The 72,089-nt window shown below is 41.9% G+C and overlaps 1 protein-coding gene across 22 annotated transcripts; it reads left to right on the forward strand.

The window, feature by feature from the left end:
* The first annotated feature begins 2,578 nt into the window (after nucleotides 1-2,578).
* LOC309664435 (cyclin-dependent kinase 20-like) lies at nucleotides 2,579-53,343 on the forward strand. Of its 22 annotated transcripts, XR_014265743.1 has the most exons (13): nucleotides 2,579-2,980; nucleotides 3,332-3,445; nucleotides 5,561-5,749; nucleotides 5,995-6,116; nucleotides 6,307-6,369; nucleotides 7,675-7,830; nucleotides 18,154-18,300; nucleotides 23,739-23,902; nucleotides 24,352-24,470; nucleotides 27,000-27,187; nucleotides 27,581-27,687; nucleotides 41,445-41,486; nucleotides 49,486-49,542. XR_014265743.1 is itself a non-coding variant. In XM_082469860.1 (9 exons), the coding sequence occupies exons 1-9, from the start codon at nucleotides 2,906-2,908 to the stop codon at nucleotides 52,126-52,128; spliced, it is 948 nt and encodes a 315-aa protein (XP_082325986.1). In that variant the 5' UTR covers nucleotides 2,579-2,905; the 3' UTR covers nucleotides 52,129-53,343. The 22 variants fall into 22 exon arrangements, 14 of the variants coding, with proteins under 14 accessions (XP_082325986.1, XP_082325977.1, XP_082325973.1 ...); XR_014265742.1 differs by lacking the exon at nucleotides 27,581-27,687 and having other exon boundaries at nucleotides 49,486-49,574; XR_014265741.1 differs by lacking the exons at nucleotides 27,581-27,687; nucleotides 41,445-41,486 and having other exon boundaries at nucleotides 49,486-49,592.
* The last annotated feature ends 18,746 nt before the right edge of the window (nucleotides 53,344-72,089 follow it).

A 72,089-nucleotide genomic window follows, 5' to 3' on the forward strand; every position in this document is an offset into this window, starting at 1 on the left:
GTCTGACTTCTAATTTTTATTTCCCTTCTAGTATTCTCTGTAACCTTATTTAGAAAAGGCTTACCTAACCCAAAGTCATTAAGATATCATGTTTTCTTCTAAGAGCTTCATTGTTTACCTTTTATATTTAGGTATGCAGTCCATCTGGAATCAGTTTTCGTTTATGATTTCAGATTTGGGTCAATAGACATTTCTTCCTCATATGACTTTTCAAATGACCCGTACTATTTTTTGAAGACCATCTTTTCCAATTCCACCACTGTGTCTACCCTCACCATTTATAATAGCTGTAAAGCATGTCATTCTAAGTTACTCTCATAACTTATTCAGCCACTCTTCCATGGGATATTTGGGTTATTGTCTGGTCTCTGCCATCATCAAACAGGGTGAACATCAAGGCCTTCTTCTGAAGTTGTTAGAACAGAGTAGAATTTCTGAGCCTGAAAATTCTTACTTTTTTTAAGAATTAATAAATTATACAGTTCACATCTCAAAGAATACGAAGAGCCCCAGTGAAACATTTGCCTCCTACCCTGTCCACAACCCTCCCAGTCCCTTCACCAGGTAAGCACAGTCATGAAATCTTGAGTATTTTCCAGATATCCTGTAATGCACAAAAATTCATTCTTTATATTCTTTTCTTCTTTTCTTTTTACACGGCTAGCGGTACTGTATATGCTCTGTTCTTCATCTTGCCTTTCTAACTTAACAATACATCTTAGAAATTTTCCTATTATTGTAATAAAAAAGCATCCTTGTTCATTTTTAAGGTAGTGAGCATAATTTTTCATTTGATGGGTGTATCAGAATTTAGACAGTCTCCTATTGATTGGCATCTATGGTGTTTCTAATCTTTTGCTATTCAAACTATGCTTCAATGAATAACTTTGAACATGTCATTTCGCTGTGTGCAATATATCTGTTGGAGGTACTTCTAGAAGAGACCTTGCTGGGTCCAAGGGGATATGCAGATGTAATTTGATTAGCAGTGCCAATGCTTCAGCAATATATGAAAGCTCCTGTTTTCCCACAGCATGGCCAATGTGAGGCAGGAGATAGAGGGGCTCCAGGCTAGACATTTACAGCTGGCCTCCTGTTTGCCCTTCCTGTGGTGAAAAGAAGTTGTGCTCCAGGCCGGACATTCATAACCAGCCCCCTGTTTACATTTCCTGAAGCAAGAGATAAATGGGCTCCAGGACTACGTATTTATGACTGGACTCCTGTCTATATTTTGAGATGTGTACCTCAGTATAAAAACCAGCAACAGAAATAGGGTAAATAACTGGACACTGGACATTTTTATGGCAGGGACAGAGTGGGACTAAACCCTGTGAAAAGATCAAGGGGTCATACATTTCCCACCCTTGGGGCACATGTGCAGAAAGGCTCGTTGGGAGTCAAAAGGGAGGGGGCACCACCCCATAATATGTGATGCTAAGGTCATCCCATAGGCCTCTGGGCTGTAATCCATCTTGGAAAAAAGTTGCACATGCACGTTGGGGAGGGTCCTAGGGCAGGTCAGGTGTGGAAAAGGAAACCAGATAATTGGCCAAAGGTACACAAAGACCCAGAAGAACTGCCCTATATAAATGACTTAACCTCCTCTTTACTGTGCTCCTCCTCATTAGGGAGGACACCCACACCCTTTGTCTCCAGGTGTGCATCTCTGCCTTGCTTCTATCTTAACTAAACAAACTGTTTCTCTGTGTGCTCTCCCACTTGTTGTTGTTGTGCTGTGTCTCTATTAATAAACTTTGTACCTGTTTTTACAGTTTTGCCTCCATGAGAAATGCATTTTTCACAGGGGGCAAGAGCCAAGGGGTGGTGGTTAGGATTCCTGGTTTTCATCTAGGCTACCCAGGTTCAATTCCTGGGCACGGAATTAAGATCTTGCTTCATGCCACCACTCACTGCTGCCTCTCCAAGATTAAATGGACTGTTAGATCTGAGATCTTTAGCTATCCCAAAGATGGAAAATTGTAGATTGTTTTACATTTATCTCATTGTGTATGAGATTGAGCACCTTTTCAGAAGTTTAAAAAGCTAATTGTGTTTTTTGTCAACATCCTTTCATGGCATGAACTTCTTAAAAATCACTCAGGCTGCAAATGCCTCCAAATGTTTCCTCATGAGAAGCCCTTAGACATGGACTTTCTGGGTCAGACTTTTTACTCTTTAAACGTTGTCTTTACATGTTGCCAACTGACGCTCCCTCCACAATGCAGACCCGAACCCGTCTCGCTTCAATCATCATTGGCTTTGGGGCTCATAGGTGGAAATGGCACCTGTAGGTTCTCACAGGTGGAAGCTTGCACCTCTAGGTATGGGGGCGAGGGTACCCTGGCCTGCCATAGTAGCCGGCCCCGCCCCGTCACCTTTTGGCCATGCCCTCGGCGCCGCGGTCCCGCCCCCGGCTGTGCGGCCCCGCCCCGTGCCCCCGCTCGCCCCGCTGAGTGCCCCGCCTGCCTCGCTGAGTGCCCCGCCTCCACCCCGGAGAGCGGCTCCACCCTCCCGCCTATATAGCCCGCTGCCAAGGCTGTTCCGCCTTGCTCCTTGGCTGCATGCCCCCGCCCCTCTGCGTAACCAGGCGTCACTCGTCACGTGACGCCCGGCAGTGCCGCGAGGGGTCGGCGGTGGCTCTCGCTCCTGCTGGCACGGTCTGCGCACGGGTGATTCCCGCCGAATGAAGCGCACTGAGGCGTGATGGCGAGGGCCTAGGGGAAGGCGCAGACAGGCCTGGACGCCGCCTGTAGCTGCCTTCGGCCTCCCGGCCTCTGCGCTCTTTCCTACGCCGTTGCTAGGCAGCCGCATCTGGGCGCGGGAGGCAGGGCGGGCTAATGCGGAAAGGTACGGGTGCCGGGGAGGGGCTGTGATTGCAGAGGGTCCGGGTGTCTGGCAGAGGGCTATGGAGCAGTACTGCATCCTGGGCCGCATTGGGGAGGGCGCGCACGGCATCGTCTTCAAGGCCAAGCACGTGGAGGTGAGCACCCAGCCCTTCCTCCTTCGGTTCCATTGAGATCTACCCGTTGTCCCGACCCACGCTTGGGCTCCTGCCTCCCCGCAGCTTTTCGTGGCGTGCTCCCGCCTCCTTTGCTCTCTTGAGTGGAGGGCGTCCAGCAACCAGCGGTGCTTTCTTCAGGCGAGTGCCCCCTAGGAGCGTGGCGTGGATGTCTCTGAGCTGCTTGCTCAGCGCTGCGCCTGCTGGCCCTGATTTCCCTCCAGCCCGGGGTGGGGGGCGCGTCCCACCCCAACGAGGGCCTCAGGCCTCGGCGTCGCATCCCCTTTTCCAGCCGGGGATGGGCCTGCAGTGTCTGCGTCCTGTCCCAAACAGACTGGAGAGATCGTTGCCCTCAAGAAGGTGGCCCTGCGGCGGCTGGAGGATGGCATCCCCAACCAGGCCCTGCGGGAGATCAAGGCCTTGCAGGAGATCGAGGACAGTCAGTATGTGAGTGGGGCTGGTGTTCTGAGGTGCTGGTTCCCGCCCTCCTCCACTCACTCCGAGGTCCTGCAGTCACTCTGTTCACTCATTTGCTTCCTCACCCCTCACTCACTCCCTTTTTTCTCCACTTGTTGTTCACCCTCATTCACACAGTTACTTCACTCATTCATTCCCTGTCGTTCACTCGCTTATTTCTTCGCGTACTCGTTCGCTCATTCACTAACTTATTCCTTTTTTCTCAAAACACTTGGTGATTTCTGATGATAATGATAATTGCCACCTATTGAGCTCCTGTTATGTTCTGCATGCCAGGTTGACTGCTTTATGTATATTGTCCTTCTGAGTTTCGTCCTCTGCTCCGCAAGGCACGCTCAGGCCCTCCCTATCTCAGGCCAGGGGAGGAGGCGCAGCCACCAGCTTACCGGTGCTCAGCTTGTTCCGCTTGTCTGTGGAGGCTTTGGCCCAGGTCTGATCGCAGAATCAGGACGGTTTAACACTGGGGCCTCCCATAGACTCTACCCTCTACTGGCTACTGGCAACACAGAAACCAGCCCCTACCCTGCTCTTGAGAACTGAAGTGTGGTAGGGGAGATGGCCAAAGGCTACAGCGCCCATCTGGCGTGGTTTGTGCTGTGACAGGCCTGGGAGGGGCTGTGGGCACACGAGGAGAGACACCTCACACACCCAGTTTCATTCTCTTTGTGGTATTCTCTCTTGTCCATGTCCTGAGTAGAGGATGTGCTTAACTTCCCAGGGAGTGACAAGGGTAGGTCCACCCACCTAAGGGTGGGTGATACTCTGACTTGTTTCTTATTCTCTGGAGATGTCCTTGATATATTGGGTGACACAAGCATGTTATAAAACTGTGTGTGTCATCTTGGTTTTGTATGAAAATATTTTGTATATATATACGAATACATGCCTGTGTGTGCCATGTCTCTTGTAAAGTCTGGTGGAATAGACTCCTAAGGTTGACTGTAGGTGATAGGATTTTTCTTTTGCTGTTTTTTTCATTATAATTTTGGGTATTATCTGAATGTATTTGTTTGTCCCAATCTGTAAAATGAGTGTCTACTACCCTCAACATCAGAAAAACAGCAATATGGCCATTCTTGTTTTTTGAGGAAAGTAAAAGGGCTTTGCTGACAGCTTGTGTGTGGGAGAGGTGGAGGGCCCATAGGAAGCTGGTGATACGGTCCCATGTCCTGTGCATCAGCAGGCCTGAAGAGTCTACGTTCAAAACACTCCAGATCTTACCCTGGCCCAGGCCATCCTCACCTCTCATCAGAACAACTACAGCAGGCTCCCCTGCCCCCCCGCCCCCCGGCCACTGCCTCCACTCCACAGTCAAAAAATGTACATGAAATCATCCACTCCCTGGCTTGAAAAGCTCCAGAGGCTTCTCTTCACTCTGAAAGAACTGTCACCATCTGCTTCCACCCCGCTCCAGCCTCTTTTTTCATTCACAACTTCTTAAGTGTCTCGCCCGTGATAAGCACTGTCTAGGCTCCAGGAGTGCAGAACAGAGCAGCCTCCTTCCTGTTCTTGCCTCCGGGCCTTGTGTTTGCTGTCCCCTGGCCCAGAGCTCCTTCCCAGATGCCTCCTCTTCTTTCTTCATCAGAATCTTCATCAGAATACCCTATACGTTTGTTGTTTGGTCATTTGTCAGTCATTTGTCCCCTGAACTCCTTCAAGTCCTTCGGGACCCACCAGCCCTTGCTCCTGTTCACTACTGTGCAGCCTGCCCTTGTGACCTCGTGGGCCCTCAGGAAGTATATGTGACATGTCTCCTGCTCTCCCAGTGCTGGGAGTTGTGATCACCTGTGTGTGTGTGTGTTTCCAGGTGATTTTCCAGTTCGTGGGCTGGGTGGGGGACCAGACACTGCCCTAAGTCGCCTTTCTTAGACCTCCTTTTCCCTGAGTGTTTACTGGAGCATTAGAGTAGGGACTTGCCTTCTCCTGGGAGAGGGAAGCAAGAGATCACCAAGCTCCCTGATTCTGAGCTCAGATCTCATGCCACCATCTCTGCCTGCCTGGTCCTCTGTTGGTGCAAGGGCTGAGGGTCCCAGAGAGAGTCTGAGCCATGTGAGTCTGGCGGCTGACGGGATGCCCCGCTTGCAGGTGGTACAGCTGAAGGCCGTGTTCCCGCATGGCGCAGGCTTCGTGCTGGCCTTCGAGTTCATGCTGTCAGATCTGGCTGAGGTGGTGCGCCACGCCCAGAGGCCGCTGACCCAGGCGCAGGTCAAGAGCTACCTGCAGATGCTGCTCAAGGGGGTCCCTTTCTGCCATGCCAACAACATTGTACATCGGGTCAGTTCCAGCATGGGCTGGGGTGGGACCGGGGGGGTGGCTGGGCTGTGGGTAGGCCAGCCCTTGATGAAAGGTATGGTTAGAAAAGGGACAGAGGTGGCAGGGCCTATGGGTAGGAGGCCAGGGCTGGGGCCCTGGAGGAGGTCGGGTCTTGCGCTGACCTGGGTGCCCAGCCTGCCAAGCCCTCCTGTCCCGAGGTCCTGTGGGGGCTCTGGAGGGACTGATGCCTCTTCAGGTGCTCTCAGGACCTGAAACCAGCCAACCTGCTTATCAGTGCCTCGGGCCAGCTCAAGATAGCGGGCTTTGGCCTGGCCCGGGTCTTTTCCCCAGATGGCAGCCGTCTCTACACGCACCAGGTGGCCACCAGGTAGGGAGGACCAGTTCCCAAGCAGGACCTGGCAATAGACAGGCCCCAACCCTCCTGCTGCGAAGAGATGCTTCTGGACCTTCTGTCCAAACAGTGCTCTTGGGGCTGGTGTGGGGGCCAGGATGACCTTCCGAGGCAGCTTCCTGACAGACCGGTGACCTGGCTGTGACCACCTGCCCTCCTCTCACAGGTGGTACCGAGCCCCTGAGCTCCTGTATGGTGCCCGCCAGTATGATCAGGGTGTCGACCTGTGGTGAGACGCCTATGGGCTGGGCAAGGGGGAGTGTGGGTCATTGGGTCACCTTTTCCTCCTGGGCATTGAGGTCTCTAAGCCATTTGGGGGTTTTCCTGCTGTGAGCTCTAGGTTGCCATGGGGGTGTCTCCCCTGGTTAGAGTATCTCTGAGGAGTTTGGGATCAGTGTTCCTCCCCATGACAGTTTTGAGCTGGGAGGGGTCAAGTGGGATCAGAGTGGTTGTCCCAGTAGGAAGCTTCTGGGCTGAGGTTGGGGAGGTGGTCCGAGGCATGGGGCGTCTAAGCTGCTATGCAGGGGGTGATATCCCAGGATGCAATGTTCCTGAGTTATCTAGAGGCCTGGGTCCCTGGATATGAAGGCCCTGAACCTTTATTTGGGGTAGGATGGTTTGTATATGCCTAAGAGTTTGAGATTTGGGGGCCGTTTTGGAGTCTGCCCCAGAATGGGAGGAGGTGGCAGTGTGTCCCAGAATGTGAGGCTCTGAGAAGTCTCAGAACTGTTGAGGGGTTGATGTGTGTTCCAGAGTTGAGGCCTGAGAGCTGTTTAAAGAGGGGGATATGCTCTGTGTTCTAGGCTTGAAGTCTTTGACTGTTTGGGGATCTGTATCCTTAGCTATGAAGCCTGAAGGCTACTTTGTGGGTATCTTGACCACAGTGTGAGGTGTGGGTGGTGGTGTGGGGGGATCTGTTTCCATGGTGTGAGATCTCTGAGTTGTTTGGGTTCTGTATCTGCAGGGCTGTTGGCTGCATCCTGGGGGAGCTGTTGAACGGGTCCCCCCTTTTCCCAGGGGAGAATGACATTGAACAGCTTTGCTGTGTGCTTCGAATCTTGGGCGCCCCCAGTCCTCAAGTCTGGCCGGTTTGCAGGGGCCTACAGTGGGAAGGGGTGGGGGCGGGTGGCTTCTATTACCCCAATAGCTAGTGACTCCCCTGCCCCGCACCTTCTCTCTCGTGGCCCCATGCCTCCTTGACTTGCCGGACCTCGGTCCTGGCCCAGCGTGGGGTCTCCTCCTCCCCTGCCCTGCTGGAGGTGCGAGGGCCAGGGCCCAAGCCCTATCCCTTCCCACCCGTCCCCAGCACACACGCATCCAAACCGAGCTGGGCATGGAGCAGGCGCCTGAGATGTGGAGGAAGCACTGAAGGACTGAGTGAGCACGTGATGTCATGAGTGACATGTGAGCAGGGGTGCATGGATGGGGGAGTGATGAGTGAATGGGAGCAGGTAGGTGACAGGGAGCGAGAACTGACACCTTAAGGGGGCTGGCGGGGTGGGTGCCGGCCCTGATGGACCCCCTTCTCCTCCAGGAGATCAAGGACCTGCCTGACTACAACAAGATCTCCTTCAAGGAGCAGGCTCCCGTGCCCCTGGAGGAGGTGCTGCCCGATGCCTCTCCCCAGGCCTTGGACCTGCTGGGGCATTTCCTCCTCTACCCTCCACGCCAGCGCATTGCAGCCTCCCAGGTAGGGTGACACCCGTTGCCCTGACCCTCCTCGTCCGTGTCCTTTTGACTAGGCAGGTTGAGATTCTCAGAACCTGTGATGGGCTGGGACCAGAACCCCTGGAGCCAGGGTTAGGAGGGTGCAGGGCAGGTGTGCCTCTCCTGAGTGGACCCTAGAGGGCAGGTGGCCAGGGGTGGCCCATTAGAAGGGCATGCACACGTCGCAGAAGAGCGAGTCTTGGGTTATTGGTGACTCACTTCTTCGTCCCTTCATTCCTTCAACAAGAATTTACTAGCATCTGGCACGTGCTGAGCACTGTCCTGGACCCTGATCCAGAGTGAACAGACGTGGCTTGTGCCTGTGGGGTCTCCACCCTGTGGTGAGGCAGGGCCGTCAGTCTGTGGGAGCTGAGGGGAGGGATGTTGGGACTGACTTTGGGGTCATGCAAGGCTTCCTGGAGAAGGGCAGGTTTAAGCATGGGGAGCTGTTTTCCCAAGAGAAATGATGAGCAGAGGCCTGGAGAGGAGGACCCAGGAGGGATGGGTCGTGGCTAGAAGGCAGGGGAGGAGGGGAGGACCATGGGCTGATGGCTGATGGTGTGAGGGCCTCTGTCGGGTGTATCTGTCCATCTGGCCTCATGGCAGCCTCCGCTCCCTGCCCTCGGCACTAGCAGTGTGTGTTTACACATGCCCCTGGCGAGTTCCCATGTCAGCAGCACCTTCAGAGTGTACTGAGGCCAACTGACCACCTCTCAGCCCCCTGCTGCTGCCCCCATTCTAAGCGCCCCCCCGCCCCCATTGCCTCCCAGAATCTGCTTCTCCTGCCCATTTAGTCTTTCCTCCACGTGGCAGAGAGAGGGACCTTGTCCAGGTAGGCTGTCGCATCCTCGCCTGCAGGGCCCTCCTGGGGCTCCCTCAGAGGAGAAGCCAGGTCCTAGTGGCCCACAGCCATCACACATTTGGGGCCATCACCTCTGTGACTCTGCCAACTCCCATTCCCCTTGCTCACTCCCCTCGGGCCCCAGGGCTTCTCCATGTCCTGGGGGTCTGTGCATTTCTGTCCCTAGGCCTCACTCATTCACCTTTCAGGTCTCTGCTTGAGCGCCACCTCCCAGGGGCCTCCCTTCACCATTCTTCAGGCCTGCAGACCCTCCAGTATTCCTCATCCCCCCCTCATACTTTCTCTTTCCCACATCACTAATCATTTGATGCCCTGTTTGTCTTACTTCTTTATCGTGTTTATTACCCCCACTCCTCACTATGTGGAAAACTTGAAGGCAGAGCTCTTTGTTCTGTTTACCGCTGCATCTCCTGTCTCTGGAGCAGTGCTCAAACAGTGAGCACTCCGAGGTGTTGGAGTCACCTGAACGATGAGCAGATGAAGGCAAAATCCTCTCCAGGGCAATGTTCACATCTCCTCCTCGGAGGGAAGTGGCTGAAGCTGGGACGGGGAAGTGACCAGTTTCCTTTTGCTGCCCCTTGCTTGCTACCCTCAGGCCTTCCTGCACCAGTACTTCTTCACAGCTCCCCTGCCTGCCCACCCCTCGGAGCTGCCAATTCCTCAGCGCCCAGGGGGACCTGCCCTCAAGGCCCCTCCCAGGACCCCCCCCACGTCCATGACCTCCACGTGGACCGGCCTCTCGAGGAGTCACTGTTGAACCCGGAGCTGATTCGGCCCTTCATCCTGGAGGGCTGAGACGTTGGGCCAGGCCCCACAGGCGTGTCGCCCCCTTCCCTCCCCAGGACAAGCCAGGCCTCTTGTTCTTCTGCTCCGGCCTGATTCGACCACAGTGGTCCTGCTCCTGGCCAGGCCATCCAGCCTCAGCAGAGGGGACCCTCGGCCTGTGCTGTCGGCCTCCCATCTGTTGCTGGTAACAGATCCATCAGAAGGAGGCAGTGAGTTCCGCTGCCATGCCTGCCATGGGGCTGGTTCTCTAGTTGCTGCCTTCCTGGTCAGGGACAGTCCTGGTAGAGCCATTTGGGGGAGCGCTGAGTGTAGGATGTCCTCATGTCGGAAATCCAAGTGGGAAGGAAAGTTTGGTTTGATTTTGTTCTCAGAGACATTAAACACTAGTTCACTTTTGAGATTTATTATAAAAACGCCCGGTAGTTCTACGTGATGTATGCCCCTCTTCCTTTCCAGCTGAGGGAAGTGGCTGAGGTAGCATCATCCCCTGGCCCTTGCTTCTCTGTGGTCACTGGGAAAGTGGCCCCATTCATGGCGACTTTAGTCTTGGGGGATTGCTAGGTGCTTCATGTGACAGAGCTCCCTTTTGGAGGTGAGTTGGCAGAAATCAGGACCCAGGAATGGCTCAAGTTGGGGACCCAATAAGTGACCCTCCACACCTTAAGCTGGTTTACCAACATCACCCTCAGGATACGGGTGAGCCTGGACCACATGGGCCTCCTCTTTACTCAGAGATACTGGGCAAATAAGAAGACAGACATTCCTGGAACTCATTTGTTAATTCAGTAAATCCCAATACAATCTGAACTGGCTCTTGTTTTTCTTATTAAATAATTTGGTAAGCCAATTCTAAAATATATGCGGAAATGAAAGGGTTAAGAGGAGGCAGAAGCAGAAGAAAAGGCAAAAAATGATGAAAGGACTTGCCCTATCAGATACCAAGACTATCATAGGGCTGTAATAAATAAGCAATGTGGTATTGGTTCACAGATAGATAAAAACAGAGAAGTCAGAGAAACTTATTCTTAGCAATCTTGTATTCTTAAAATATTCATTTTGTGCTCATGTGGCTAAAATTCTGTAAGCACTGCAGTCACAGAGGTGACTAACAGTGCCACAGTCACTGCTCTCCAAGCTCTTAGAGGGCAAAGCACAGTAAACTCTAGTTGTTGCTTTCAGGGAAGAGTCTGAGTGTCCCATATGTCTTTAAAGATGTTTTAAGGATCTGGCCTCTGCCTGTTTGTCCAGCCACATCTGTAGACTCTAAGCTTCAGTCTAGCTCAATTTCTGGTGTCTCTCACCTTCGTATGAACGCAAGTCTGTACCCAAACCCTGACCACTGACCCTCAGCCAGTTCCACTCACAAAGACTCTAACGCTTACTCCACCCTGACATTGACCCTCACCTTTACCTTAAACCTTACACTTAACCTGATCCTATCACCCTGACCCTGACATATACACTGACTCTCACCCTCACTCAATTCTTTGCCAGCCCCTTCCCCACCCATGCCTGGCTTTGATCTTGGCATTGACTCTGACCCTCACCCAAACTCTGACCCCGTTTGACCTAGAACTAAACCTTGTCCATGAACTTGGCTCTCATCTTAACCTTAACCCTGGGTCTCTAATTGACATTCCTCTTACCTTGATGCTCATTATGATCCTGATCCTGACCGTTAACATGTCCCTGACACTTGTCCTGAGCTTGACTTATCTTTGACAATGACAGCTTCTCTCACACTGATTGTGAATACTGTGATAAATGAGATACTCACCACCTTCAATCTGATTCTGACCCTCAACTTCACTCTGCCCCTAGACTGAATCCTCACCTTGACAAGGACCATCATACTGACACACCCTGCCCTTGAACTTGCACCTTGATGCTGAACTACACTGTACACTCAAGCTGAAACTAGTCTGCACACCAAGCCTGACCATGATCCTGATCCTGACCCTCATCTTGACCTAGACCTCAACTTCATCCTGACCTGGGTCCTCATCCTAATGCTGAGCCTCACACAGAACATGGACTCACACTTGGCTGTCACCATTGACACCCTAATCCCATCATGACCTTGAACCTAATCTAGACCCTGACCCTGAATTGAACTTCACACTGACACTGACTTTCATTATTATGATGACTCGTCCTCAGCCTGATCGTCACCTTCATCTTGACCCATCCTCACTTTGAAACTTAACCTTGAACTTGATTTTGACTATAAACCAAACTCTGACCCTCTGTGGTAAGCAGAATAATGTCCCCCCCCCCACCAAAGATGCCCATGTCCTAACCTATGAATACATTGCCTTACACACAAAAGGGACTTTGCAAATGTGATTAAAGCGTACAGACTTTGAGATGGAAAGAGTGTCCTGGATTATGCAGATTGGGCCAATGTAATGGGGGTTGGGGGGAGGGAGAGTTGGAGGAGGAGGACTTAATTCCTTCCAGCAGCAATAGAAAAGGGACCCACCTTGACTTTTAATTGACCTTGACCTTCACAATGAACATCATGTTCACCCTGACCCTGACACTACCTCACATTGATCTTGACCCTGAACCTGACACTGACTCTAATCCTGAACATCAACCTCACCCTCACCTTGACCCTGAATCCTACACGGAACTGGACATCCACTGTCAACTTGAATCCAACTTTCAATCTTACTTTCACCCTGACAATAACCATCATCCTAATCCTGACATTCATCCTCTCACTGATCCTCTCGAATGGAGCCTCAACCTGATCCTAACCTTGGCTCTCACACTGATCTTGAACTTGATCTTGAACCTAACCCTGGATCTAAAATTTCCCTCATAGTGATCTTGTCCTTGAACCTGATTCTGACACCATGACCCTGACCATTGTCTTATCTTGATCCTTAACCTGACATAGAATTTTACCTTGAACTGGACACTCACCCTCACGCTGATTCTGATCTTCATCACTCTGTCTCTGATCTTACCCTCATCCTGACTGTGACCCTGGCTGCTCTGACATTGAGCTTGATCATGACCTTCACTCTTACACTAACTCTGATCTGATCTTGGCCAGGGCCACGACCAAAACCAGGGTGAGGTCCAGGGTTGGGGCTAAGGCTAGGTAGGGTGAGAGCCCGGGCAGGGGCCATGATGAGGGAAGTACCAGGTTAGAGCCAGGGCTTGGGCAAGGGCCAGTGCCAGTGTAAGACGGAGGCTGAGGATCATTCTGAAGGTGATTGTGAAGGCCAGGGTCGGGGCTAGGGCAAAGCTCAGGATGAAGGTGTGTATTAGGGTGAGTCAGGGTCAGGTGAGGGTAGGGACAGGAGTGTGGTAGATGTCAGATGCTAATGAAATCAAGGGTGATGATTAGGGCGAGGTTGAGGAAGAGGGTCAAGGTCTGGATAAGGGCCAGCACCAGGGCAAGGGCTCGGGAGGTGCTGGGTTCAGGGGCACCACAGGGTCCCGCGTGAGGGTCAGGGCGAAGGTCAGAACGAGGATGAATGTCAGTATAAGGGGGTGGGCGAGGGTCTCAGCGAATGTCAGGACAAGGGTTAGAAGCCAGTCTAAGGCCAAGTAGAAGCAGGGCCGGTGAGCGGATTAGTAGAAGTGGGTGTTCCGAACGGAAGCGCGGAGGCTGGGAGAGGATGAAGCGAGCGGGCGGGGCTCGGCCTGCGGGGGCGGAAGCGCAGCGAAGGCGTAGCCCGACCCAGGCAACCATGGGGGCTGGCGCCGTGGAGCCGCAGATGGGTTTGCCCGAGCTGCTGCACGTCTTCTCCTTCTTGGAAGGCCGAGACATGCTCTGCGTCGCCCAGGTGGATAAGGTAGCGCGTCCTGTCCCAGGCGGTAGGCAGGGCTGGGCTCCTGGTCACTGGCGTGTCCATGGTCGGCCCGTCCCCTCGGAGCCTCCGTTTCCCAAATCTGGGAGGGAGCGTCGGACGGCCCTGAATCCGCAATCTGCAGAGGACGCTCTTGGCCCCCGGGGTGGCGACCTCGGCGACCTATGAAGGGGTTGCTGTGGAAACCTCTTATCCCTCTGTTCCTCCGTCTGTCGGTGTGTCCAGAGCCCCTGTGCGGTTGGCTTGCACTGGGCACCTGTGAACAGGGTTCACCCCTAAGATTGGCCTAGGGATCCCACCTCTTCTGGAATATTCTGGAATTCCCCTTCTGGGGCCTGCCTGGAAAGCCGTGCCCTCCCTGTGAGTGGCACCTCCTGCGGGCTCCGCCTGTCCCTTCCCAGCCAGTCGAGTTCCTGTACTGGCTGTGCTCCCTAAGTGCCTGTTTGGTGCGTTAGTCTGATCTGCGCTTCTGCCCCTGTTGTGCTCCGAGCTCTTCCTCCTCTGTGCTCTTACTCAGCACAACTGTGACTAAATGATCACATACTGTGCTTGTTAAATGTTTGCTTCCCCCCCACCCCCACTAGACTCATTCTTTTGTCTCTTGCATCACTGTGTGTATAACCACTGTATGATCACTGTGTGTATACACTCAGCGTATGGCTTGATATTTAGTGTACTCTAAGTAAATGTTTGTTGAGTAAATGAATTTCTTTACTTTTAAAATACATTATTATATCATTTTACAGAAAGATTAATAAACAGACCCTTACCTGAATTGTGTAATTATAACTTAAATGTATCAAGTAAAATACTGGGTTGCTATCCCCATTTTTACCAATAGGGAAAGTGAGTATCGTGCCGAGAGTGCATTGGCTGAGGTCGCCCAGGTAGTCTCCCAGCAGATTTTGAAAGGGAGGTGCCTTTTACCCTTTGATAGCAGCAACTTCTCCAGGTTCTGGTTTCCCTGTTAGGTAAAATGAGGTCAATAAACCCTGCCTCACAGTGTCATCATGAAGATCAGCATCTAACAGAGGCATTCTCCAAGGCGGGTAACACCCATTTTGCAGGTTATATTACATATTATAATTTTATGTTAGGGAAGTAAGAACATCTCAGTTGGGTTTTGAACTGGGAACTATAGAAAAAAAGAATGCGGAAATCTTCTTACCTGGTTTGATTATTGCAAAGTATCAACTTTACATTCCTACTAGCCAAAAAGATTTCTTAAGGACTGAGAAACTTTGATCTCGGGTGAGTGAGGGCTGTGGAAGTAGGAACCTGGGCTCAGACAGGGTGGTTGTTATTTCTGCCAGGGCCTGGAAAGCCACGTATCTGGCTGGGACCCTCAGTAGGTCTGGGCCACAGAAAGCTCCAGAGTGGTTTCTACTGAAGCTGTGTAGGCTCCAGAACCCAGGGTGGCCCAGCTGGAGAGGCCAAGAAGTTCCAGGATGCAGGTGTGGGCCTGAGAGAGGGGGAGGCAGGGTACTGTGATCCCTTCCCAGGGCCACCTGAGCCTCTTCCAGATACTTCTGCAGAGAGCAGTTTGTGGGAATACGGCCTGTGTGCCCTCCCCAGGTAGCAGTTCTGTTCCTGCACCTTGGCATCTCTGGGACATCCCTTTAGCCAGAGCCTTAATTTACTCCATTGCAGCAACTTTCTTATGGGTCCTGCTGCTCTGCCCTCGTTTCCAGTCTTTCCTTCTCTCTCTCTTTTTTATTCAATTGGCCCTACCACGTGGCTTACAGGATCTTAGTTCCCCAACCAGGGATCCAACCCGTGCCCCCTACAGTGGAAGCTCAGAGTCTTTTTTTTTTTTTTTTAATATTTGTTTATTTATTTTGCTGCATCGGGTCTTAGTTGCGGCACACGGGATCTTTGTTGTGGCACGTGGGATCTTTCGTTGCAGTGCACGGGCTCTCTAGTTGTGGCGCATGGGCTCTAGAGCGTGCATGGGCTTAGTTGCCCCAGCATGTGGGATCTTAGTTCCTCGACCAGGTATCCAACCCATGCCCCCTGCATTGGAAGGCGGATTCTTAACCATTGGACCACCAGGGAAGTCTCCAAGTCCTTCCTTCTCATAGCAGCCTAAAACACAGTTTGACTTGCCACTCTTCCATTCACAGTTCTCAAGTGACTTCTCACTGTTTTTGCCCTTCTGACTTCCAAGAGTTGGTCTAAGCCTGTCTTCAGCTCCTTTCTCTATGTTCTGATTAAGGCAACTTACTCATCATCTTTTTCATACTTCTGAATCTTTGCCCAAGCGGATCTTTCTCTCCCTGACATGCTTCAGCCGTTTTCTTAGAGGATAACTACTCATCCTTCAGGAGTTGATCAGTAGTTACTTCTGAACCCCTTGGCTCCAACTGAGTTGGTCATTCTCTCCTTTGTCATTCATTATTTGGTGTGTTTTATTTGATGGTCTGAATTTGTCTGTAACTCCCCAGGGTGAGTGTTCTTGAGTGCAAGCACTGGGTCTCATTTAGCTCTCTGTCCCCTCCACAGGGCCTGGCAGGCTAGGCACTAATTGCATGTTGACTGACCAGATACTCTTCTAGGTCTGGAATGAGGCTTCAAGGACCAAGGAACTGTGGAGGTGAGTGGAGGAAGAGCCAGGCCTGCTCAGGAGAGTATCCCTCAAAGGAGAGAGGGGTGTACTTTTCAGCACTCACTGCGTTTCTGTTAAGTAGACAAGAAGGGACAATCCACAGCCCTTACCAGCAGGAAACTCCTCCCTAGTTGGGGGTGTGAGGTAGTATAGTATAGTATATTGAAATATAAGCGATTTTGTTAATCAAGTGGAGGTTGATGTAGGTGGGGGTACCAAACTCAGGGGCAGAAATGTACAGCAAATTGAATGCAGCTGGCTGATAGACAAATCAATAGACAAATAAACCACTTTTATTTGATTTCAACTTTGGTGTAACAACATAGTTATATAAGCATGTTTGATATGAGAACTTAAATAAAATTCAAAAAATTAAAAGTAGAAAATAAAAAATATTTTAATCATTAAATTATTAAATTTTTCTTTTCTGTTCATTCCTCCTTTGGAACCTGACATCTTTTCTTTTGTCCCAAGGGGTAAGTGTCAGATCTTCTGTCTCTTGCAGAATATAGGACAGACTACATAGCCTTGACTATCAACTAGGAGCTATATTTAGTTTTAGTCTTTCCTGATGGAAAACAACTGTTCACATGTAGTTTCCTCCAAACATGGAGGGAATCTTTGCTTGATGGTTTTTATTTTTAGAATAACTGTGAATTGATATATTTGAGAATTGTGGAATGCCAACCTTGCCATATTTATTTTTCAGTATCATACAGCACTGTTCTGTTTGTTGCTTTTTATTCATTTTTTTTATTGCTAATAATATTAATTAGAAAAATGATGTTAATCTCTAGTCAATTTTGAAGTAAGGGAACTTTTATTGGATTTCAGTCTTTATCTCTACAATTTGGGGGATGTACTCTAGATAGAACATTCAATTCTGGAAATTGATTTCTCTGTAGATAAGTGGACAAGAGAATGTCTTGCCAAATGTGATTCTCAAAGACACTGTGTCACTAGAAATAAATGAGTTGACTCATAGATTGGTGTAACTATTTGTGGAAGCCCTTGGAGGGCAATTCTCACAGTTGGAATGGGTAGGATGCCAACCCTAAACCCTAGTCTTTGTTCTCATCTTTACTGATAAACTGGGGTAGGAATTTCCCTTTGAGTAACATAAGTAATATATTTCTTTCAGCAGTTCAAAAAATCTCTTGAGCAGCTTATCACCTAACCCCCACATGTATGCATGGGTTACCATATTGTGTGTACCTCCAGGTTCCTCAAGCAGATTCTTCAGCTGTCTGCAAGCCAAGTCACGAATGGGTTTTCGGTTCATTACTATTTTATAGTTTTTGGTGCTAAACTCTTTTTAGCATACAGTCATTCTTTGGGATGGTATCCTTGACCTATGTTCATATAAAAAACACTGGGTTTATGTTTCTGGAACTGGGACAACTGCAACAGCATTCCAGGAGCATTGTCACATGCACGTGTCATTTCTAATGTTGTACCTGTCATGGGTACTGGGCCCCAAAACTCTCCAGGCCCATAGGAACTCTTACGGACACAGTAAATGAACATGGTTAACCGGTCATATGTTTTTAATATGTACTCTATAATTCTAATTTAAAACACTTCAAGTTACTTCTTTAAAATGCTTCATGACCTTTTAAATTCTGCCATCTCTTTAACACACTATGTGTTAGATTTTTGGTTAAAAGGAAAATTGCAAATATTTGCTTTTGTTTAAGGTACAAATATTTTTTTTTTGTTTGTGTACAGTAGATTGTTTTGCTGTTAATTGCTATCTGAAAGGTTTTGGTGCCATGGTGTTTTTTCACTTGATACATCCTTGTATTTCAGAGGCTTGTATTTCTCATACTTTACTCATGTGCACACTTTAGCCTTGTTGACAGTCTGCCCTTTTTTTGGTCAAATCACTTGGTGTTATTTCTTCTGAATATTGGTCATGGTTCCTACTTATGGTTTGATGTATAATGGCCTTAAATATGTAGAAATAGACTTCACTTCCACAAAGAAATGTTATCCCCCCTTTTTCTTAAACCACATTATCTTCTTAGTCTAGCTTTTATTTTCACACTGTTTAGGTTGAGATATGGGTACAAGAAATTTCCCTTTCTGATTATTTCAACTAAAAGAAAATCAACAACATAAGAATGATGATGTGAGGCAGCTGATACTCAGCCTCTTAGTCCAAGAGATAAAAGGGATGGTGAAGGCCACGGTGGAGCTGAAAGCTCATTCTTTTTCGGCTTGCAGGATCCTAGCTCCCCGACCAGGGATAGAACCCAGGCCCTCAGCAGTGAAAGCGCAGAGTCCTAACCACTGGACCACCAGGGAATTCCCTGAAAGCTCATTCTTGTCTGAAGAGTACTGTTCTGTGTGGCCCCAGATAAATTTTTCCAGGTGAGAATTTGATTTCAGTATAGTTAGATCTTCTTCTTTTACCGAATTAGTATGTGAAATCTCTTGATTTTTAAGTATTGGCAGCTAGTTCACATAGGCCAATCCTATGCAGGCCAGACAAGGTAATCTGGATGCCCATTCTGCCTGCAGGCTGTGAGTATGCTACTTCTGGTAGAAGGAACAGGGTTTCAGAGGGTACAGGAAAACCCATATCCAACATAAGCACTGGATCCTTCACAGTGTGTTAGAAGGTCACTGGTGCCTAGTACAGAGCCTGACACATAGGTGCTCGGTGAGTGTACAGGCTTTGAATGGAGAGAAACTCTTTGCGTTGTACTTATTGGGACCATGGGCTGTGAGCTACTTATTTCCCACCCAGCCTCATTTTTCTCCTCTGTGAGATATGACTGGAGTCCTCTGATGCTGTATCAACTCTGGTGACTGTAAATTTTGAAAGCCTTTGTCCATGGGGCCTCCCTAATCCTCTCCCAGATGTTCACTCTCCTTGTGTTTTACTCCCATGGCACCATAGGCTGCCCCTTCTGAAACTTAGCATTTCTCTCCAGAATTTTAGTTTTACTTATCCTCCTAACCACCAGCTGCGAGTACTCATAGGGCAAGGACCATGTCTCACTCACTTTGGGGTCCACAGACTAGGTGGGGATTCAGTATTCTCCATAGTGTGGATGAGCTAATGTTTTATCTTCAACAACCTTATAAGCGAGTTGCTATCATAGAATTGACAGTAGTTACTGATACATACAAGTTAAGGATGCAGACTCTTGGAAAATGGTGGATTAATGACTTCTGAAAATTTTCTCCTCCGTAAAAGCAATGAGAAAACTGGCATAAATTGTCAAAATCAACTTTTACAGAACTCTGGAAATTAACCAGAGACTTACAGTAGTCTGGGAAATGTTTATTCAAGAAAAAAATGGCTTATTCTCAGTAAGAGCAGCAAGTGTTCACTTGCCCTGTTCCCATAACAACCTTCCAGCTTTGTGTTAGCCTTGAATACCAACAGTTCACAATCACAGTGAAAGCAGGAGCCGCAGTCACTGGAAGGGTAAGAATGGGATGAGAGATTCTTCAAAGCCTTATTCCCAGAGAATTGTCATTGTTCAACCTGTCTGGTGTTTCCTGGAAGAGCTCACGTGTAAGCTGTCTTTATTTTACCTTGCTTGGTGTTCATCCAATGTGAAAAACCTTTACCTTGGGGCATTTGTCAAAACAACTAAAGAGAATTGATTAACTTTTTAATTAGTCTTTAATCAGAGTTGATGAATGATAGTTAAGGAAACAATAGGCTAACCAAAGAGTTTAAAAGGAAAAGCTGGGAATGTGATGTCCTTAGGGGTTTTGGAAAGCTCCAACACATTCCTAGGAATCTAGAAGGCCAAGTGCTTGTGCAGGGCTGTGTGCTAACTCAGGGAAGATATAAAAGGGCTCTAAACTTTTACCTCTGGTTAACCTTGAGGTTCTGTGGAAGCAGGAAGTGAAGACTAAGGCAGAGAAGTCAACTGCCTGGCTGAGTGTTGCACACATGCCCCAACCTACACATAGAGCCTTTGGCAATGACTAGGAAACTTAGTGGTTCCAGAAATTTAGGAAATCTCTGTCCTCTCATTACTGCACATTAATTTAACTGAGCAGAGACATAAGTGGCCCTACATAACAAAGAATACAGACTTTCAGAGTTACTTCAGAAACTTTTCAGTTACTTCACTAAACAAACAAAAAATAATAAGGGCAATAATAACAAACCGGGGGTGGGGTGGAATCAGATTTCCAGAGTTCTACATTATGTTATTTAAAATGTTCAGTTTTCAACAGAAGTTATAAGTCATGCAAAGAAATAAAGTGTCGCTAGTATGCAGGAAACAAAGCAAACAATAAAGACTGTCCCCAAGGAAGCGCAGGCATCAGACCTACTAGACAAAGACTTTAAATCAACTATTTTAGTATGTGCAAAGAACTAGAGGAAACCACGTGAAAAGAACTGAAGGGACGTATGAGAACAGTGTCTCATTTAATAGAGAATATTAATAAAGAGAAATTATAAAAAAAAAAACTAAACAGAAATTATGGAGTAGGAAAGTACAATATCAAATTAAAAATTCAAGAGCAGATTTGAGCAGGCAGAAGAAAGAATCAGTAAACCGGAATATAGGTCAGTTGGGATTATCCAGTCTGAGGAATGCAATGAAGCTAAAGATGAAGAAAAATGAATAGTGCCTAAGAGACCTGTGGGACACCATCAAGCATGCAAGCAACAGATAATAGGGAGTTCCAGATGAGAGGAGAAAGAAAGTAGAAAGTATTAAAAGATATGACTGAAAACTTCCCAAATTTGATGAAAAATGTTAATTTACACATCCAGAAGCTCAGTGAGCTGCCAGTAGGATAAAGTCAAAAGAGTTCCATGTCGAGACACATTATAATCCAACTTGAAAGCCAAAGACAGAATCTTGAAAGCATCAAGAGAGAATCAACTCATCATGTATGGGACAACCCCAATGAGAGTAACGGTTGATTTCTCATAAAAAACCATGGAGCCCAAAAAGGAGTGGGCTGATTTGTTGAAGGTGTGGGAAGAAAAAGATTGTCATCAAGAACTCTATATCCTTTGCTGTGCAAAAGCTTTGAAGTTTCATTAGGTCCCATTTGTTTATTTTTGTTTTTATTTCCATTACTCTAGGAGGTGGATCAAAACAGATCTTGCTGTGATTTATGTCAAAGAGTGTTCTTCCTATGTTTTCCTCTAAGAGTTTTATAGTGTCCGGTCTTACATTTAGGTCTCAAATCCATTTTGAGTTTATTTTTGTGTATGGTGTTAGGGAGTATTCTAATTTCCTTCTTTTACATGTAGCTGTCCAGTTTTCCTGGCACCACTTATTGAAGAGACTGTCTTTTCTCCATTGTATATCTTTGCCTCCTTTGTCATAGATTAGTTGACCATAGGTGCCTGGGTTTATCTTTGGGCTTTCTATCTTGTTCCATTGATCTATGTTTCTGTTTTTGTGCCAGTACCATATTGTCTTGATTACTGTAGCTTTGTAGTATATTCTGAAGTCAGGGAGTCTGATTCCTCCCGCTCTGTTTTTTTTTTTTTTTTTTTTTTTGCACAAAAAAGGAAACCATAAACAAGACGAAAAGACAACCCTCAGAATGGGAGAAAATATTTGCAAACGAATCAACGGACAAAGGGTTAATCTCCAAAATATATAAACAGCTCATTCAGCTCAATATTAAAGAAACAAACAACCCAATCGAAAAATGGGCAGAAGACCTAAATAGACATTTCTCCAAAGACATACAGATGGCCAAGAAGCACATGAAAAGCTGCTCAACATCACTAATTATTAGAGAAATGCAAATCAAAACTACAGTGAGGTATCACCTCACACCAGTTAGAATGGGCATCATCAGAAAATCTACAAACAACAAATGCTGGAGAGGGTGTGGAGAAAAGGGAACCCTCTTGCACTGTTGGTGGGAATGTAAATTGATGCAGCCACTATGGAGAACAATATGGAGGTTCCTTAAAAAACTAAAAATAGAATTACCATATGATCCAGCAATCCCACTACTGGGCATATACCCAGAGAAAACCGTAATTCAAAAAGACACATGCACCCCAATGTTCATTGCAGCACTATTTACAATAGCTAGGTCATGGAACCAACCTAAATGCCCATCAACAGACAAATGGATAAAGAAGTTGTGGTACATATATACAATGGAATATTACTCAGCCATAAAAAGGAATGAAATTGAGTCATTTGTTGAGATGTGGATGGATCTAGAGACTGTCATATAGAGTGAAGTAAGTCAGAAAGAGAAAAACAAATATCGTATATTAACGCATGTATGTGGAACCTAGAAAAATGGTACAGATGAACTGGTTTGCAGGGCAGAAGTTGAGACACAGATGTAGAGAACAAACGTGCGGACACCAAGGGGGGAAAACCACGGTGGGGTGGGGATGGTGGTGTGCTGAATTGGGCGATTGGGATTGACATGTATACACTGATGTGTATAAAATTGATGACTGATTATAAATAAATAAACAAATAAATAAATAAATAATTCTATATCTAGCAAAATGAAGGAGAAAATTAAGACATTCCCAGATTAACAAAAGCTCTGAGGATTTGTTGCTAGCAGACTTGCCCTACAAAAAATACTAAAGAGAGTCTTTCAGATTGATATGAAAGGACATTAGACAGGAACTTGAATCCACGTGAAGAAGTAGCACCAGTAAAGTAACCATATGGGTGTATATAAAAGGCAACATAAATGAATTCTTTTGTTTGTAACTCCTTTTTTCCTATGTGATTTAAAGGACAACTGCATAAAACAATAATTGTGACTCTCCATTGGGTACATAACGTATGAAGATGTAATCTGTATGACAATAACAGCATGAATGAGAGGGGCATAAAATGGAGCTACACAGGAGCTAAGTTTTTTGATACTATTAAGTTGATATTAATCAAAACTAGATTGTCATAAATTAAGATTTTTATCCAGTAATCCCCAAGGCAACCACTAAGAACTAAAAGAATATACAGTTGAAGAAATGACAAGGCAATAGGACACAAGAAAATACTTAATACAAAAGAAGGCAGTAATAGAGGAATAGAAGGAAAAATGCATAGAAATAAGCAAAATGACATGTAAATCCTATCTTATCAGTAGTTGTATTAAATATATATGGATTAAACACTCCAATGAAAAGGCAGAGATTGGCAGAAGGGATTAAAAATATCCAAGTATATGCTGTCTACAATAGACACACTTTAGATTCAAAGATACAGGTTGAAAATAATAGAATGGAAACATATACCATGCAAACAGCAACCAAGAGAGAGCTAGAATGACTATGCTAATATCAGACAAAACAGATTTTAAGACAAAAAGTGTTACTAGGGACAAAGAAGGATATTTTATAATAATAAACAGATCAATCCATCAAGAAGATCTAAAAATTATAAATGTAAATGGACCTAATAACAAAGCAACAAAATGCATGAAGGGCTGACAAAATTGAAGGGAGAAATAGTTCAACAATAGTTGACGGCTTCAAAAAAATGCAGACTCTTGAGTTCCAGTTGCATGACCGAGGCTGCATGACCCTGGGTTAGTTGTTTAACCTCTCTCTCATGTCTAAAATGGAGATGAGGACCTACCTTATGGGGTTGTTATATAGTTTGACTGGAAACACGAAAAGCACCTATTCCTGACACGTGGTGAGCACTCGTTCAGTGTCATATCATTATCCCCATTTAACAGTGGAGGAAACTGAGACCTACATAGGCAAAGTGAGTTGTCCAAGCTAGTAGATGGTGAAGCTGGGAATCAAAGCTAGGCCTATTGATGCCAAAACACCTTCTAATGACTCCTTTTCTGCCTGGGACTGTGGGTCTTTGTTTCAGGCAGCTGTGTCTGAGACGCTGGTCCTCCTGTAAAGCCTCCCAGACGACCCTGGGCACACAGACATGGAAACAGTACTATCTCTGCTGATCCGAGCTGGAGTTCCGAATGGAATCTGGGTGGCCAGAGAAGGACTTTATCTGCAAAGCCATTGCTGGGCACAAAGGTACGGGGTGGGGAAGGTGGTAACTCTGTGCATTCCCACTCTTTCCCTGGTCAGATCTCTAGGGATTTGGTTTTTCAGCCAATTAGTTGGAAAATGCCACATAATGAGGACATACCCTGCTATGTTCTATACCTGTGTTATCATTTGATCCTCACAGAGATCATTACATCTATTTCAGAGTAGAAAGAAACAGAAACTAAGAGATAAGGATGTTGTAACTGTTGTTCACAGTAACATGGCTGGTGGGTGGTAGGCAGTCCTGGGCATGATACCCAAATCGTAAGTCTGAAGTCCCAGCTCTTTCTGTCCACCACTGTCCCCAGAATCAGCACCTGTCATGCTCCTGAGAGAGAAGAGGAATGAATTGCCTGCCTCCCCTTCACCAAGTTGAATGTTCACATGCCAGGCATCCATGTGTGTGCTTAAGGCAAGTCTGTGTTCTCTTTCAGGAGAGATAGATGAGCTGGCCTACATCTCAACCAAAGAGTACTGGTTTGATGGGCGGGAGAAGTCCGTGGCGTGCACCGTGTCGTCAGATGGCACCGTGTGTGCCTGGGATCTGCAAGAGGTGAGCTGTCCAGGAGGGGGCCAGGATGAGAAGTGACCAGATGCTGCTATGTCCTCAGTCTTAGCGAGGCCCTTTGCCTTTATTCTCTTTAACCATCACAGCCAACTTGTGAGGTGAGGAGTGGGAGCCCCATTGTACAGATGAGAAATCTGAGCTGCAGGAGGCTCAGTCGCTGTGCCAGGTCACACTTCAGACTTGAGTCTGATTGATCGCAAATGCCCTTGACTCTCTGCTGTCCTGCCTCAGGGAGATGGGCATTTTTGCAGTGCCTGATGGAGGCTGTTTATGCAAGGGGATGACAGCTGCCATGCCCAGTTCTGTGATGTCCACATTGGAGCCAATGCCAGCCTCTGGGTGGTTTTGCCCAGATAATGCAGCTTTTACTCACCCCACTTGCAAACTTAAGTGTTACAACCTCGATAACTTGATTAGTATTTTGGACTTGGTTGGTACTAATTGTTAAAAAGCTTTCCTATCCATTTTCATATTCTCTGATTGCTCTTTTTTGTTGTTTAAAGGATACAGTTATTTGCATCATATGTCTTTCCTCCATGGTCAGTTTTTCATTTGTTTATCATGTTTTTTTTTTCTCTTCCACGTGCTTTATTTTCCTCATATACAGTGATGTTTGACATTATAATTTCGAGTGAAGGGCTCTGGTGACTGATGGGTGCAGGTGGCTGGTCTCTGTTTCATTGCAGTTGTGTTGCCCTGAAAGAGACCCACCTTAGGCTGTGGACATGAGACCACACAGGCTTAGATGAGGGGCTCTTGGGCAGGAAGAAGGCCTGAAGGCTGGGAGGTTCCATAGTTGCCAAAACAAAAAGGTCTTGACTTGAACATAAAGAGCTTTGGTGCTGGGGTGGCAGACCTTTTCTGTAAAGGGCCAGAGAGCAAATATTTGAGGCTTTGCAGACCACATGGTCCTGTTGCAACTACTTAACTATGTGGCTGAAAAGCAGAAGCAGCTGTAGACAAGAAGTAAACAAAAAGGGAGTGGCTGTGTTCCAATAAAACTGTACTTATGGACCCTCACATGTGAGTTTCTTGTTTTTTTCATGTGTCATGAAATATTCTTTGATTTTTTTTTTTTTTAACGAAAATACAAAAATGGTTAGTGGGCTGGGTTTGGCTGCAGGCTGTGGTTTGTTGAACTCTAGTGTGGTCCGTTGGTCACAGTGTGGGACTGTTAGACAGGGCTAGACCCTTCTGCACTCATTCTGCCTGGCTTGCCAACCTTAATCCTCTTTGTGAACACATCTCCAATCTTATTTTATTTTTAGAAAGCTCAATCATTTTGTTGGAGTCATGCAGTATGTAGCCTGTTTCTGCGCTCTGTTCCCCTGGTTGCTACTTTCTATTCTGAAATGGGAAGGGGAGTTTCACTGCTTCTTTGCCCACTTCCATACTACTAGCCACTGGTGAATAATGTGTATTCTCCGAGACCTAGTTGACATGACCCAGTCACCGGTGCCGAGTTCCTACTAGTAATAGTCTTGTTAGCTGTTTAAGCAACAGAAATCAACTGTTGATTTGTTGATGTGAGGGGGAAGAAAGAAAAGAATGGAAGAATACTGGGATATCATGATTGGAAAAAGATCATGCTAACATGATAACACCTGATAGAAAAAGAACCGTAATAACTCCAAATTGGAAAGAAACCCCATGTGGCAACTCTGAGAAACTCAGAAACAGCAATTAGAGGATTGGTTCTCTGACGCCCTATCCTAATGTGCCGTGGGCCTGCTGGACCCGGGCTCTTTACCTCGCTGTTCTAGCTTTCAGAATCCTGGGAGAGACCATGTATCTGGGAATCAGCCCATCTCAGACCAGTCATTTTCCTCTGTGCTAATGGCCGTGACAGGGCATGGGCCTTCGCCAGGCCTGGCCCGCGGTGGCACTGCTGGGTACACCACTGGGAAGGGCATGTTCTGAGCAGGGCAGTTGCAGATATGCAACAGAAACTGTTTACAACCACAAGGCTGAATTAGTTTATCTGTAAACCTGGGTTCCTTGGGGACCAAGTGAGACGTTCCACGTGGAAGTTCACTTTATGCAGCCCTGCAAAGCCCAGGTCCTGAGTACGGCCCAGGTCCCCAGCACAGCCTAGGTCCCAAGCACAGCCCAGATCCCGGGCAGGGTGGGTAGTGTTGGGTCCTGCCTCCCTGCCCAGCCTTCTTCAGTTGAGCCATAGGTAACCACTGGGAGTGCTTCAGACATCCTGTGCCCAGTGCACATGAAGAACCCCACCCTCAATCCCCCTGCAATGGCACCAACCCCAGGCAGTCTCAACACCCACGCTCAGCCACTGCTCTCCTCCAGGACACACCTGTCTCCTCTATGGTGGAACACTGCTTCTGTGTTGTGTTCCCTACCATGCTGTGCAGCCTGTGAGGATGGGGATCATATCCTTTACACCTACATGTCCCCAGTATGCACTGGGTGATGGTCGAATGAATGAAAATAATAAGTGTTTAGGAAATAAATGGGCCCTATGGGAGTTGTTACATTAATTTTGTTGTTGCCTAGGGCACGGAGATCTGTCGAGCCCTCTACAGCCTGCAGCTCTGGTGAATTTGGTGACTTACCCTCGGCTGCAACTGGTTGTCACCGTGGACGAGCAGGGACTGATCAAAGTATGGAAAGCAGAGAACGGGTGTGAGCAAGCCTCCTGCCTGCCTACATACTGTGACTTTCCAGAAGGCCCCCTCCTGCTGGTGAGTGACCCAGCTCTCAGGAACCTCTGCTGTTTCCCAGGGTCTGTGGACCTGGCACCAGACCACTGTGCCAGGTGGCACTTCAAGCCAGGCCCTCCACATGGCAGACCAAGTGACCACATAATTCTGCTCGGTCCCGCAAGCTCCTCCTTGCCTGCCACGTGGAGGGCAGACTCCTCATCCCCCTTCGGCTCTAGTGTGCCACAGCCTGTTCCCTGGCCCCATCTCTGCAGCCTCTCACCCCTTCAGAGTGAGGTCCAGCCCTGTGGGCTGCCTGTGTTTTCTTGTCCACGGGCCCCTGCTTTCCTGTCTCCTGGTCCTACTCATAGTCTTTCTTCCCCTTGCAGTTCCTTCTCACTACTGCATTCTCACCGTTCTTTCCCCCTTTTCAAGTCTCCACGAGGGCCCAACTCAAAGGAAAACTGAGGCATGTTCGACAGAATGCAAGCATTTGCCTCAGATGATGAAGGCCTTCTGCTGCCAGGACATTTGTTTTAGAGGTGATTCTTGGGCATTGGGAGGGAGCATTTGGCCAGAGAGAAATGGCAAAAGTGGGTGTTAGCTGGCAGATTGAGGAAGTAGCTCTCACCTGGGGGCAGTATCCTCCTCCTGGAGGGAAGGAGGTCTTTGCAAGTGTGGGCAAACTGGCATCCCAAATATCAAGATGAGCAGACATCCAGGAACAGTTTCATATGTAAACAGAACTAACTCTGTAAAAGAACTAAGCTCGTAAACAAAAAAAGTAAAACCTGATGAAACAGATTTCACATAAACAACTCTAGTTGTTTAAAGAAGACTTTGGAATAAGTGTAATTAACATCTCCAGAGCAATTTGAGAATATATTGTGTAGATGAAGAGGAAGCCACTAAGTTTCTCTCCTGGGAATGGTAGAGCACATGATTCACACATACTTGTCAGTGAAGGACAATTAGAAAAATTAGAATATATATCAAGTCAGAGAGCTAAAAAGAGCAAACGGTTTCTAGGCCAAGATTCAGAAGATGGCAGAAATCAAAGTGCTGAGCCTAACAATGGGGCTGCTTTTGCCCTGGAGATGTTTACTACAAAGCTAAGGGGCTGAGCAGAGCTTAATAGCCAAGTAGACAAAAGTTGGACGGCAGGGCCACCAAGGAATGGAGCCCTGTGAATCCTCTTACGTTGGGTGGGTTATCAAGTTTCAACCTAAGAGGGAGGGTGGTCTGAAAGTAAACAGTCCCTGAACTGGCTGCAGCTGCCCAGTTACTGGCTGGGAGTAAATGAAAATCCTTTCTGGAGAAGGTTAACAACTCCCAAGGCCTCTCTTTTCAAATACAGTGTTCAGCACTCACTTAGAGATAAGTAGGCACATGAGGTAAGATGATATGAACTACCCAAGGCAATCTACAGATTCAGTGCAATCCCTATCAAACTACCATTGGCATTTTTCACAGAACTAGAGCAAATTTTTTTTTAAATTACATGGAAACACAAAAGACCCCGAATAGCCAAAGCAATCTTGAGAAAGAAAAATGGAGCTGGAGGAATCAGACTCCCTGACTGCAGACTATACTACAAAGCTACAGTAATCAAAACAGTATGGTACTGGCACAAAAACAGAAATATATATCAATGGAATAGGATAGAAAGCCCAGAAATAAACTCACGCTCCTATGGTCAATTAATCTATGGCAAGGGAGGAAAGAATATACAATGGAGAAAAAACAGTCTCTTTGATGAGTGGTGCTGGGAAAACTGGACAGCTACATGTAAAAGAATGAAATTAGAACATTCTCTAACACCATAAACAAAAATAAACTGGAAATGGATCAAAGACCTAAATGTAAGTCCAGACACTATAAAACTCTTAGAGAAAAACATAGGCAGAACATTCTTTGACATAGATCAAAGCAATATCGTTTTTGATCCACCTCCTAGAGTAATGAAAATAAAAACAAAACTAAACAAAAGTGACCTAATTAAGCTTAAAAGCTTCTGCACAGCAAAGGAAACCATCAGCAAAACAAAAAGATACCCATAGAATGGGAGAAAATATTTGCAAATAATGCAACTGACAAGGGGTTAATCTCCAAAATATACAAACAGCTCATGGAGCTCTATGTCAAAAAAACAAACAACCCAATCAAAAAATGGGCAGAAGATCTAAACAGACAGTTCTCCAAAGAAGATATACAGATAGCCAAAAAGCATATGAAAAGATGCTCAGCATCACTAATTATCAGAGAAATGCAAATCAAAACTACAATGAGGTATCACCTTGCACCTGTCAGAATGGCCATCATCAAAAAGTCTACAAACAGTAAGTGCTAGAGAGGGTGTGGAGAAAAGGGAACCCTCCTACACTGTTGGTGGGAATGTAAATTGGTACAACCACTATGGAGAACAATATGGAGGTTCCTTAAAAAACTTAAAATAGAGCTACCATATGATCCACCAATCCCACTCCTGGGCATATATCTGGAGAAAACCATAATCCAAAGGGATACATACACCCCAGTGTTCATTGCAGCACTATTTACAATGGCCAGGACATGGAAGCAACCTAAATGTCCATCAACAGAGGAATGGATAAAGAAGATGTGGTACATATATGCAATGGAATATTACTCAGCCATAAAAAAGAATGAAATAATGCCATTTGCAGCAAAATGGATGAACCTGAAGATTATCATACTAAGTCAAGTAAGTCAGACAAAGACAAATATCATATGATATCACTCATATGTGGAATCTAATTTTTTTTAAAAAAGATACAAATGAACTCATTTGTAAAACAGAAGCAGACTTAATAGATATCAAAAACAAACTTATGATTACCTAAGGGGAAACGTGGTGGGGAGGGATAAATCAGGAGCTTGGGACGAATACACACACTACTATATATAAGATAGATAACAAGGACCTACTGTATAGCACAGGGAACTCTACCCAATATTCTGTGATAACCTGCATGAGAAAAGAATGTAAAAAAGAATGAATATATGTATATGTATAACTGAATCACTTTGCTGTACAGCTGAAACTAACACAATGTTGTAAGTCAACTATACTCCATAAAAAAGAAAAAAAGATAACATGAACTAGAACCTGCAGGATAAACAGCTGACAATGTCAGTAGAGCCCCAGGGGATTTGGATATTGTAGTTAATAGACACAAACACTAGCACACCTGTGGTTGCCCTGCTCAAGGAGATAAATTTCAACAGAGAACTTAAAGCCGTGAAAAATGACATACAGATTTGGAAAAGAACCAAGTAGAAAGAAATTCTGGAGTAGCAAAACTGAATAACAAACGTTAGGACTCAGCGGATGAATTTAATAGCAGAGTGGACAATTGAATCCCACAAAAGTCTGGGGTGGGTGGGGGGAACTTGTGGGCCACTGGCAGTGTTCTTAACTTCGGTGGTGACATGAATATTTACTTTGTAAAAATGTACTGAGCTCTTATGTTTATGTCTTGTGCAATTTTCTATGTGTATTATATACATCAATTAAGAAGTTAATAGTATGAAAGAATTAGTGAACTGGAAGATAAAAGTAATTATCTACAATGGAATGGGGAGACAAGGAGTGGTAAATGTGGAAGAGAGGCTGAGAGATGGAGACCAGTGCTTCTCAGACTTGAATGGGATGTGACTCACCTGTGGATCTTGTTTAAATGAAGATTCTGATTCAGTGGATCCCTGGGGATGCCTGAGATGCTGAGTTTTTAGAAGCTTCTTGAGAATATTGATGCTATCAGGTCATAGACCACACTTTGAATGGCGAGGCCATAAAGGATCCATGAAAAAATTTTAGTATTTGTTTATTTTATATCCTAGGAGTAGGTGAGGCAGGGGCGCATAGGAAACATTTGAAGAGATGATGGTAGATATTTTTCCAAAATAGACTAAGGACAGTACTCCATGGAATCAAGAAGGCCCTGCAAACCCCAAGCAGGGTAAATAAAAATAAATCTGCATATAGACCCATCAGAGTGAACTGAGATAACTGAAGACTAAGAAAAATGTATTTAATAGCAGCGAGAGGAAGTAAAATGACCTTCGGTGTAATACTAATGAGACTTCTTCAGGCAGAGGGAAAATGATCACAGACGAAATGTCAGAGAAGCAGGAAAGATCGATGAGCCGCAACAGTGAGGAAATCCACCTCACCTTTGATGAGGAAATCTAAATATTGACTGTATAAAACAGCAACAACAATGCCTTGTGGACTTTAAACTATATGTAGAAATAAAATGCATGACTTTAGCATTTAGGCTAGGGGAGGTTTATGAGGAACTAAAAGGTCTAAGCTCCTTGAATTGTCGGAGAAGATTAAATGTACCAATTAGCAGTATACTTTATAAGGCAGTCTGCAAATAGTAATCTCTCGTCTAACTCCTAGAAGAATAGTATACAGCATATAGCTTCTAAATCATAAGAGGAAGATGAATGTGTTTTGTGGTTGCACCATAGGGGGCAGGATCAACCTGACCCAAAATGTGGCTTGGTTATTGTTGACTGAAAAAAAAAAAATGCACAACCTAAAAGTTGAGAGTTATGTTTTATTGGGTGGACTTTCTGAGGACTGCAGGCCCGGGACATGGCATCTCAGATGACATTGCAGAAACTGTTCCGAAGAGGCAAGGGTGGGGAGCCAGGATATATAGGAGATTCTCAACAAAAGACCAGGTAGTCAGAACATCAGAAGATTACTGTTAATAAAAGAAAACCAGATTTCTCAAGTTATGGAATTTAGTACTTTTCTATGTTTGGGAAGATGCAAGAGCCTGGGCTCACTGAAATCATTCCTTTGATATGCACCTTAAATATCTGGGGCCAGTATCCTGTGTTTTCTCATCCTGTGTTTCCTCAGGGTACACTGGCAGAACCAGGGGGTGCGGCAGTGGCTGAGGGTTTGGCAGTGAGCAGCCCATTTGTCTACATCCTGGGTTCCCTTAGGGCTCACCCTCCGGTGGCTGTAATATGATGGCTTGATGGCTGCAACATCCTTTGTTTACTGATATGGCAGGCAACATTTTAGTTCTCATTATCAAGACTGATGATGCCACACATGCAGCGAGTGGGAGTGAAAAGGTCAATTTTTCACATAATGAGACTTTGTTGGGAGAGCAGTGTGGGCTCCCAGGAGGCAGCTCTGGAAATGGCTTGAGGAAGCAGGGAGGAGTTACTGACTCTGGCTTTCCCTGTGGTTTGGGAGGTGGGGTTCTTACCCTGGGCCAGGGTTTACTGGTGTGAATTCTCTGCAGGTGCCCCTTTCTTATCAGCTTGCCCTGGGGTAAGAGAGGGGGGTGGTCCTTAAAGGCTATCAGCTGTCAAACATCAAAAATGGAGTAAGTTATTATGATGCATTTCTGATGTTTGATGACTGACAGGTACATGTTTCATTTCCCCGAACCTGAACTTGTATAAGTAGGCCATATGGTCCTCTGTGAGACCTGCGTTCTAAATTGGCAGATGAAGGGAAGTTCTCTTGAATGACTTGCTCAAGAGCTTGGTGTTGTGTGTTTTTTAAAGTGAAATGAGAGTCTTGGTCACTGTTGGTAATGTCTGGGTCTCCAAAGGGGATAGGAGTGCCTGCTATGTGCAGACATGTGTGACTATCATTTATATCTGGGGTGTTTGGGGGGCAAGAGGTCCTGAGGTCTTCCTCCCAAATGGGAAAGCTTGGATGAGAATTTAGTTTCTGCATTGGCTGGCCACATGGCCATGCCACTGGCAGTGGCCAAAGAGTGTAAACATGCTGGTTGTTTGCTGGGGCATCAAGGGCTAAGGTGACTGAGATGACAGCCTGAAGGTCAACCATTTGTGTGGACTGTTGTGTCTGTCCTTTATCAGGGACACCCGGTAAGGTACGGGCAGCAGCAGTGCTCTGGTGGGCCGTGTGGCATGGGACAGTGGCAGTGCTCTCTATACCACGAGAGAATTCCCTTTCATGTCTACTCAGAGGGTGGCCTGCTCCAGTGTCATTGCCTGTGGCAAGGGTCTGAGGACAACAGGAAGCTACTTCCTCCTGCACCAGATGGCCAGGCCTGCCTTCATCCTGAAGATGTCATTTCTGTCTTAGCAAGGAGGCTCCAGTGGCTGTGCGGAGCCTGCAGGATGCTACCTCCACGTCCCAAGGCATAATACGTACCTGGGAACAGAGAGTCACCTGTGATCTGAACCTGAACCTTTGATCACCTCTGTCACCACTAGAGCCCAGATGTAGCCTGCAGCTTTCACTTTGATGGTGTGTTGTGCGGGGCTGAGGTCGGTAGGTTTTGTATCAGAAGCACTGATTTTCTTGAGGTTGCCCTGTCGGAGGATGGGGCAGGATCAACCCCCTACACAAAATTTGGCTCAGATTTGGAGACTGCTGACTTTACACATGCACCAGTGGGGTACGGAAAAGGGTATCCCCCCAAAATTCAGGTCTACCCAGAGCCTCAGAATGTGACCTTCTTTGGAAATGGTGCTGCTGCGATGTATTTATTTATTTATTTATTTATTTATCATCTTTATTGGAGTATAATTGCTTTACAATGGTGTGTTAGTTTCTGCTTTATAACAAAGTGAATCAGCTATACATACACATATACCCCCATATCTCCTCCCTCTTGCACCTCCCTGCCACCCTTCCTATTCTGCGATGTATTTAGTTAAGGATCTCAAGATGAAATCATCCTGGATTTAGTCTGGGCCCTTAATCTAACGGTATCTTGCTAAGAAGAGGAGAGGGCACAGAGACACAGAGAAGCCATGTGCAGATGCCGCAGACATTGGAGTGTGCTGTTACACGCCAAGGAAAGCCCTAGAACCTTCAGAGGAAGCAGAGCCCTGCTGGTACCTTGACTTTGGGCCTCTAGCCTCCAGAACTGTGAGGGAGTAAATTTTTGTTTTTTTAAGCCACCCTGTTTTGTTACTTCAGCCCTAGGAAATTAATACAAGACTCATCTAAAACAGAACACTTAAGGAGGATGGAATTAAAAGGATGGGAAAATGATAGGCGTTGGAGATGCCAACCAGAAGCAAGCTCACACAGCTGGTAATGTTAGACGAGAAGACCGGAAGATCAAAGTTTTTACTAGATCTTAGGGGTCATTTCAAAATAATAATTTGATCAGCCTCCCAGAAAGATACAGCGAGGCTAATTTTGAATGCACTTTAAAGTATGGCCTAAAATATATATGGAACAAAAATGTGTGGAATTTCAAGGAGAAATTGTTAACGTTACAAGCATCACGAGAAATTTCTGTTACCTGGCTAAAGAGAGATGATCTGGGCGGGCCCACTTTAATTCCATGAGTGCTTCAAAGGCAGAGAGTTTTCTCTGACTGGTCACAGAAGAGGAAGTCAGAGACTCACGGGTGTGGGGGCCTCACGTGCTGGCTGCCAGGCTGTCGGTGGGCCTGAGAACAAGAATAGTCTCTGCCACCAACCAGCAGGCAGGGAAACCTTAGTTCTGTAGCCACAATGTCCTGGACTGCCAACAACCTGAATGGGGCCCCAATGAGAACCCAGCACCTTGACGCCTTGGCTTAGCTTTGTGTGACTTCGTCTCACGGGTTATTGGGAAGATGATCTACATATAGGTCTGTGGCTCATTTCAAGTTAAATTATATTTGTGTGCATGGTCAGCGTCAGGGTTCATTTTTATTTACAAATGGGTATCCAGAATTTGTAGGAAAGACCATCCTTTCTTCATCAAATTATATCATCACCTTTGTTTGTCAAAATATCAAATGACTGTATGTGTTATATGTGTTATATGTTGAACATGTGGGTCAGTCTCCACTGATCTGTTTGTCTGTCCTCATGACAGTAACACAGGGTCTTGTTTCCCGCAGATTACAGTTAAGTCATGACCTCCAGCATTTTCTTTTTTGGAAAATATATCCATTTCCATAAAATTTGTCAAGTCAGCTTGGAAATTTCTACAAAACTGCTTACTGGGATTTTGATTACTTTGAATCTATAGATTGATTTGGGGATAACTGACATCTTAATGTTTAGTCTTCTAAGCCATGAACATGGCATATATGACCCCATTTATATAGGCCTTCATTTATTTCTCTCAACAAAGTTTTGTAGGTTTAAGTGAACAGGGCTTGCACATATTTTGTTAAAATTATTCGTAAGTATTTTTATACGATTTAAATGTTATTTTAAAATTTGATTTTCCAATATTTTCATTGCTAGTATACAGCATATATAGAAATACATAAATAATTGTATGATCAAGCCACCCAAGATGGCTCTTCTCTTGCTCGCTGTACAACCCCTGCCCGACCAGTCCTCCTTCATCTACACACTACTCACATCACCAAGCTTCCCTCCTAATACATACTTGCCCCGGCCCCAGCTAGTGATTGTTCTAATCTTTAGATCAGAGCACCTCCACTGTGATAGCTTATCAAAGGGACGGTGAGGGACGTGCCCCTCTGCTTGTTTCCCTGGTAACCGATGAGCCAACCTGATGTCAATTCCCCCTATAACCGGTAACCTCCCCGAGCTCTGGGAGCAAAGACTACTACCATGTCCTGCCCGCTGTCTGCCGCACACCGTGGAGTGTAGCTCCAGGACATGTAAGCTCCTCCATCCATTAAACCATTGATGTCTATGTCGCTGACTCCAGGCTCTTTCTTCGGTGTCGAGGCTGGGCAAGTGCAGGGCTTGCAGGCCTGTAGGGTGCAACGCAACAGTAATACATAGGGCTTTGTATAGTTTGGAATTTACAAAAAAATTTCTGTGCATACTATATGTAGCATACATAGAAATCATTTGTGTATAAATATAAATAGAAATGCATTCGATTTTTGTATATTGACCCGTATTCAACTGCCTTGCTAAATTTACATATTAATTCTTTGTGTGTGTGTGTGTGTGTGTGTGTGTGTGTTTTGAGCACTTAGAGTAAATCTAATTTCTTTTTTTTTATAAACATCTTTATTGGAGCATAATTACAAGGTGTTAGTTTCTGCTGTATAACAAAGTGAATCAGCTATATGTATACATATATCCCCATTTCCCCTCTCTCTTGCATCTCCCTCCCACCCTCCCCATCCCACCGCTCTAGGTGGTCACAAAGCACCGAGCTGATCTCCCCGTGTAATCCAGCTGCTTCCCACTAGCTATCTGTTTTACATTAGGTAGTGTATATATGTCCATGCCACTCTCTCACTTCGTCCCAGCTTACCCTTCCCCCTCCCCATGTCCTCAAGTCCATTCTCTACATCTGCGTCTTTATTCCTGTCCTGCCCCTAGGTTCTTCAGAACCTTTTTTTTTTTTTTTTTTAGATTCCATATATACGTGTTACCATATGGTATTTGTTTTTCTCTTTCTGACTTACTTCACTCTGTATGACAGACTCTAGGTCCATCCACCTCACTACAAATAACTCAGTTTTGTTTCTTTTTATGGTTGAGTAATATTCCATTGTATATATGTGCCACATCTTCTTTATCCATTCATCTGTTGATGGACACTTAGGTTGCTTCCATGTCCTGGCTATTGTAAATAAAGCTGAAATGAACATTGTGGTACATGACTCTTTTTGAATTATGGTTTTCTCAGGGTACCTGCCCAGTAGTGGGATTGCTGGGTCATATGGTAGTTCTATTTTTAGTTTTTTAAGGAACCTCCATATTGTTCTCCATAGTGGCTATATCGATTTACATTCCCACCAACAGTGCAAGAGTGTTCCCTTTTCTCCACACCCTCTCCAGCATTTATTGTTTGTAGATTTTTTCATGATGGCCATTGTGACTGGTGTGAGATGATATCTCATTGTCGTTTTGATTTGCATTTCTCTAATAATTAATGATGTTGAGCATTCTTTCATGTGTTTGTTGGCAATCTGTGTATCTTCTTTGGAGAAATGTCTATTTGGTCTTCTGACCATTCTTGGATTGGGTTGTTTGTTTTTTTGATATTGAGCTGCATGAGCTGCTTGTAAATTTTGGAGATTAATCAATCCTTTGTCAGTTGCTTCATTTGAAAATATTTTCTCCCATTCTGAGGGTTGTCTTTTGGTCTTGTTTATGGTTTCCTTTGCTGTGCAAAAGCTTTTAACTCTCATTAGGTCCCATTTTTTAATTTTGGTTTTTATTTCCATTTCTCTAGGAGGTGGGTCAAAAAGGATCTTGCTGTGATTTATGTCATGGAGTGTTCTGCCTATGTTTTCCTCTAAGAGTTTCATAGTATCTGGTCTTCCATTTAGGTCTTTAATCCATTTTGAGTTTATTTTCATGTATGGTGTTAGGGAGCATTCTAATTTCATGCTTTTACATGTAGCTGTCCAGTTTTCCCAGCACCACTTATTGAAGAGGCTGTCTTTTCTCCACTGTATATGCTTGCCTCCTTTATCAAAGATAAGGTGACCATATGTGCGTGGGTTTATCTCTGGGCTGTCTATCCTGTTCCATTCATCTATGTTTCTGTTTTTGTGCCAGTACCATACTGTCTTGATTACTGTAGCTTTGTAGTATAGTCTGAAGTCAGGGAGCCTGATTCCTCCAGCTCCGTTTTTCTTTCCCAAGATTGCTTTGGCTATTCAGGGTCTTTTGAGTTTCCATACAAATGGTGAGATTTTTTTGTTCTAGTTCTGTGAAAAATGCCAGTGGTAGTTTGGTAAGGATTGCATTGACTCTGTAGATTGCTTTGGGTAGTAGAGGCATTTTCACAATGTTGATTCTTCCAGTCCAAGAACATGATATATCTCGAGTAATATAATTATATATGTATGTATTACATATATAATATATTAGAGTTAGATATATTTATAAATATATAATATATCATAATTATGTTATTTATATAATAAATATAAAATAAATACATTTATATTATAATTATATATATATAAATATATTATTTAATATATATATTTTTATATATAAAAATATATATACTTTGTGGTATAAAATTGGTTAAAGCAGTCAGAAAATAACTACCCATAAGGAATAGATTTATAATTTAACTACATTAAAATGTAAAAGTTGTGTACATTAAAACACTATTTAAAAATTGAAAGATAAAGTAATGAGTGTCAGAGAATATTTTCTAAAGTTATAAACAATAAAGGATTAAAATGTATATACATATATATTTTTTTTAATTTAAACATATAATTTTAAATCTCTGATTCAATAGGAAGGCAGGCAATGTATAGAAAATAGGTGGTGCTTCATAATAGAGAAAATAAAAATGGCCAAAAAGATATGAAAATTTACTTAAAATCATTATTATTCAAGGAAGTGCATATTACACTATGGTGAGATACCACTCTATCCCCTCAGACTGGCAAACATTAAAAACCTTTAGAGTTATGAGTGTTGTTGAGGATATGTCACAACAAGAACTCATTCAGCACTGGAGGCAGTGCATATTAATCCGTCCCTTTGGAAAACAAGTTGTTATTAAATGGTAAAGTGGTGATATTCCTATCACCACCCCTAGGAATATATAACTTTGAGAAGCTCATGCGCACATGAACCATGACAGTATGAACAAGATTGTTCATAAAAGCAAGCATAGTAGTCCCAAATTAGAAACAACCCAAGTATTCATAAATAGTAAAATGGATAAATATGCTGCAGTAGAGTCATACAATGGAAATATTCTACAGAAATGCAAGTAAACAAACTAGAGCTCCATACAACAACATTGATGAATCTTACAAAAGGTTGAACAGAAGGCATAAAAAAGTAAATCTATGATTCCATAGATTCCATTTATATGCAACTCAGAAATAAGCAAAACTAACTTGTATTGTTTAGAGATGTAAACATAGGAGATAAAATCATAAAGCAAAGCAGAGAAATGATCACTATGACAATCAAGATTGTGATTGCACATAAACTGGAGCAAGAGGGTTTTGATCATGAAAGAACACTCATATTCTTTTTGGGGACCTGCAATTTTTAATTTCTTAAGCTGGGTAGTAATTACATTAGTGTTTGCTTTATAATACTTTGTTAAATTGTACATCTATGTTTTGTTTGCTTTTGCACATACATTGTGTTTAACAATAAAATTTTTTAATTATATATTACTTATATGTTATAAAAAGATTTACCACAAAATTCAGCAGTTTAAGTAGGCAAATACTTATTATCTCACATATTTTCTGAAGGCCAGGCCTTTGTGAGTATCTTAGCCGGGTGGCCTTGGGGTCAAGCCATTGGCCAGGGCTGTAGTCATATGGCTTGACTGGGGCCGGAGGATCCACTTCCATGAAAGTTCACACACATGTCTGTTGGTTGGGGGCCTCAGCTCCTTACCATGTGGGCCACTTCACGGGGCTGCTTGAGTTTCCTTACCACATGACAGCGGACTTCCTCCAGAGTGAATGATTCAAGAGAGAAAGAGAAGAGAGCAATGCCTTTCATAACCTAGTATCAGAAGTCAAACATTGTCAATTTGCCACATTCTATTCATTAAAAGGAAGTCATTAAAGTCCAGTCCATGATGAAGATAGAGGAATTAAACTCCATCTCTTCAAGGGAATGGTATCAGAGTATTTGTGGACATATTTTAAATCACCATAAATTTTATCAGAAGTCTACTATAAACGAATTCAATGTAGAGTACCTATATTAGGAAAAGTATTTGCAACATATAGGAAAGCAAAATGACTTAATCTATTATAAATGAGGATAGGAACTCAATATACACACTGAAAAAAGACATGAAAAAATTCTAATGAGCATATAAGAGGAAAAATATAAACAATGCTAGTGAAAATGAAAATCTGAGTTTTTACAGCTTTTCTGGAAGAAATGTCACATATATTGTATATTAGTGTGGAGACTTAAACCACTTAATATACAAAGAATTTATTTCTTTAAAAGGGAATAAAGACACAGACCTACTAGAGAATGGACTTGAGGATACGGGGAGGGGGAAGGGTAAGCTGGGACAAAGTGAGAGAGTGGCATGGACATATATACACTACCAAACGTAAAATAGATAGCTAGTGGGAAGCAGCCGCATAGCACAGGGAGATCAGCTCGGTGCTTTGTGACCACCTAGAGGGGTGGGATAGGGAGGGTAGGAGGGAGGGAGATGCAAGAGGGAAGAGATATGGGGACATATGTATATGTATAACTGATTCACTTTGTTATAAAGCAGAAACTAACACACCACTGTAAAGCAATTATACTCCAATAAAGATGTTTAAAAAGAAAAGGGACCAATATGTATAAAATATGTATGGAGATGTTTATTTTACATTATTTGTAGAAGAAAAAAGCTGAAACAAATGGAATGACCAATAAGTACAGAAATGTTTGAATACATTATGACACATCCATGATGTGAAAACATTTTTTTAAACTTTCTATTGACACATAGTGTACATACAGAAAAGTGCAATATTGCATGCATAAAGCCCAAAGAAATATCACTATCTGGTCATACTCATGATATCAGCATTCTAATCAAGAAAGAGAACAATGTCAGAACCCCCAAAGCCCTCTCAGCTTCCTTGTAGTCTCAAACTTCTCTGAGTAACCACTATCCTGACATCTGAGAACATAGATTAATGTTGCTTTTTTTGGTACTTTGCATGCATGAAATCATATAGTATGTTATGTGGTATATTATATAGTTGACGCTTGAACAACACTGCTTTGAACTGTGGGTTCACTTATATGTGGGTATTTTTCAATAGTAAATAGTATAGTACTACACAGTCGGTGGTTGGTTGAATCTGCAGATGCAGAGGAACCAGGGATATGGAGAGTTGACTATAAGTTATACATGGGTTAACTCCCATGTTGTTCAAGGGTCAACTGTAGTTTTATTTTCCTTTGTATTCTATTTGTCAGATTCATCCATACTACATGTAGTTATAGGTAATTGATTCTCATTGCTGCATAGTACTTTATTGTGTCTCAACTCATTTATCCACACCAGTTTTAACAGGTATTTAGTTTCCAGCTTGGGACTATTATGATTAGTGCTATGAATATTCTAGTACATGTCTTTTGGTAAATAAATGTGCACATTTCTGATAGATATATACCTAGGAGCAGAATTGCTGGGTCATAGGATATGCATGTGTTTGGCTTTAGTAGACTCTGCCAAGCAGTATTCCAAAGTGGTTGGACCAATTTATGCTCCCAGTAAGAGTGTATGAGATCTACTGTTGTTCCACATTCATACCAACACTTGCTTTTTCCATGTTTTAGATTTCAGCTTTTGGATGTGTGTCATGAAGTGGTTCTCATAGATTTTCTTCTAGAAGCCTAATTGTTTTTTCTTCACATTTAGGTATGCAATCCATATGGAATTGATTTTTATGTATGGTATGAGGTAAGTGTCAGGTCACACTTATTTTTTCATATGGATATTCAATTGACCCAGCACCACTTATTGAAAAGATCCATCTTTACCATACTATTTTGATGATGATAGCTTTTTAGTATAGTTTGAAATCAGGGACCATGATACCTCCAACTTTGTTTTCTTATCAAGGTTGTTTTGACTATTTGGGTCTTTTGTGTGGAAAGATACACTGTGTTCATGAATTGGAAGAATTAATATTGGTAAAAATGACCATACTACCCAAGGCAATCTGCAGATTTAGTGCAATCCCTTTCAAAATACCAACAGCATTTTTCACAGAACTGCAATAAATTATTCTAAAATGTGTATGAAAACACAGAAGACACAGAATAATCAAAACAATCTTGACAAAGAAGAACAAAGCTGGAGGTATCATGCTCCCTGATCTTAAACTATACTACAAAGCTACAGTCATCAAAACAGTATGGTACTGGCACAAAAATAGATACATAAATCGTTAGAACAGAATAGAGAGCCCAGAATTAAACCCACACTTATATGGGCAATTCTTCTATGCCAAAGTAGTCAAGAATATACAATGGGGAAAAGATAGTGTCTTCACTAATTGGTGTTGGATAAACTGGACAGCTCCATGAAAAAGAATCAAACTGGACTACTTTCTCACACCATAAAAAAAAAAAAAAAAAAAAAAACTCAAAATGGATTAAAGCCTTAAACGTAAGACCTGAAAACAAAACATCTAGAAAAACATAGTCAGTACACTCTTTGACATTGGTCTTAGCAATATTTTTTTGGATATGTGTCTTCAGGCAAGGGAAACAAAAGCAAAAATAAACAAATGGGACTACATCAAACCAAAAAGCTTTTGTATAGCAAAGGAAACTTTTAACAAAATGAATAAACAGCATGCTGAATAGGAGAAGGTATTTGCAAATGATATCCAATAAGGGGTTAATACCCAAAATATACGAAGAACTCATATAACCCAAAAGATCTCATATAACCCAATACCAATTGAAAAATTTGCAGAGGACCTAAATAGACATTTTTCCAAAGACATACATATGGCCAACAGACACATGAAAAGATGTTCAGCATTACTAAATATCAGGGGAATGCAAATCAAAACCACAATGAGATATCACCTCACACCTGTCAGAATGGCTATTACAAAAAGACAAGAAATAACAAGTGTTGGTAAGGATGTAGAGAAAAGGGAACCCTTGTGCACTGTTGGTGGTACAAATTGGTGTAGCCACTATGGAAAACAATATGGAGGTTCCTCAAAAAGTCAAAAATAGAACTACTATATGATCCAGCAATTCCACTTTGGGTATTTTTCCAAAGAAAACAAAAACATTAATTAGAAAAAATATATGCATCCCTATGTTTATTGCAGCACTACTTACAAGAGGCAAGATATGGAAACAACCTAAGTATCCATCAATAGATAAATGGATAAAGATGTGGTATATTATACACAGTGGAATATTACTCAGCCATAAAAAAGAATGAGATCTCTTGATTTCGATGTGACAACATGGATTGACCTAGAGGTTATTATGCTAAGTGAAATAAGTCAGGCAGAGAAAGAAAAATGATGTATGATTTTAACTTATATGTGGAACGTAAAAAACAAAGCAAATGAACAAATGAACAAAATAGAAACAGTCTCTTAGATACAGAGAAGAAATAGTGGTTGCCATAAGGTAGGGGGTGGGGGGTTGAGTAAAATAGGTGAAGGAGATTAAGAGGTGTAAACTTCCAGCTGCAATATAAATGAGTCGTGAGGATGAAATGTACAGCATGTGGAATATAATCAGTAATATTGTAATATCTTTGTATAGTAATGTACTGTAACTAGATTTATCATAGTAACATTTTCTAATGTATAGAAATATTGAATCACTATGTTGTACACCTGGAACTAACATAGTGTTGTAGGTCAATTATACTTCAATTTAAAAAAAAAAAAACTAGTTCTTTGAAAAGATCAATAGAGCTGATGAGCCTCTAGCCAGGCTAACTAAGAAAAAAAGAGAGAAAATACAAATTAGTAACATCCAAAATAAAGGAGGGACATTACTACAGATCCCATGGATAGTAGAAGGATAATCAAGGAATACTATGAACAACACTATGGCCACAAATTTGATAACCGAGATTAAATGGAGTAATTCCTTGAAAGACACATCTGCCAAAACTCACACAAGAAGAAAGAGATGCTGAATAGGCCTGTATCTATTAAATAAATTGAATCAACAATTAATAACCTTCCAAAACAGAAAGCAGCAGGCTCAGATAGGTTCACTGGTGAATTCAAACATTTAAGGAAGAAATTATGCCAATTTTATACAATCTCTTCCAGAAGATAGACACAGAGGGGAAACCTCCTAACTCATTATATGAGCCCAGCATTACCCTAAAACCAAAACCAGATAGTCTTTAAAAGAAAACTACAGACCAATATCTCTCATGAACACAAATGCAAAAATCCTCAACAAAACATTAGCAAATCAAAACCAAAAATGTATGAAAAGAATTATACAACATGACCATGTGAGATTTATCCCAGGTATGCAAGGTTGGTTTATCATTTGGAAATCCATTAATATAATCTATCACATCAACAGTCTAAAGAAGAAAAATCACATGATCATATCAATAGATACAGAAAAAGTATTTGACAAAATCCAATACTCATTCTTGATAAAAACTCTTAGCAAACTAGGAATAGAGGGGAACTCTCTCAAATTGATAAAGACCATCTATACAAAATTGATAGCTAACATTATACTTAATGATGAGAAACTAAGTTTTTCCACTAAAAGCAGGAACAAGGCAGATGTCCTCTCTCACCACTCCTTTTCAACATCATACCAGAAGTTCTAGATAACTCAATAATACCAAAAAAGGGAAATAAAAGTTATACAGAGTGTAAAAGAAGAAATAACACTATCTTTGTTCATGGATGACATGATTGTCTATATAGAAAACTCAAAAGAATTAACAACAAAATTTCTGGAACTAATAAGTTATTACAGCAAATTTGAAAGATGTAAGGTTAATGTACAAAAGGTTAACACTTTCCTTATCCCAGCAATAAACAAGTAGAATTTTAAATTAAAAACATATTGCCATTTACATTAACACAAATACTTAGGTGTAAATCTAACAAAATACGTACAAGATCTATATGAGGAAAACTACAAAATTCTGATGAAACAAATTTTAAAAAGAACTAAATAAGTATAGAGATATTTCATGTTCATGGATGGGAAAACTCAATTTTGTCAAGATGTTGGTTCTTCGTAACTTGATTTATAGATTCAACGCAATCCCTATTAAAATGCCAGCATGTTATTTTGTGGATGTCAACTAAGTGATTCTAAAGTATATCTGGAGTAGCAAAAGACCCAGAATAGCCAGTATTGAAGGAGAAGAACAAAGCAGAAGGACTGACACTGCCTGACTTCAAGACTTACAATAAAGCTATAGGAACCAAGTGTGGTGTTGGTGATAGAACAGTTAAATAGACCATTGGAACAGAATAAAGAGCCCAGAAAGAGACTCACATAAATATCACTATATTTCTGTGAAAATATCACTGATCTTGATGAAATACAATGGTAAAATGGAGAAAAGACACTCTCTTCAACAAATGGTGCTGGAACAACTAGACAGCCACATATTAAAAAACATAAGAATCTAGAGACAGACCTTTCAAAAAAATTAACTGAAAATGGATGATAGACCTTAATATAAAATGCAAAATTATAAAACTCCTAGGAGTTAACACAGAAAAATTCTAGATGGCTTTTGGTATGGTGATAACTTTTTAGATACAACACCAAAGGTATGGTCTGTGAAAGAAATAATTGATAAGGTGGACTCATAAAAAATTAAAAAAAGAAAAACCTTCTGCTCTGTGAAAGACACTGTCAAGAGAATAAGAAAACAGCCACAGACTGCGAGAAAATATTTGCAAAAGATTTATCCAATGAAGGACTGTAATTCACAATATACAAAGAACTCTTAAAATTAAATAATAAGAAAATGAACATCCTGATTTAAACATGGGCAAAAAACCTGAACAGATACATCATTGAGGAAGATAAACAGATACCAAAATAGCATACAAAAAATGCTCAACATTATATGTCATTAGGAAATTGCAAATTAAAACAACAGTAAGATACCACTACACACCTATCAGAATGGCCAAAATCTGTAACACTGACAACACCAAATGCTGACAAGGATGTGGAGCAAGAGGAACTCTCATTCATTGCTAGTGGGAATGCAAAATGGTACCACCACTTTGGAAGACAGTTAAGCACTTTCTTACAAAACTAAACATACTCCTACCATATGATCCAGCAACTGCACTACTTGGCATTTACCCAAAGGAATTGAAAAGTTATGAACCTGCACGTGGATGTTTATAGCATCTTTATTCATAATTGCAAAAACTTAAAAGCAACCAAGTTGTCCTTCATTAGGTGAATAAATAAATAAACTGTGAAACATCCAGGCAATGGAATATTATTCAGCATTAAAAAGAAATGAGCTTTCAAGCCATGAAAAGACATAGAGGAAACTTAAATGCCTATTACTAAGTGAAAGAAGACAATCTGAAATGGCTACGCACTGTATGGTTGCAATATATGAAATTCTAGATAAGGTAAAATTATGCAGACAGTAAAAAAGAACAGTGGTTTCCAGGGGTTCAGAAGGAGGGAGGAATAAATAAATTTGTGGAGCACAGAGGATTTCTAGGGCAGTGTAGCTGTTCTGTATGATACTATAATGGTGATACATGTCATTATGCATTTGTCAAAACCCACAGGGTGAACCTTGATGAACTTTTGGTGATAATGATGTGTCAATGTAGGTTGATTATCAAATAACCTGCAAATGTACTCTCTGGTATGAGACATTGGTAGTGGGGGAAGCTGTGTGTGTGTTGGGGCAGGGGGTAACTTTTATACTGTCTCCTCAATTTTCCTATGAATATAAAATAAATAGAGCTTCTTAAGAAAATATTTTCAAATTAAAAAATAGAAAAGGAGAGATTCCTAACTCATTTCTGAGGCTAGTATTAGCCTTAAAAGGCCTTGTAAGAAAGTTGCAAATCAATATCCCTTATGAAAATAGACATAAAATTTTCTAATAAAATTATAGCAAATTAAATCCAGAAATTTATAAAAGGAATAATACATCACAACCAAGTGGGGGTTTTCTTGTGATGCAAAGCTAGTTAAACAGACAGAGATCATTGATGCAATCCACTATATTAATCAACTAAAGGATGATTTGGCAATTGTTTTTCAGTAAAGAACCAGATAGTAAATAGTTTAGGCTTTGTGGGTGACATACAGTTTTTATAGCATATTCTTCTTCTTTTTACAATACTTTAAACATGTGAAAAAATCATTTTTTGGCTTGTGGCCTCTAAAGAAACAGTCAATGGGCAGGATTTGGCCTGTGAGTCACAGTTGCTGACCCCTGGACTAAAATAATTAAAACCACATGATTATATCAATTGATACAGAAAAAGAACTTGAAAAATTCAACATCCATTCAGCATTAAAACTCTAGTAAATTAGGAATAGAAAGCATCTACAAAAAAATTCTATAGCTAACATCATACTTAGTAGTGAAAGATTTAATGTTTTACCCCAGGATCAAGAACAAAGCAAAGATATATATTTTTTCCACTCCTATTCAACACCATAGGTTGGTTGACAAGCCAGTGAAATAAAGCAAGGGGAAAAAAGCTTAGAGATTGGAAAGGATGACATGATTGTTAAAGTAGAAATCTCCAGAATCTATTTTAAAAGCTACTGGAATGAATAAGTGAATGTAGCAAAGTTGCATAATAAAAGGTCAATGCACAAAAATTAAAATGTAATTTATATAATATTAATGAAAAATAGGAAACCAAATCTGTTTTTTAAATACCATTTACAATAGCTTCTTTTTAAAAAAGGAAATACTTTGATATAAATCTAACAAACGTGCAGGAGCTGTACACTTAAAACTAAAAAAAGCTAATGAAAGAAATCAAAGGATGTCTAAAAAATCTAAATAAATGGAGAGATATATTATGCTCATGGATTGAAAGACTCAATATAGTTAAAATGTCAATTCTTTAAAAAATGATCTATAGATTAACACAATTCCAATAAAAATCCCAGCATCACTCACTCTATATATTGACAAGTTAACTTTAAACTCTTTATAGAAAGTCATAGGAATTAGAGTAGCCAAAATAAATTTGAAAAGAAAAAAATTTGACTTTAAGACTTACTGTAAAGTCACAGTTATTAAGACAGTGTGGTAATGGTGAGATGATAGACACGTAGATCAATGGAACAGAACAGAGATTCCAGGTATGAATCCACACAAATACAGGCTTTTTTACTAAGGTAAAATTTACATGAAATGAAATTCATCATGTTAACCATTTTTAAGAATACAATTCAGTGCTATCGTTAGTACTAAGGTCCGTAGTAATTTCCTCACTTTCGTTTCTGATTTTAGTAATTTGAGTTTTTCTCTTTTTTGGTCACTCTAGCTAAAGGTTTGTCAATTTTGTTGCTCTTTTAAAATAAATTTGGTTCCTTTATTTTCCCTCTTGTTTTTTTTTTTTTTTTTTTTTAAATTTTTATTTATTTATTTATTTATGGCTGTGTTGGGTCTTCGTTTCTGTGTGAGGGCTTTCTCTAGTTGCGGCAAGTGGGGACCACTCTTCATCGCGGTGCGCGGGCCTCTCACTATCGTGGCCTCTCCCGTTGCGGAGCACAGGCTCCAGACGCGCAGGCTCAGCAATTGTGGCTCACGGGCCTAGCCGCTCCGCGGCATGTGGGATCTTCCCAGACCAGGGCTCGAACCCGTGTCCCCTGCATTGGCAGGCAGACTCTCAACCACTGCGCCACCAGGGAAGCCCCTCCCTCTTGTTTTTCTATTCTCTATTTATCTCCACTCTAATATTTATTATTTCCTTCCTTGTACTAGTTTTGTGTTTAGTTTGCTCTTCTTTTTCTAGTGCTTTACGGTGCAAAGTTAGGTGACTGATTTGAGATATTTTTTAATGTAGGCATTTAAAGCTATAAATTTCCCTCTGAACTTATCTCACTGCATCCCATTAAGTTTTGGTATAGCATGTTTATGTTTTTATTTTCATTTGTCTTAAGGTATTTTCTAACTTCTCTTGCGATCTTTTCTTTGGCCCATTCGTTGTTTAAGAGTGTGTTGTTAGTGTGCACATATTTGTGAATTTTCCAGTTTTCCTTCTGTTAGTGTCAGGGCAATTTCATAAGAATTTCTTGACTTACTTGGGCAAGGGAAGAAATTCATGAGTAGACCAGAAGAAGCAGAAATTTTGTGGAATGGATTCTGGCTCTCTTCACAGGGCTACTTTTTTCAACATTTAATAAAATAAGGTTATATTTTACTGAAATGACTCTCTCCAGCATTGACAGTGACAACTACAGGGAAACTTAATTTTTGATCCTGAGATGGGGGGGAGGAGAAAAGGTCGACTAGAGACCTGCCTTCTCCCATAAGAATGAGAGATGATAATACAGATGCTCATTCCTTCTACTCCAGCAATAAGATGTAAACCTTGCATTTGGTATGGTCTGGAAATAGAGCACTTTGTTTAGTCAGATATTACTGTTGTCAGAAAGTTACATACTTTCGTTTAAAATGCCAACTTTTCTACGTTTCACACTAGTAAAGGCACATTTAAGTTGATTTTATTTATAACGGTCATGAGATAATGATAGCTGTAGTACCATAGTTCATTTCACCGCATCTCCAATTCCTAGAAATTCGACTTCATAGAAATGCCCAATGAACAACTGACTGGTAGCAGTTTAATGGTTCTCCTGTGAGACCTCTTAGAACTGATTTCAGATTGGAAGTATTACTACAGTGAGAAGTGAATTACTATAATACCTTTTCTGTTGGCTAACATTTTACAAATTTTTCTCTGAAGGGTTTCACAGATGTGATTTCAGGATGGAGTTGGAAAAGTGAGAGTCCACTACTGCAGAAGAAACAAAAGGACAGGTTCCTCTTCAGGTATATAATACCATAAATAAATGATCATATTCGCCACTTTTTGAAATTACGATGGCTATCCTCAAGGGGAAATTGGAAGAGGTGGATTTCGAATTGCCAAAATATCTTGGCCTGTTTTTAGTTTCCTGAACAAGGTGCTGAGCTAGAGGAGCTCTGAAGTCCATTGCATCTCAAGGTTTTTAGTCTCCCTGACCAGAGAGCACAAGGGAAGCTGGCAGCCATTTCGGGGCTGATGGAGATGTCCTGGGTTTACAGATGCCAAGCTGGCAAGCCCCAAGCTGGCTCCATGGGGTGAGCCTCTGCTCTCAGGACATGCTGGAAGCCACCCCCAATTAGGACATAACCTGCACTGAGGTTAATTACTGAGGATATGGGTACCCTGTGGATATTTTCAGAAATGCCGAAGTTCACACACTGTGGTTGTTTGACTATAATGGCTAATAAACTTCAACAATGTTTTTGCAAGGAACTTTATGACAAACACCATACTAGGCTGATTGTATGGCATTGTTAATGGTGTCTTCATGAAATTTATTACATATATTTATTTACTCATGAACTATTAATAATTTATGGGACATCATATTTGCTTTCTAATCCTAGTGATATTCTTTCCTACCAGAACAAAAAATTAATTCTGTGTCAAAGAAGCCTTGGTTTGATTAGATTCTTATGGAAATACTCAATACTGATAATCCTCTAACAGATGTATTCTCACCAATTTTTCTTCTATTATGAAAAATTGTGTCACATTTTATATTTATATACAAAGTGTGTGTGTGTATAGAGACAGAGGGGTTGGCTTTCAACTTTCAGAAGTGACCTAAATTTGTTTGTATTCTCATTTTGTATTATACAACTCTAAGCCATTATTAATATTTTACTTCATTTTAAAGTAAAAATAAAATGATGGTGTTGGTTTTGAGGCTTCAAGTTGTCTCAGGGATTGAGGCAGGAGGTAGATGGGTCCCAGGCTGAACAGTTTCTCCCCTGTGGACAGGAACTCCATAATAGCAGGAACCCCATAAAAGCAGGATGATGGAGGAGGTTGGGCCCTGCTCAGATAAGAGATAAAAGACCACATGTTCCTCATTCTTGAAGTCAAGGAGACCTTCTCGACTATACATGCACAGAAAGGCTCCATGGAGGTCAAAAAGGGAGGGGGGGCCACCCCATAGTAAGTGATGTCAACTACCTATAGGCCTCTTCACCAGAATCCAGCTTGGCTAAGAGATGCGCACGCACACATGGGAGGACCCTGAGATAAACCAAATACAGACTCAGAAGCAGGCAAAGCAAGATGATTGGTCTAAGGAAACCCAGAAGAAATGCCCCATAAAAGTGATACAAACTACCACGAGGGTGCGACTCTCTCTCTGAGCCCACCTGTGTGTCCATCCACATGTACTGTACTCTTTTCCTCCTAATAAACACTTTACTTGTTTCACTACTTTCCGTCTCTATGTGGAAATTCATTTCCACACAGCTGACGGGCCAGGGACTTGTCACTGGCCACTGGTCCCTGGCAGTGTGGTGGCTAGGATTCAGCGCTCTCACTGTCATTGCCCGACCTCAATCTCTGCCTGGAAACCGAAATCCTGCTTCAAGCCGCTACAGGCCAAGGCCACCTGCGATCAGGATGACGCTGTTTTACCAAACAAACATTCTTTTCACGTTAACAGGTTTAAAAATTGCTCAATATCAAAGTATTTCTTCAAGCCATCCTTTAAGAAATTAGATTTCCCCACAAATGCAGAGCTTTGAATTCCAGCATATAATTTATTAAATTCTTTTTTCATACTTGAAATAATCACAAGAGTTGGTGGATGCCACATTTCTGAAGCCCTGACATTAAGGAACTAAGCTGAAAGGATATTTCCCAGGCTTAGGGTTTCAGGAAATTGCAGGTGGAGTAATGTCAACAATTCACAGGACTCTGATATAGATCACTAGTTTTCATTCTCCCAAATAGAAAAACTCGCCATGTGACCCTTCATTGGCTGCTCTAGTAAAGCAATTTGAATTTTGCTGACCTAAAGTAAGTGAACAGTTTATACAAGCTTTAAGTATTGGTCATTTGAAAGAATTCTCTTGTTTCTGAGTATCGTGCCTTTTATGTTTCTAATGATACTTGTTTGGAATTCCTAAAAAATATAATTATTTTTACTTTGGAAAGTGCTGAAGTATAGAGTACAGTATAGGATAGGTATGTGGTATGAGGTTTGTTATTTAATTTCCTTAATTTAGGGTTGTTAATAATTTTCCCGAATCAAACCATTTCATTTGTATACTGCCTTTGTCATGATTTTGGAAATGTACTCTATGTCTTATTGTCATTATTATTCATGAAATTCTTTAGGAATTTACATTCTTTCTTCGGTTGGGCTGTGCAAATGGAAAGCCACTTTTCTTCCTGCCATGTACAAATTTATCCAGCCCACCATAGATATGTAAAACTGCATGAGATTTTTTCAAAGAGAAAAGTTAATACACATCTTTCTTTTTTTATTTCCACAGTTACCTGAACCATAACCATTTTATTTTGAGGGATGATTAGTGTACTGAAGGAGAGTGATGATGGCAACTGCTTTTCTTGCTGAACTTGAGAAGATAAAAAAAATAAAGAGGTGAAGAACAGGTTAGTGAGGTAAGATTATATTTTTATTTGTTATTTCCATGCTACTGAACCTCAGTATTAAAAATACTTCAGATTAAACATTATCTTCCTTATGATAGCAATTATACTGCCCTTGTGAATGTTTTACTATACCTTTAGAGCTATGAATCTGAGATTGTAAGTCTCCATGTCATGATAGGAGTTACTCATCTGTACTTTTGTCCAACTCTCCCATTTTTCTGCCATGTTGCCTATTTTTCATTAATTTGCAAGAGTTGTTTATATATTCTTTCAATGAGCTGTTTGATACTTACAGTGTAAACTGCTGATCACTTTTTTTGTGGTGGTTTATGATAAACAAAGTATTCCATTTTAAGTTCCTAAACATCAATATTCTCTTTAAAGCTTAGGGCTATTTATTCATTGTTTTGGTGACACATTACAATTTTATTTCATTTTCTTACTTTTAAAGTTGAGGTAAAATTCATACAACATTACATAAAATTCACACAAAACAAACCATTTTAAAGCAAACAATTCAGGGGCATTTAGTATTTTCACAATGTTGTGCAAACACTGTCTCTATCAAAACATTCATCACATATTCATCGCCCCAAAAGAAAACCCCATACTCACTGAGGAGTTACTCCTCACCCCCCTTATTGTTAGGGCTGAATAATATTCCATTGTATGTATACACCACAATTTGTTTATCCATTCATGTGTTGATGGACATTTGGGTTAACTTTTTGATTATTGTGAATAGTGCTGCTATGAACATTCAATAAGTTTTTGTGTAGACAGATGTTTTAAATAATCTTGGGTATACACATAAGAGTGGAATTGCAGGGTCATGTGGTAACTTCATGCTTTCCAAGTTGGCTGCACTATTCTACAGTTCCACTACCAATGAATGAGGATTCCAATTTCTCCACATTTTTGCCAACACTCGATACTGTCTGCCTTTTTAATATATCCATCCATATAGGTGTAAAGTGCTATCACATTGGTTTTTTATTTTAACATCTTTATTGGAGTATAATTGCTTTACAATGGTGTGTTAGTTTCTGCTTTATAACAAAGTGAATCAGCTATACATAAACATATATCCCCATATCTCCTCCCTCTTGCGTCTGCCTCCCACACTCCCTCTCCCACCCCTCTAAGTGGTCACAAAGCACTGAGCTGATCTCCCTGTGCTGTGCGGCTGCTTCCCACTAGCTATCTATTTTACATTTGGTAGTATATGTAAGTCCATGCCACTCTCTGACTTCGTCCCAGCTTACCTTTCCCCCTCCCCTTGTCCTGAAGTCCATTCTCTACGTCTGCGTCTTTATGCCTGTCCTGCCTCTAGGTTCTTCAGAACCTTTTTTTTTCTTTTAGATTCCATATATATGTGTTAGCATACAGTATTTGTTTTTCTCTTTCTGACTTACTTCACTCTGTATGACAGACTCTAGGTACATCCACCTCACTACAAATAACTCAGTTTTGTTTCTTTTTATGGCTGAGTAATATTCCATTGTATATATGTGCCACATCTTTATCCATTCATCTGTCGATGGACACTTAGGTTGCTTCCATGTCCTGGCTATTGTAAATGGAGCTGCAATGAACATTGTGGTACATGACTCTTTTTGAATTATAGTTTTCTCAGGGTATATGCCCAGTAGTGGGATTGCTGAGTCATATGGTAGTTCTATTGTTAGTTTTTTAAGGAACCTCCATATTGTTTTCCATAGTGGCTGTATCAATTTACATTCCCACCAATAGTGCAAGAGGGTTCCCTTGTCTCCACACCCTCTCCAGCATTTATTGTTTGTAGATATTTTGATGATGGCCATTCTGACCAGTGTGAGGTGATACCTCATTGTAGTTTTGATTTGCATTTCTCTAATGATTAGTGATGTTGAGCATCCTTTCATGTGTTTGTTAGCAATCTGTATATCTTCTTTGGAGAAATGTCTATTTAGGTCTTCTGCCCATTTTTGGATTGGGTTGTTTGTTTTTTTGTTATTGAGCTGCATGAGCTGCTTGTGTATTTTGGAGATTAATCCTTTGTCAGTTGCTTCATTTGCAAATATTTTCTGCCATTCTGAGGGTTGTCTTTTCGTCTTCTTTATGGTCTCCTTTGTTGTGCAAAAGTTTTTAAGTTTCATTAGGTCCCATTTGTTTATTTTGGTTTTTATTTCCATTTCTCTAGGAGGTGGGTCAAAAAGGATCTTGCTGTGATTTATGTCATAGAGTGTTCTGCCTATGTTTTCCTCTAAGAGTTTGATAGTGTCTGGCCTTACATTTAGGTCTTTAATCCATTTTGAGTTTATTTTTGTGTATGGTGTTAGGGAGTGTTCTAATTTCATTCTTTTCCATGTAGCTGTCCATTTTTCCCAGCACCACTTATTGAAGAGGCTGTCTCTTCTCCTTTTATATTCTTGCCTCCTTTATCAAAAATAAGGTGACCATAGGTGTGTGGGTTTATCTCTGGGCTTTTTATCCTGTTCCAATGATCTATATTTCTGTTTTTGTTCCAGTATCATACTGTCTTGATTACTGTAGCTTTGTAGTATAGTCTGAAGTCCAGGAGCCTGATTCCTCCAGCTCCGTTTTTCTTTCTCAAGATTGCTTTGGCTATTTGGGGTCTTTTGTGTTTTTATACAAATTGTGCAATTTTTTGTTCTAGTTCTGTGAAAAATGCCATTGGTAGTTTGATAGGGATTGCTTTGCATCTGTAGATTGCTTTGGTTATTATAGTCATTTTCACAATGTTGATTCTTCCATTTCAAGAACATGGTATATCTCTCCATCTGTTTGTATCATCTTTAATCAGTGTCTTATAGTTTTCTGCATACAGGTCTTTTGTCTCCTTAGGTAGGTTTATTACTAGGTATTTTATTCTTTTTGTTGCAATGGTAAATGGGGATGTTTCCTTAATTTGTCTTTCAGATTTTTCATCATTAGTGTATAGGAATGCAAGAGATTTCTGTGCATTCATTTTGTATCCTGCTACTTTACCAAATTCATTGATTAGCTCTAGTAGTTTTCTGGTAGCATCTTTAGGATTCTCTGTGTATAGTATCATGTCATCTGCAAACAGTGACAGCTTTACTTCTTTTCCGATTTGGATTCTTTTTATTTCTTTTTCGTATCTGATTGCTGTGGCTAAATCTTCCAAAACTATGTTGAATAATAGTGGTGAGAGTGGACAACCTTGTCTTGTTCCTGATCTTAGAGGAAATGGTTTCAGTTTTTCACCATTGAGAATGATGTTGGCTGTGGGTTTGTCATATATGGCCTTTATTATGTTGAAGTCAGTTCCCTGTATGCCTACTTTCTGGAGGGTTTTTATCATAAATGGGTGTTGAATTTTGTCAAAAGCTTTTTCTGCATCTATTGAGGTGATCACATGGTTTTTCTCCTTCAATTTGTTAATATGGTTTATCACATTGATTGATTTGCATATATTGAAGAATCCTTGCATTCCTGGGATAAACCCCACTTGATCATGCTGTATGATCCTTTTAATGTGCTGTTGGATTCTGTTTGCTAGTATTTTTTTAAAAATAAATTTATTTATTTATTTTTGGATGCGTTGGGTCTTTGTTGCTGTGCTCAGGCTTTTCTCTAGTTGTGGCGAGGGGGTCTACTTTTCGCTGCGGTGCACGGGCTTCTCAGTGTGGTGGCTTCTCTTGTTGCGGAGCACAGGCTCTAGGTGTGCAGGCTTCAGTAGTTGTGGCTCGCGGGCTCTAGAGTGCAGGCTCACTAGTTGTGGCACATGGGCTTAGTTGCTGTCCATCATGTGGGATCTTCCCGGACCAGGGCTCAAACCCGCGTCTCCTGCACTGGCAGGCAGATTCTCAACCACTGTGCCACCATGGAAACCCTGTTTGCTAGTATTTTGTTGAGGATTTTTGCATCTATGTTCATCAGTGTCATATTGGTTTTTAAATTTTTTATTTCCTTGGGACTTCCCTGGTGGCAGAGTGGTTAAGAATCTGCCTGCCAATGCAGGGGACATGGGTTCGAGCCCTGGTCTGGGAAGATCCCACATGCCGCAGAGCAACTAAGCCTGTGCACCACAACTACTAAACCTGCACTCTGGAGGCTGTGAGCCACAACTACTGAGCCTGTGTGCCACAACTACTGAAGCCTGCGTGCCTAGAGCCTGTGCTCTGCAACGAGAAGCCACCACAATGAGAAGCCCGTGCACCTCAACCAAGCGTAGCCCCCGCTCGCCGCAACTAGAGAAAGCCTGCACACAGCAACGAAGACACAATGCAGCCAAAAATAAATAAATAAATAAATAAATAATATGTGAATAAAATTTGTATTTCCGTAATGTCTGCTGTTGTTGAGAATCTTTTCATGTGCTTATTGGCCATTTATATACCTTCTTTGGAGAAATATCTACTCAGATCCTTAGCCCATTTTAAATTGGGTTATTTATTTGTTATTGATTTGTAAGAGAGTTCTTTATATATTCCAGATACACATCCCTAAGATACAGGATTTGAAAAAAATTCCTATTGTGTACATTTCCTTTTATCTTTCTTGATAGTGTCTTTTGAAACCCAAAGCTTTTACTTTTATTTGATGAAGTACAATTTATCAATTTTTTTCTTTGGTTGCTTGTGCTTTAGTTGGCATATTTAAGAAAACATTGCCCAATCTGAAGATTTACATCTGTTTTCTCAAAGCTTTATAGTTTTACTTCTTACATTTATGCCTATGATCTATTAATTTGTGTGTATGCTGTGAGATAAGGGTCCAACTTCATTCTTTTGCATGTGGCTATTCAATTGTTCTTAGCACTATTTGCCCATTGAATTTTCTTGGCACCCTTGTTGAAAACCAATTGACCATAAATGTATGAATTTTTTCTGGACACGTAATTCTATTTCATTTATCTCTATGTCTATTCTTATGCCAGTACCACAGAATCTTCATTACTGTAGCTTTATGGCATATTTTGAAATGTGGTAATGTGGAGTCCTCCAACTTTTTGGGTCCTTGAGACTGGCCCTTCCTCACTGAATGGTCTCAGCACTCTTGTCAAAAATCATTTGATCCTATATGTGAGGGTTTATTTCTGGGTTGTCTATTCTGTTCCATATATATATATATATATATATATATATCTTTATGCCAGTACCACACTGTTTTTGTTTGTTTGTTTTTTAATTAATTTATTTATTTATGGCTGTGTTGGGTCTTCGTTACTGTGCAAGGGCTTTCTTCTAGTTGTGGCAAGCGGGGGCCACTCTTCATCGTGGTGTGCGGGCCTCTCACTATCGCGGCCTCTCTTGTTGCAGAGCACAGGCTCCAGACGCGCAGGCTCAGTAATCGTGGATCATGGGCCCAGTTGCTCCGCGGCATGTGGGATCTTCCCAGACCAGGGCTCGAACCCGTGTCCCCTGCATTGGCAGGCAGATTCTCAACCACTGCGCCACCAGTGAAGCCCCACACTGTTTTGATTATTGTAACTGTTTAGTATATTTTGAAATCAGGGATGGTGATTTCTCTAGTTTTGGTCTTCATTTTTCAAGATTTTTTTGGCTATTTGGGGTCCCTTGAGATTTCATATGAATTTTATTTCTGCAAAAACCTCTGTTGGGTTTTTGACAGGGATTGCATAAAATCTATAGATCTCTTTGACAAGCATTTACCTATTAACAACATTAAATTTTTCAATTCATGAACATAGCATGTCTTTCCATTTATTTGTGTCTTCTTTAATTTCTTTCATCAATATTTTATAGTTTTCAGTGTACTAGACCTTCACCTCCTTAATTAGGTGTATTTCTAAATATTTTACTATTTTTGGTGCTATTTATTGTAAGTGGAATTGTTTCTCAATTATCTTTCAAATTGTTCATTGTTAGTGTAGAGAAATCTGATTTTTGTGTTGATTTTTTATCCTGCAACTTCACTGAACTTATTTAATGGTTTCCTTTGCTGTGCAAAACTTTTAAGTTTAATTAGGTCCCATTTATTTCTTTTTGCTTTTATTTCCATTCCTCTAGGAGAGGGATCTAAAAAATTATTGCTGTGATTTATGTCAAAGAGTGTTCTGCCTATGTTTTCCTCTAGGACTTTTATAGTATCCAGTCTTATGTTTAGGTTTTTGATCTGTTTTGAGCTTATTTTTGTATATGGTGTTAGAGAATGTTCTAATTTCATTCTTTTACATGTAGCTGTCCAGTTTTCCCAGCACCTCTTGTTGAACAGACTGCCTTTTCTCCACTGTATATTCTTGCCTCCCATGTCATAGATTAATTGATCATAAGTGCATGGGTTTATTTCCGGGCTTTCTATACTGTTCCATTGATCTATATGTCTGTTTTTTGTGCCACTACCATACTGTTTGATTGCTGTAGCTTTTCTGAAGTCAGGTAGTGTCATTCCTCCAGCTCTGTTCTTCTTTCTCAAGATTGCTTTGGCTATTCAGGATCTTTTGTGTTTCCATAGAAGTTAAAAATTTTTTTGTTCTAGTTGTGTGAAAAATGCCATTGGTAATGTGATAGGGATTGCATTGAATCTGTAGCTTTCCTTGGGTAGTATGGTCATTTTAACAATATTGATTCTTCCAATCCAAGAACAGTAGATCTTTCCATTTGTTTGTGTCATCTTCAATTTCTTTCATCAGCATCTTATAGTTTTTGGAGTACAGGTCTTTTGCCTCCTTAGGTAGGTTTATTCCTAGGTATTTTATTCTTTTTGATGCAATAGTAAATGGGATTGTTTCCTTAATTTCTCTTTCTGGTATTTTATTGTTAGTGTATAGGAATGCAACAGATTTTTGTATATTAATTTTGTATCCAGCACTTTATCGCTGAGGTCTAGGAGTTTTCTGGCAGCATCTTTAGGATTTTTTATGTATAGCATCATGTCATCTGCAAACAGTGACAGTTTTACTTTTTCTTTTCCAATTTGGATTCCTTTTATTTCTTTTTCTTCTCTGATTGCTGTGACTAGGACTTCCAATACTATATTGAATAAAATTGGCGAGAGTGGGCATCCTTGTCTTGTTCCTGAACTTAGAGGGAATGCTTTCAGTTTGTCACTGTGAGTATGATGTTAGCTGTGGGTTTGTCATATATGACCTTTATTATGTTGATGTATATTCCCTCTATGCCCACTTTCTGAAGAGTTTTTTATCATAAATGGTTGTTGAATTTTGTCAATTTTTTTCTGCATCTTTTGAGATGATCATATGGGTTTTATTCTTGAATTTGTTAATGTGGTGTATCACATTGATTGATTTGTGGATATTGAAAAATCTTTGAATCTCTGGGATAAATCCCACTTGATCATGATGTATCATCATTTTAATGTATTGCTGGAGTTGGTTTGCTAGTATTCCATTGAGGATTTTTGCATCTATGTTCATCAGTGATATGGGCTTGTAATTTTCTTTTTTTGTGATATCGTTGTCTGGTTTTGCAATCAGGGTGATGGTAGCCTCATACAATGAGTTAGGAAGTGTTTCTTCCTCTGCAATTTTTTGGAATAGTTTCAGAAGGATATCTGTGAAGTCTTCTCTAAATGTTTGGTAAAATTCACCTGTGAAGCCATCTAGTCCTGAACTTTTGCTTGGTGGGAGTTTTTAAATTACTGATTTAATTTTATTACTGGTGATTGCTCTGTTCATATTTTCTATTTCTTCCTGGTTCAGTCTTGGGAGATTGTACCTTTCTAAGAATGTGTCCATTTCTTCTAGGTTGTCCATTTTATTGGCATATATTGAATAGTTGCCTGTAGTAGTGTCTTATGGTCCTTTGTACTTCTGTGTGTTTTTCATTTCTAATTTTAAGGATTTGGGCCCTCTCCCTTTTTATTCCTGATAGGTCTGGCTAAAGATTTGTCAGTGTGTTTAACTTTTCAAAGAACCAGCTTTTAGTTTTATTAATCTTTTCTATTGTTTTTTTAGTCCCATTTATATCTGCTCTGACCTTTATGATTTCTTTCTTTGTACTAACTTTGGGTTTTGTTTGTTCTTTCTCTAGTTGCTTTAGTTGTAACATAAGGTTGTTTATTTGACATTTTTCTTGTTTCCTGTGGTAAGTTTGTATCACTATAAGCTTCCCTCTTAGAACTGCTTTTTTGTGTCCCATAGGTTTTGGATCATCATGTTTTCATTTTCATTTGTCTCTAGGTATTTTTTGACTTCCACTTTGATTTCTTCAGTGATCCATTGGTTGTTTATTAGCATGTCATTTAGCCTTCACATGTTTGTGTTTTTTGCAGTTTTTTTTGCTTATAGTTGATTTCTAGCCTCATAGTGTTGTGGTCAGTAAAGATGCTTGATAAGATTTCAGTTTTCTTAAATTTACCAAGGCTTGCTTGGTGGCCCAGCATGTGATCTATCCTGGAGAATGTTTCATGTGCACTTGAAAAGAATGTGTATCCTGCTGCTTTTGGATGGAATGCTCTATAAATATCAATTAAGTCTATGTGGTCTCATGTGTCAGTTTCCTTTAGTACATTCACAATATTGTGCAACCAGTACCTATAAGTTCCAAAACATTTTCATCACCTCAAAAAGCACCACATACCCACTGCACAGTCACTTCCATTCTCCCCTATTCTCACTCCTCATAACCATCCGTCTTCTGTGTCTATATGTTTACCTATGGCTATTTCATATAAATGGAATTGTAAACTACATCATCTTTTGTGTATGACTTCTTTCATTTAGCATAGCTTTTATTTTTATTTATTTATTTATTTTGTTTATTTTTATTTTTGGCTGCATTGGGTCTTTGTTGTTGTGCATGGGCTTTTCTCTAGTTGTGGCGAGTGGGGGCTACTCTTCATTGCAATGCACGGGCTTCTCATTGTGGTGGCTTCTCTTGTTGTGGAGCATGGGCTCTAGGCATGCGGGCTTCAGTAGTTGTGGTGCACAGGCTTAGTTGCATCCATGGCATGTGGGATCTTCCTGCACCAGGGCTCGAACCCGTGTCCCTGCATCGGCAGGTGGATTCTTAACCACTGCACCACCAGGGAAGGCCCTAGCTAGCTTTTAACTATTCACCCACATTGTAGCATTTATGAGTACTTCATTCCTTTTTATGGCTGAATAACATTTCATTGTATGTATATATTACAATTTGTTTATCCACTTATCTGTTGATGGACATTTGGGTTGTTTCCATCTTTTGGCTATTATAAATAATACTGCTGTAAAGATCTGTGCTCAGGTTTTTGTTTGAACCCCTGTCTACAATTAGTTTGAGTCTATAGTTAGGAATGGAATTGCTGGGTTGTATGGAGTTCTGTTTTTAACTTTTCAAGGAACTGTCAAACTGTTTTTACACAATGACTGAACCATTTTATACTGCCTACAGCAATGTACAAAGGTTCCAATTTCTGCACATCCTTAACAACACTTGTTATTTTTTTCTTTCTTTTTTTAAAAATTTTAGCCATCCTAGTGGGTGTGAAGTGGTATCTCATTGTGGTTTTGATTTTCATTTTCCTAATGACTAATGATGTTGAACAGTTTTCATGTTGGAGAAATGTCTATTCAAGTCTTTTGCCCATTTTTTAATAGAGTTGCTTTTTGTTGTTGAGTTATGAAAGTTATTTATATATTCTGGATACCAAACACTTATCAGTTATGTGATTTGCAAATATTTTCTTCTATTCTATAAGGTTATCTTTTCACCTTTTGGTAATCTCATTTGGTGCACAAAGGTTTTTAATTTTGATGAAGTTCAATTTTTTCATCCTCAATAATATTAACAGCTAATTTCTCATTGGAAACCATGGAGGCCAGATGCAGTAGTATTGCAGGAAAATGGGGCATAAGAGGATGGTCATGTCTCAGGTCTCAGGTGAGTTCCTGGGATGGGCTGCCAAGAAAGGGTGCCTGGCTTCACGCAGGAAAGAATTCAAGAGCAAGCCATAGTAAAGTGAAAGTGAGTTTATCTAAAGTGATACACCTTCAACAGACAGAACGCAGGCCATCTAAGAAAGTGAGAGTGGCCCCGAGGTATGGGGTTGTTAGTTTTATGGGCTGGGTAATTTCATAGACTAACAAGTGGGAGGATTATTCCAACTGTTTTGGGGAAGAGGCAGGGATTTCCATGACATGGGCCACTGCCCACTTTTTGGCCTTTTATGGTCAGCCTTGGAACTGTCATGGCACCTGTGGGTGTGTCACTTAGCATGCTAATGTATTACAATGAGCATATAATGAGGCTCAAGGTCTACTGGAAGTTGAACCTTCTGCCATCTTGGACCTAATCAGTTCTAACCATTTTTTGTCGTATCCCATTCTTCTCAGTGGCTATGTCATTCTTTTAATGGTTGTGCCCTGCCTCCTTCCATCTTGTCTCAGTATGAGGATATATTCAAGTGCTGAGAGGAAAGAAAGCTTGTCAAATGAAGTATTCTATATCCAACAAAACTATTCTTCAAAAATGAAGAAAAATTAACATATTTTGAGCTATACAAAAACAAAGAATTCATTGGTAACAGACCTACCTCACTAAAGGGGTGACATTAGCAAAAATGTCAGAGTAGATAGTTCCAGGGGCCTACCCCTCAATAGAAACACTGAAAAATCGAGTAAAAATGATAAGAATCAACTTAGTTAGAATTGTTGAAAACAGAGGTTCATAGCAACCAAGAGAAGGCTGAATCAAGAAAAGGTCAACTTTAAAATGGTAGGAAAGCATTGCAACATTTTTACTTGTACTTGACCTACACCCTTCATCAGCTTGGCAGTGGTCTTGAGAAAAGAAGCTTTCATTCCCAGCATGGGACCCTGGTCCCTGGTTCTAGAGGGAGCAGAGAAGCCCTTATTTGCAAAGAATTGTGTTTGTCTGCTTTGACCTGTCTTGGATACTACCTGAAAGACTGATAGAAGGTGCCTGTCTGTTTCATCTAATTTGGAATTCTCTCAGGCCAAAAAATTGGCTACACAGATGGCATTCCTCAGAAACATTGTAAGGCAAATGAACAAACTTCTTCAGCCCAGGGCAAAGGATTACAGTTGAGGAAAATAATAAATACGCAAAAGCCTGGGAAGAAAAGCTAGGGAAAGACTTCCTTTGGGAAATTAGGGCTTTCATAAGTGCCTGTGTATAGTGGGTAATTTGGAAAGACATGCATATAACCTAGGCATGACACATGCTCAGAAAAGACCTGAGAAGATTCTGAGCTTTCATCTCTGGCTGATCTCTAGGCTCAGCACAAACAAGAAGTGAAGGTGAAGGTAGAGTTGTAATTGGCCTGGCTATGCAATAAATGAGTGCCTAAACACAGAATCAATCTGAGAAAACTGGGAGAAGTTTTTATTTTCCTTTTTTTATTCTTAGGCATTAGGGGACTTTTAGCTTCCTAGCAACTTTTCAAACCCTTATGAACATCTCATTACCCAGTTTTTCCTTTTACACTATTTGGCTGGTCTATTTTTGGCCCCCACTATTATTCACTGCCTCAGGTCACTGCAAATGTAAGCAATTGCCTGTAATTGTTCTTGACAAACACCCCCAAAGAAGGCTTTTCACACTGAGCTCTAAGGTCAAATAAACTTAGTCCTCAAAGCAGGGTTTCCAGGGAACCACTGGTCAGATCAAGTAATGATAATTCTCTGGTAATGGAGCTTTGAAAAATCTCCAAATTTGTTCTGATCCTTCCAGTGGCTGGCAGGCTGCTGGTTTTCACTGTAATTGGGGGTTGTTAGTTTTCAAAGCTACCATGGATCTGGAGAGTGGAGGATGGAACTCGTGCAAGTTAAAACACAACAAAACAAACTTAAAAGTTTTTGCACAGCAAAGGAAAACATAAACAGAACAAAAAGACAAGCTATGGACTGGGAGAAAATATTTGCAAATGATGAGACTGACAAGGGCTTAATTTCCAAAATATACAAACAGCTCCTACAAGTCAATAACAAAAAAACAAGCAACCCAATCAAAAACTGGGCAGAAGATCTAACTAGATATTTCTCCAAAGAAGACATACAGATGGCCAACAGGCACATGAAAAGATGCTCAACATCATTAATTATTAGAGAAATGCAAATCAAAACTACAATCACGTCACACCAGTCAGAATAGCCATCATTAAAAAGTCTACCAATATAAATGCTGGAAAGGTTTTGAAGAAAAGGGAAACCTCCTACACTGCTGGTGGGAATGTAAATTGGTACAGCCACTATGTAAAACAATATGGAGGTTCCTTAAAATACTAAAAATAGAGTTACCATATGATCCAGCAATCCCATTCTTGGACATATATACAGAGAAAACTCTAATTCAAAAAGATGCATGCACCTCAATGTTCATACCAGTACTATTTACAATAGCCGAGACATGGGAGCGACCTAAAGGCCCATCGACAGATGAATGGATAAAGATGTGGTATGTATGTATATGTATGTGTGTATATGTGTGTATATATATATATATATATATATATATATATATATATATATATACACATATACATACCTATAATGGAATATCACTCAGCCATAAAAAAGAGTGAAATAATACCATTTGCATCAACATGTATGGGCCTAGAGATTATCATACTAAGTGAAATAAGTCAGACAAGAGAAAGACAAATATCATATGCAATCACTTATATGTGTAGTCTAAAATATGATACAAGTGAACTTATTTACAAAACAGAAATAGACTCACAGACATAGAAAACAAACTTATGGTTACCAAAGGTGAAAGTGGGGGGTGGGGAGGGATAAATTAGGAGTTTGGGATTAGCAGATACAAACTACTATATGTGAAATAGATAAATAACAAGGTCCTACTGTATAGCACAGGGAACTATATGCAATATCTTGTAATAAACTATAATGGAAAAGAAAAAAAATAAACTGTTGGAATGAAAAAAAGATAACAAAGTATTTTTACTGAGATTCAGTAATCTTCCTTGAATAGACAGTCCTTGGCTTTCTGCAGATCTTTGCTTAATTTCCAGAGTTCTGAGAAAACATGATTGTGACAAATTTGGGGGCCAGTTTTCTCTGTTCTTTTACAGAAAAGGGAGTTTTCTGACATTCTTTCTCTTCCATTTTCATTGATATCACTCATTCTCCTGTGTCCTTTTACTATGTTCCCATCAATAATCATTTCATTACTTTCTGGCACTATAGTATGTTCCAGCTCATTTTTTACTTGAACTCCCCCAGTACGGAATCAGCCACTATTCCAAGGAGGCTTTGTTCCTATTATTAAAACACACACACACAAAATATAAATTAGCTAAAGATACCCCTGTATATTGGTCCTTCAATAGTCTTTTTCAACATAGCAGGCTGACTTTTAGCTGAAAGTCCAGCAGCACCAAACTCAAATTTTTACATATACAATTGCCTTAAATATAGCCAAAATAAGTTTACTTTCACCTTTTAGAGACTGCCTGCTTTGCATGCCCCATGAAACTGCACCCAACATTAGCTAGCCATAGATAAGATGAATCCTGGGATATAAAAAGCCCCAAGCTGCTGCTGCTCTTTGGAGCTCTCTGAACCAGAGACTCTCCATCTTGCTGCTAAGCAACATCACCTAAACACCTCTCTAATTTCTCTCTCCCCCACGAGTTTCCTTGCCCTCTTCCCCTTCTGGGTGCTGGTGGTGCTGTCTCTGGAAGGTCTCCTGTTGCGAGGGACTTTCTCTCTCGGGCAACCTCTCAAAGTAATGCCCAAAGAAAGCTTGCCATGTGCTACTGCCATCCCATGGTTTTGTCTTTTCCTTGATCACCACTCCCCCCACCAAACTTCGAACTCATAACAAGTGGCACTGAATACAAAAATTTGGTTATGATCAAGGAATTGGTATGGGGTCTACCCAGTCAGTAGGACAATCAATTGGCAATTTGATCCTGAATAGTCTTAAGTGGTTGGGACTCAAAATTTGGAATGCCTCTGCAACAATTTGGTTGGAATCACTCTTGTGTACTGCTCTCTACATTTTTCACAGTCTCCTCCTCTGTTTCATTAGCCTGGCCAAGAGGTAGCACCAGTATCTGAGTGCACCCACACTATTAGAACTGACTTTGGGGGTTAGAAACACTGAGTCATCCAGAGACAGATGGTTAGCCCATCTGCCTGGGTCCCCCACTGGGCAGGCAGGGGACACTGTAAGACCTATAGGCTTGGATAGAAAAAAGGGGAGGGATGCACCCCTCTGGACTGAGGGTGGACTCCCCTAACCCTGGCCCCATCACAGTAGAAGCTTCCCATAGTGTGTTGGTAGTTTGGAGTACTCTGAGATAAGAGAATGTCTTCATCCCTGGTGACTGCTATGGCAGGTAAAGAAACTGATAAGGCAGAGGTGGATGCTGGATGTCAGGTGGGGAAGACACCTTTGCAAGCAGCTAGCATGCCTCTTCTCTTGTGATAATCTATCATGCTGTTATGGATGTTGTCATTCTAGCCCCTCCCCAGTGCTTGGGCTGAGCTGGCTAAAGCATTACTCAAAGGACCAAAGTCAAGGAAGTTTATAGCCCAGCCCTTCCCAGGACCCTGAAGGAGGTGGACACCTTGCTGAGCAGATGATCCAAACCACAAGATATGTGTTAGGGCTTGCTCACCGCTGCTTCTCACCCAGGCACTGCCTGGAGAGGAGGCAAGATCCCAAAGTCCCAGGGCAGACCCAATGGAGGGGAGGACCCTGGGGAGACTGACTGGAGCCCTGGAGAGGAAGATGCAGCACAGTGTCCTCCTGATAGTGACTGGGATAATTTACCCTCTGCTTTGTTGGTAATCACCTGCAAAGTAATACAGACAGAGAAGACAAAAGGGAAGGGCCAAGGGGGGCCTTCCCTTGTTTGAAGGAGGAGACACATTCACTCCCTTGTCCTGAGGCCCAGTCTCTCCTTTGAAAGACCCTGCCCAGGAACCAAATGAAAAAGGGCTTCCTGGCTGTCTAGAATGTATCTGGTGGGGAGCAAGATTCACCTAACAGGGGCTGCCATAGTATGGGATGTAAAATGGTATCCCAGTAAAGGATCCCACACAATTAGTGTGGAAGGTGGGAATGACCCCCAGAGGTGGCTTTGGACCCTGGTCCATATGTATTTTGTGGGTGTGGAGTTTCATGGCTTGTAAGGCCACCTGCCCTACATTAGGCCTCATAACAGCCCGGCAGATTGTCAATGGAAAATGTTAGCTGAGGCCAAAGATCGCCTCTGCCAGTTGGGGACATTGGAGTGGGCCTGTCAGGCAACAGATGATGTGCATCATGATGACTTGGCAAGTTGAAGGAGGCTGAATTGAGTCCTGAGTCCACCCAGTTGTTTCTCAGGGGTGCCCCCTCACAAATAAAAGTCCTCTTTACTGACAATGACGGTGAATGCTGAAACAATTCAAGAGGCCGTACCAGCCCTACACTTAAAAGAAGCTCTTGAGAGACAAACTCAGAGTCAAGTTCCTGTTAATTCTACAGCAATATCCTGCCCGGCCTAAAAATTACACCAACAGTGAGGCTGCCCCCATTCTAGGCCAAACAAGCCACCTACAACCATACCTAAATATCAACCCCAAGATGACAAGAGATATTGTGTTGGAACCTAAGGGACAGGGGGTGCCAGTTTGGATGGTCTCTAGAAAATCAGTAAGCAGTTACAATACTAAGGTTAAGTTACAGTTGATGACAGGCATCACCTTTGGGGTCATCCCCACCTTCTGTGCCTAACCCTGATCTCTACCAGTGGCAGGGACCTACACCACATAGGGAATCCCACCATCATGGAAGCAGTCCCCTTCTGGCAAACAACCACCTACATTAACCGTGGTTTGGGCTCAAAAATGAACAATGCTGGTGGCTCTGTTGGACACAGATGCCCAAATCTCCCTATTCCCAGGAAGCACTCTTTCCCTAAAGGGACACCTCGAGGAGGTGACAGCCTTGGGAGCAGGATTGATAATGGTTAATTACCAACTTTATTAAAATTGGCCCAGTTTTGCTAAAAAGATGTTTCTATTCTTGTTTCCTCCAAGACGCCCTATTTTTCCATTATTAGAATACACCTCCCTCATGCTGACTTAAAAAAATGCACAACGTGAGAGTTGCGAGTTAAGTTTTATTTGGGGGAAAATGAGGACTGCAGCTCGGGAGACAGTGTTTCAGATAACTCTGAGAAACTGCTCCAAGGAGGCGAGGGGAGGAGCCAGGATCAATAGGAGTTTGGCAACAAAGGGCAGGTAGTCAGGAACATCAAAAGATTATTGTTAATTAAAGAAAACCAGATATCTCAAGTTAAGGAATTTAGTGCTTTTCTATGTATGGGAAGATGCAAGAATCCGGGCTCACTGAAATCATTCCTTTGACATGCACCTCAGCTATCTGGGGCCAGTATCCTGTATTTTCACATCCTGAGTTTCCTCAGGGCTCATCGCAGGGAGTGGCTGCAGTCTGATGGCTGCTAGATGGCAGGTATTCTTTTCAGCCCTGAGTTTCCTCAGGGCTCACCAGCTCACATTGGAGGGTTGCAGTCTTTGATCACTGTGACATCCTTTGTTTATTGATATGGCAGGAAATATTCCGTTTATAAATATTCCATTCCATTTATAAATATTCCATTTATCACTCAGCAGCAGGTAACCTCAGGAAACAAGCCTAAGGCTTTTATGCTATTGGTTGGTATCATTCAGTGGGAACAAATTAATCTTCCCTACCAGTACAGGTGATAAATATGTCATAGTACTAGCTAGCTAAGGTAAGGAACTGAAGGATAAGGGGCTATCAGAGCTGACCTAGGTAAGAAGGGATATTGATTCCCACCATCTCACTTTTCAGTTACCTTGTATTTCCTGTGCTTAAAGCCACTACTGATGACTGGAGGTGAAGTATAGATTATAGAAAGTTGAACAAGGCTATTTTCTTTATTAGGGTACCTCTACCATCCTTGCCTTGATGGATGACATTCATAACAACATGGGTAAATTGTTTGGAATTATAGACTTGGGTAACATGATCTATTCAGTACAAATTTTGCAGTCAACCACAATTCACCTTCTCCTTTGAGGCTCAAGAATATACCTTTACCTGATTACCTATTGAGTTCTTAAATAGCCCTGCAATTACACAAGGGCTTTGCAGCCAGGGCTTGGATGCCTGCCCGACACTTCCATCAGAAACTCAGCTTTGGCGTTATATGGATGACATCCTCCTCATTGAACTTGCCCAAGACTATGTCTCATAGGCCAGTACAGCCATGAGTGAACAACTCACTGACAGGGGATGGACAAGTATCCCCCTAAAGTACAAGGCCCCTCCTAGTCTATTAAAATGTTAGGTTACGTTTACAATTCAGAAGAGTGAACTATCCCCAATCCAGTAAGAGACAAGCTCCTAGCACTTTAATTTCTCACATTGCTAAAGGGATCCAACTAACATTTGGTAGGAACGTTCATTCTGGCACCAGCACATTATTTCCCCCAGTAGTCACTGTCCCCTGTCTTATCAAGTTACCTGTAAGTTTTTCACTTTTCAGTGATCAAAGCTGAAGTTCTTACTGGGGCAGAGAAAATTACCCTATGAACCAAGATTTCTGTTATGACCTGGGTAATGGTAAAAGCTCCCTGTAGAAGTGGATCTGAATCAGAAGTCTCCTTGTTAAAATGGAAATGGTATCTACAGCATTGGGCAGAACTCATACCTACTGTAGTGTTATGCTCTACGAGGAAACAGCCACATATCCTGCCACTCAGTTTAACTTGATGAAACTGCAGAAATGCCTCCACCCTTTGCCCAAGGGGGGCTAAAGGGAAGATGGTCAGCACTCTTAAAACAAGAAAACCAATAGTCATTCTTTACCAGTGGAGTGAACAGTGGGTTTAAGGGAGCCACACAATGGCAGCTGCAGCCTATCTCCCCTATTCAAATACTCCAATTTCCATATATGCAATACTCCTAGCAATGGAGTATTCCCTTGACAAAAACTTTCTTAAGGTTTGTATTTTCACAGATATGTTCCTGGTTGGTGGCTAACAGGCTAAGTACTTGATTGGGACTTTGACAAAATCAGGGCTGGAAAATACAAGGCCAAGACATTTGGGGTAAAGAGATATGAGGGAAAAATAGCTACACTGGTTCCCATTCTACCAAGCTGGGTGCACCATATCTTGGCTCATACTAAGCAAGACATGTAAGAGGCATAATACAACAACAAAGCTGACAAACTAACCAATCCACCAAAACAGGAAGGAAAGTCCCAGAATTTTGTCCCTTCTACCAGTGGGCACATGAGAGATCAGGGCATTTGGGCATCATGGAGTGACAAAAATGGATTGTTAATAGATGAGCTGACCCAAAAGAGAGGCATTTACAAAAAGCCACTGGGTATTGTACCATATGCCAGAAATTTAGATACTGGGCCTACCACATCAGAGGAAAAGTTTGCAGAGAAGGGCCACATCAGAACTTGCAAATCAATTTCATTGTGCCTCTCTCAGCAGCATCAGGGGCCACTGAATTTGCCTTAACAATGGTAGTTACCTACACAGGCCTTCTATTGCCTTACCCATGCAAGGCATCAACCTCTGCTAATGTCACTGAGGTGTAAACAAAGCAGCTTTTACAACCTTTCGGAGTGCCACAAGCTAAAAAGTCAGATCAAGGCTCCCACTTCACCATGAAGCAAATGCAATAATGAGCATTATGAAATGACATTACAAAATAACAGTGGTAGGTATCACATAAATACATAAAGGGCTTTTAAAACAAGGGCTGTTGAGAGAACTTGGAGGACAACTGTCTCCCAAGTGGTCAAAAAAGCTACCCATTCTCCTGATTACATTAAATCCACACTCCCTGATTACATTAAATTCATGGAATCTATAGCATAACTATACCATATTTAAATTCACAGCAACTGAGGGAACCACCAACAGAGACGCTGCAACCTCTAATGGTGTATACACCTGCATCAGAAACAACACAATGACCAGTTTTCACAGATATGGTAGCTCTAACATTGCTGCCCACAGCAAAGGAACATCCCGCTCAGTACCTGCACCGTTCTCTTCTCCCTCATAGAAAATACAGAGCCTGACCACTTCCCCCTTGATCCTGATAAGAGCCTGATGTGGACCACTGGCTCTGGGGCCATTCTCAGCCTGAGTTTGCTCATCGTCAGCGAGAGGCAAGCAAACTACCCACACCACTTGGATAGGCTGCCCACATACTTTGTGGAACCAACATGGACCTGATCCTGACACCCAGGAGGTGTAACTAATCACCCTCAGACTGGGTACTAGCACTTGGATGACACTCAGGGGACCATCACTATCGTATAGCTGGCTGCAGACAACCTCAGACTTTAATCTCTACTCTATTGCTGTGTCCCTTCCTTACCTGAGAAGTTCCTACCCACACCTACTCCATGTCCTTGGCATTCACATCACAGAAAGAAACACAATATGGGTTAGACTGGGGGAACCACACCATTGGCTCTTTGGGTTGGTCAATCAGCACTGAGGCTGGCACTCCTTCTCCTATCTCTACTACCACTGGCAATAGTCCTCTGGATAAGCTAGAGTCTGTGATACCACTTGTGACTTATAGGTGCCTTCTAAGCCCTATAGACCAACTTTAACTTCAAATCAGATGAAACCCACTATTATTAACTAGTGCCATTAAAAAATAGAGCAATGGCCATTACCTATCGAGTCTCATCTAAGAAATGCCCAGATATAGTGTGCACTCAAATTACAACCAGGATGCTCGGGATTGGTACAATCAAATGAAAAACTCTGTAATTCAGAGACTATACCAACGAACCTTATGGGATTATGGAGATAAAAGTATACCTCCTGCTAATCCCTGAGATGATGATAAATATAAACCCTGACAACAATGTATACCCTTACAGTTATTGGCCTCTCTTTCTTTTATTTTTTTCTTTTAAAGTGATAATTGCAAGGAGTG

This window comes from Balaenoptera physalus, assembly GCF_965194825.1.
Source record: "Balaenoptera physalus genome assembly, chromosome: 7".
Taxonomy (NCBI): domain Eukaryota; kingdom Metazoa; phylum Chordata; class Mammalia; order Artiodactyla; family Balaenopteridae; genus Balaenoptera; species Balaenoptera physalus.

What these genes read in the sequence shown, in the direction of transcription:
- LOC309664435 (XM_082469847.1), top strand. Translation starts at nt 2,906, where the DNA reads ATGGAGCAGTACTGCATCCTGGGCCGCATTGGGGAGGGCGCGCACGGC. An exon ending in TCAAGGCCAAGCACGTGGAG is followed by an intron (nt 2,981 to 3,331) that starts GTGAGCACCCAG and finishes TGTCCCAAACAG; the next exon opens with ACTGGAGAGATCGTTGCCCT. An exon ending in ACGCACCAGGTGGCCACCAG is followed by an intron (nt 6,117 to 6,306) that starts GTAGGGAGGACC and finishes CTCCTCTCACAG; the next exon opens with GTGGTACCGAGCCCCTGAGC.